General features: G+C 50.0%; 1 protein-coding gene across 1 annotated transcript; it reads right to left on the reverse strand.

Annotated features, from left to right (window-relative positions):
- Positions 1 to 526: 526 nt before the first annotated feature.
- LOC140428141 (cysteinyl leukotriene receptor 1-like) lies at positions 527 to 58632 on the reverse strand. Its single transcript, XM_072514253.1, has 3 exons — positions 58512 to 58632; positions 58281 to 58349; positions 527 to 6542 (listed from the first exon to the last, which is right to left on the reverse strand). The coding sequence occupies exon 3, from the start codon at positions 6504 to 6506 to the stop codon at positions 5559 to 5561; it is 948 nt and encodes a 315-aa protein (XP_072370354.1). The 5' UTR covers positions 6507 to 6542; positions 58281 to 58349; positions 58512 to 58632; the 3' UTR covers positions 527 to 5558.
- Positions 58633 to 72089: the final 13457 nt, after the last annotated feature.

The raw sequence follows: 72089 nt of genomic DNA on the forward strand, positions 1-72089 counted from the left end.
TTGCAGTGGTCATCAAATTTACTTAAAATCACATCAAATTTACCTTTGTCCTGACCAGCACAATACTGAAAAGAGTATTTCAATTGCATGCTGTCCTGCCATTGATAAGAACAATGCAAATTTGTAAGCATCAGTTGCGATAGTTAAGTCTGTGGCTTCTAAATTGTTGTTTAAAAAGTTTCCAATTAGAGTTCAAATTACCAGTAACCTTGAGGTGACGTGGAGCTTGTGCATGGTCCATCGAGGCAGTTGTCTTCGAAGGATTTGTTTGCTGGGAAGCTTCTCCAGTCAAATAGCTGCTACAGATTTCTTCTGTTTCTGATCTACCTAAATCTATCCAGCTAGTTTTTCCGAAGCCAAAACCTGGTACCATGTATTATTACGTGATTGCAATACGTCGTTACTCTTTGCTTACTCCCAGAATGGTCTGATGGTTGTAGTTCAATGAAACTATCAGTCTTCAGTTTAAAGCAAATAACATTTAATGAACAACGAATATAAATACAAATGAGTTTGTTCACTCTTTCACAACTATAGCTAATGATAAAGTAAATCAGAAGAAGTAATTACTATGTTTAACTACGGGACTTCCGGTGGCGACTATGAGGGAGTAAGTCGCACGTTTGGTGGCTCCTGCTCTGGCCGGACCTTTGGACCTTTTTCCCCGACTTGTTCGTGGTTTTGAGTTTTGGCTTTGAAGGCGCAGACAATTAGGCTCTGGATCCACACAGTGGTGCATGGAACGGAGAACCTAAAGGGACCGAAAAGGAAGAAATAAAAGGATAAGCAAGGGCTGGGTGTAGGTGGCAGCTGAAGACAACATGGCTGATGTTCGGACCCCTGCTGCGATGGCCCAGCCATCGATGGAGGAGCTGATGCAGGTCATCCAAGAGGGCTTTGCCAGACAGAAATGGGACTGTCTTGACCCGATAAAGGAGTCGATTGATCGGCTGGAGCAAAGGCTGGATGCCCAGGATTGGACGATTCAGAAGTTGGAGAAAGCGCTGGCGGACCAGGAGGAGCACCAAACGGTGGTCGAACTAGAGGTGGGGATGCTGAAGGATCAACAAAAGAGGCTGCTGGAGAAGGTGGAGGATCTGGAGAACAGAGCTCGCCAGCAGAACTTAAGAATTGTCAGTCTCCCTGAAGGGGCTGAGGGGGCTGATGCTGGCGCTTTAGTGGCGAGTATGCTCAAGAAGCTTCTGGGGGAGGGAGCTTTTCCCCGATCGTTGGAGTGGACAGGGTGTACAGGGCGATGGCGAGGATGCCACGGCTGGGGGACACCCCAAGGGCGATAGTGGTCTGGTTCCACAGATTTTTGGATAAGGAGTGTGTTCTCCAGTGGGCCAAGCGTACTAGGAGCTGCAAATGGGACAACGGCATATTGCGTGTCTACCAGGACCTGAGTGTGGAGGTGGCCAGAAGGAGGGCAGGCTTCAGGCAAGTGTAGGAGATCCTGTTTAAGAAGAAGGTGAAATTTGGGCTGCTTTACCTGGTGCGTCTTTGGGTTACGCACGAGGACCAGCACCATTATTTTGAGTCGCCCGAAGACGCAATGGACTTTGCCAAGAAGAAGGGGCTGGTGCAGAACTGAGAACTTTTTGGTTTTAAGTTGTAACTTTCCGAGTGATGTGTCGATGTTTTGATTGTCGTTTTTCTTCTGCTTTTAAGTTTGGGTGAAGATGGGGAAGTAAAAGTTATTCGGTTTCTATGAGTTTTCGGTGTTTTGGTGGGGATGGCTGGTGGGGGCTTTTTACTTTTTATTACTTTGATTTGCACTATTGGGGGGGTTCTTTGGGGGGTTTTCAGTTTGGGTTGTCTCCTCTGGTAATTGGGAGATTGTTCGGTCTCGGTTTGATGAGGGAAGTGGTTTCGATGGGCAGGGGGGTGGGGGGTAGGGAACAATAGGTGGAAGACTTCTTGGCGCTGGATGCGAGGGTCACCAGGCTAGCTGGGTGAGCTAGTCTATGGAAGCACAGTGGGGGATGTGTATATGTTCAATATATGGCAGGGATTAGGTTACAAGGTGGTGTTGCTAGGGGGGGGGGGGGAGTTACTCTGCTGATGAAGGGAGGGACTTAGGTTTTGGGACAGAGAAGAGGTCAGGGGTGGGGACTGCCAAGAGGCGGGCCGATGGAGGTATGGCGCATGGGCTGGGGGCGTGCCCAGAATAGGGGATGGCGGATTGGCGGAGGGGGGGGCCCGGTGCCTCTCAACCAGGCTGATCACCTGGAATGTCAGGGGGCTGAATGAGCCGGTCAAGAGGGCACGTGTGTTCGCGCATCTGAGGGCTCTGAAGGTGGACGTGGTGATGTTGCAGGAGACACACCTGAAAGTAGCGGATCAAGTGAGGCTAAGGAAGGGTTGGGACAGTCAGGTCTTTTATTCGGGGCTGGACAACAAGACTAGAGGGGTGGCGATTTTTGGATTGGATTGGATTGGATTGGATTTGTTTATTGTCACGTGTACCGAGGTACAGTGAAAAGTATTTTTCTGCGAGCAGCTCAACAGATCATTAAGTACATGAGAAGAAAAGTGAATAAAAGAAAATACATAATAGGGCAACACAACATATACAATGTAACTACATAAGCACTGGCATCGGATGAAGCATACAGGGTGTAGTGTTAATGAAATCAGTCCATAAGAGGGTCATTTAGGAGTCTGGGATTGATTTTAATCAATAAACGGGTGCAATTTCAGGTGGGCAGTATAGTCTCGGATGGGGGGGCCGTCATGGTGAGCGGTAAGCTGGAGGGGAGGAAGGTAGTCTTGGTTAACGTGTACGTGCCAAACTGGGACAATGTAGAATTCATAAAGAGGGTACTGGGGAAGGTATCTGATCTGGACTCGCACAAGTTGGTGATGGGAGGGGATTGTAATACAGTCATCGACCCCAGCCTGGACCGGTCGTGTTCGAAAACGGGGAGGGTGCCAGCAATGGCACAGGAACTGATAGGGTTCATGGAGCAGATGGGAGGGTATCGACCCATAGAGGTTTAGGCAGCCGACGGGGAGGGAGTTTTCTTTTTATTCGCATGTGCATAAGGTTTATTCCCGGAAACGTTTTCATTTTGAGCAGGGATTTGCTGACGGGGTGGTGGACACGGGGTACTCGGCCATCACTATTTCGGATCATGCCCCACATTGGGTGGATCTGCAGGTTAGTGTGGAGAGCTTTCAGCGCCCCAATGGAGATTGGACATGGGCTTGTTGGCGGACAAGGCGGTGTGCGAGAGGGTAAGTGCATGCAGGTCAACGACACAGGGAGAAGTCTCAGCAGCGGTGGTCTGGGAGGTGCTGAAGGCAGTGGTGAGAGGGGAGCTGATTTTGATCCCGGCTCATAGGGACAGGACGGATAGGGCAGAGATGGACTGACTGGTTGAGGAGCTTCTACAGATAGACAGGAGGTATGCGGCGACCCCGGGGGTGGAGCTGTTAAGAGTACGTCGGAGGTTGCAGGCTGAGTTCGGGGTGTTGTCCACAGGCAAGGCAGTGGAGCAGCTTAGAAAGGCGAGGAGGGTGTTTTATGAACATGGGGAGAAGGCCAGCAGAATGCTGGCACAGCAGCTTAGGAAGAGGGAGGCGGCCAGGGAAATAGAAAAGGTGGTTGATGGGGATGGGAATCTGGTAGGGGATTCGGCTGAGCTAAACAGGGCGTTCAGGGACTTTTACAGCAGACTCTATCGCTCGGAACCCCCCACGGGGCCCGAGGTGATGAGACGCTTTTTGGATGGACTGACCTTCCCAAGGATGGTGGATGGGCTGGGGACCCCGATCAGGGCCGAAGAAATAGCTGAGGGCTTGAAGGCAATACAGTTGGGGCCGGACAGGTATCCGGTGGAATTCTACAAGAAATTCTCGGGGATATTAGGGCCGTTGTTGGTCAAGGTTTTCAATGAGGCGCGGGATAGAAGGGTGCTGCCCCTGACGATGTCACAGGCCACGGTTTCGTTAATATTGAAACGGGACAAGAACCCGGAGCTATGTGGGTCTTATAGGCCGATCTCGCTGCTTAATGTGGACGCCAAGCTGCTGGCCAAAGTTTTGGCCTCCAGGATTGAAGATTGTGTGCCGGATGTGATTATGGAGGATCAAACCGGGTTTGTCAAGGGCAGGCAGTTGGTGGCCAACATAAGAAGGCTGCTCAACGTGATTATGATGCCCCCGGAGAGTAGGGGGGTTGGGGTAGTGGAGCATAGGGTCTTGCTGTATGCGGACGACCTCCTCTTATATGTAGCAGATCCAGGGGCAGGGATGGGTGAGATCATGGCGACTTTGGGGAATTTGGCCGGTTTTCGGGATATACACTGAACATGACAAAGAGCGAGATGTTTGTAGTCCAGGCGAGGGGTCAGGAGGGTCGGCTGGGGGAGCTGCCGTTTAGGTTAGTGGGGGACAGTTTCAGATACTGAGGGATACAAGTGGCACGTGACTGGGGCCGGTTACACAAGTTGAACTTGTCCCGGTTGGTTGAGCAGATGAGGGGCAAATTTCGGAGATGGGATGCGCTCCCGCTGTCGCTGGCTGGGAGGGTGCAGACGGTTAAGATGCAAGTCCTATCGAGATTTTTATTTGTATTCCAATGCCTCCCAATTTTCATCCCGTGGTCCTTTTTTAAGAGGATTTATAAAATCATTTTGGGCTTTGTCTGGGCGGGTAAGTCCCCACGGGTGAAGAGGGTGATGCTCGAGAGGAATCGGGGGGAGGGGGGCTTGCCCTGCCAAACTTCAGTAATTACTACTGGGCGGCCAATATTGTTATGATAAGGAAGTGGGTGGTGGGGTCGGGGTGGGTATGGGAGCGGATGGAGGCAGCTTCATGCAGGGGCACCAGCTTGGGGGGGCGTTGATAACGGCACCTCTGTCGTTCCCGCCAGCGGGATACTCCACCAACCCTGTGGTGGTGGCTGCCTTGAGGATCTGGGATCAGTGGAGGAGGTACGTTGAAGCAGTGGGAGCATCGGTCTGGTCCCCAATATGCGACAACCACCGGTTTGCCCCAGGAAGCCTGGATGGGGGGTTTCAAGCATGGCGAAGGGCGGGAATTGAGAGGATGGGATACCTGTTCCTGGAAGGGAGCTTCCCTAGCTTGAGGGCGCTGGAGGAGAAGTTTGGGTTGGCAAGAGGGAACAACTTCAGATATTTACAGGTGCGGGACTTTCTGCGCAGGCAGGTATCATCCTTCCCACTCCTGCCACTAAGGGGGATCCAGGATAGGGTAGTGTCTAGGGGATGGGTGGGAGAGGGAAGTGTCTCGGACATCTACAAAGAACTAACGGGGGCCGAGGAGACGCAGACCGAGGAGCTGAAGCGTAAGTGGGAGGAGGAGCTTGGAGGAGAGATGGAGGACGGCTTATGGGCGGACATGTTGAGCAGAGTCAACGTGACCGCTACATGCGCAAGGCTCAGCTCAGCTTGATCCAATTCAAGGTGGTCCACCGGGCCCATATGACAGTGAGCTTTTGTTCGCTTTTGTATTCTGAACAAGAGGAGAAATCCTGCACTCCCATCAGTCCTAACTAATAATTAGATCTGTAAATGAATTGTAATATGAGCTCAGGTTTGATGCATCAGGGTAGGACAGCCTCTGAATGTGATCTCAGCAATGTTTTTTAGCTTGTCCCTGAAATTCTCGGCTGCAAAGTAATACAAAAGGGGGTCCAAACAGGAATTGATTGCTGCACCACACAGGGTAACCACCACAGCTTTCTGAACAAAACAGCTTGCTTGGGATATATTTCTGGTATCAGTTGTTATGGTAAGGTAGACAGTTCTTAGAATGTGATAGGGTAGAAAACTCGTAAGAAATATAACCATTACAACAATAACCATGGCAATCGCTTTTCTGAGGGAGCTCCTTCTCTTGTGATGTTTTACCTTTGAGATTAGCAAGGTCTTAACAATGATTGTGTAACAGTACGTGATGATAAAGAAGGGAATAATGCAACCTATGACCAGAGAAATTAAATTCATGGCATATATTTTTATGCTAACATCTTTGAGATCAAAGCATTTTGTTTCATTATTTTCACCTTTCAGAAAAGGACTGGCCGCTACTCCAACAAACACCCATATTGTAAAGCATATGATTTGCACATATTTGATTCTCCTATACTTCAGACCTTTAATTGGATACACTATAGCGAAGTAACGCAATATGCTCATCAGAGTCATAAAGTAGATGCTGCAGTACATATTGAGGTACAGGGCATAAGACATGAATGCACACAAGTAATTTGGAAGTTTCCAAATGCTGTTTTCCCAATAATAATGTACGCGCAAAGGCAAAGTGCACACAAAGAGCAGATCCGCTATTGCCAAGTTCACCATTACAATGCTGATTGCAGTCTTCTTCTTGTATAAGTTCAGGAACACATATATACATAAGACATTTTCAATAAACCCAAAAATAAATACAATGATGTATGTTGGTACAAAGATGTCAGTTTTGAAGTTGTCAGTGTTCTCACATGAGCCATTTCCTGGGTTGCTTGTGGAATTCATTCTCTGCTTTGAGAAAATCTGCACGATCAGCTGTTTCTGTAAAAGCAAACCACTAATTTTAATGACAGTGACAGTAATGGATGACAAGTTTGAAATATTTACACATTATCTTGATTTAATGCTGTGAATGTAACATGCTTTGATTACATTCAATCACTTGAGCATAGTTTTTTAAAAAATATTTTTATTCTCCTCCTTTTTCACCCCAAATTTGCTCCCACCAAAAATAAACAAAAAGCAGTAACAAATATAATGTCGATTCCCATATCAACAACAACAATCCCATCCTCCCACCAACCCCCAAACAACTGCCCGCATGTTAACATAAACAAATAACAAAAACGAATCAGGAATCACCCATAGTCACCATTAACACATACAGTCCCTTCCCCCCAACCCTTCCAGCAGCCCCCCCACTAATGTTCGATGTTATCCAACTCTTGAAAGTGCATAAGAATTACGCCCATGAATTGTAGAACCCCTCCATCCTTCCCCTCAGTTCAAACTTAACCTTCTCAAGAGTCAGGATTTCCAACAAGTGCCCCATTGGGCCATCGGGAGCGGCGCTGTTGCTAGCACCTTCAATCCCGACCCCCTACACAAACTCTCCTCCATTCTGACCCACTGGGTATCAACCCCTCTGACCCAGCTCCGCACCTTCTCCACATTCGCTGCCCAGTAATAACACATCAGGTTCGGAATATCCAAACCCCCTGCCTGCCTTCCCCTCTGTCGCAGCACCTTTCTAACTCTGGCCACCTTCCCTCCCCATATGAACGAGTTAATCATTCCTTCAATCTCTCTATAAAAATGCCTTTGGCAGGAAAATCGGCAGGCATTAGCAAATAAACAGAAATCGCGGCAACACGTTCATTTTAACCGCCTGTACCCGACCCGCCAGTGACAGAGGGAGCGCTTGAGCATAGTTAATGACATTATTCTTCTTGTCGATCTTTGGCAAAATCCAAAAGTCAATCTTTACATCATTTGAATATTTTGTGCAAAATAAAAAATACACCATCTTATTAATAAGCTAATAGGTTTTGTAAATTCTGCCATTTTCCATGAATAGGCAAAGAATAATTGGATTTCCATTAATGGACAAGAATAAGTTGAATAAATCTGCAATTATGGCATGCTCTGTGAATCACCAGTCTCCATGGACGGGATTCTCCGCTGGCGAGATTTTCCATTGCGCCGGCAGCGCACACACACCCGGGGATTTCCCGATGGCGTGGGGGTGCGCACAAGGGCAAACCCCATTGGCTGGCTGGCGGGACGGGGGATCCCGCTGCCATTGTGGGCACGCAGTACCAGTAAACGGGTGCAGCAAGTGGAGAATCCTACCTCAGATCTCTCTCTAGAATATTGTTAACTTGTTAACTATTACGACTGGTCCCCACGCAATGTTCCTCAAATTCTTGCTGAGGATGGATGAACTGACTAGCTTTCTTATTTCAACCCCCTCACTTGGATGCAACAAGATTAATTTAATAAGGATCCTTTCCCTTCCCAGGCCAATATCTATGTTTTAAAAGGAGGCAATTTAACCAGGCTTTCTTGAGTTTAAGAAAGAGTGAGTTTATTAGTGTAGGGTGGGGTTGCTGGGTTATGGGGATAGGGTGGAGGTGTGGACCTTGGGTGGGGTGCTCTTTCCAAGAGCCGGTGCGGACTCGATGGGCCGAATGGCCTCCTTCTGCACTGTAAATTCTATGATAATCTATGATGATAATTATCTACTAAATGTGAGGAAAAAGACAAAGCACATGCATATACATTCGCATCGGTTAGAAAAGAGAATTGAGTTCAAAAATAAGTTTTTAAAATATATACTAGTCAACCTTTGACTTGTCAGTTGTAGTGATCTGCACATCTGCATGTATACAAGGGGTTAATATAAATACACTACAACTAAGTAATCACTAGAGGGAGCACTAGAGAGGTATAAAATAGATGGGCGGGATCCAGGATCTAACTCTTCACAGGAAATGCAGCTAGTGGCAGGACACAGACAGACAGCTCACATGTAACATCTAGTATAAGCTCTGGAGAGAGAACGAACTTGCTCAATAAAGCATTTGCTTCAACTTGAAGATTACGAGCTTTATTCGGACATAAGAAGTAATATATGGTACCAGGTCTGGCGTCAGAAAGATTATTCGACAGATTACACAAGATTCAGACAAAGAAAGATCGAAAAGAGAAGAAAACTCGTACTGGACATTCAATGAGGGGAGGCTTTGCTGATTCGATGGAACTCGTTGGAACTCCATCGCAGCTGGAAACAACCGATAATTTAAGTTATAACTGCAAAATTTTAAACAAATGTTCCAAATATATATCGTAGCTAATGATTTGAGCATGGCCTCTGAAGAAACTAAAATAGCACTGATACTAGCAGGTCATCACGCTGGAGAAATCTATAACTCTTTTAATTACTTAGAAGGTGAAGACAACACCAAATTAAAAATAATACTCGACAAATTTGAAGATCACTGTAACACCTGCAATTATGCTGCTTTAAGAGATTCACTGGTAATAGACCAATTAATTTATGAGCTAGCAGTTGAAAGTTCAAGGCAAGCACTTTTACAAGAAAAGGATTTAACATTAGAAATCGCTACACAAAAATACCTTGCTCATGAACAAAAGCAAAATCAGTACCTTGAGCCTTTACAGAGAAAAATCGGGAAAGAAATACTCCATGTGACTGAAGACAGTTAAAATGGAGCCGCACCACATTTTAAACGGCATTCATAATGACGGGGCATTGCGCACATTTGCAAAAGACACAAATCCAAAAAATTCCGTTCTGCGCATGCACAGGAAACTGAAGTCGCGCATGCGTAGTTGAGAAAAGACGCATTGGGTGAAGATCGTTCTGCGCATGTGCAAGCCGCACATGCGCAATTGGGAAAAGATCACACATCGTTCGAATATGGATCTTCAAGTCACGCATGCACAGTTGAAGAAAAAGCGCACAATGCCCGATGATTGATTTGCGTGTGCGCAATTGATTAGTACACATGACATCAGAAGACTCCAACCACGCCCACTTAAAGAGGAAATGCCCGCAAATCACAATTAAGCCTCTTAAAGGTACAAAACCCAAAACTTTAACCTCAAACGGCACAACATTGCCTGAACTTCAACAAAAAGTTGAAAATAACTTTTGCAGCACCACGGAACTAGCAATTTCATAGAATTCACAGTGCAAAAGGAGGCCATTCGGCCCATCGAGTCTGCACCGGCTCTTGGAAAGAACATCCTACCAAGGTCCACACCTCCACCCTATCCCCATAACCCAGTAACCCCACCTAACACTAAGGGCAATTTTGGACACTAAGGGCAATTTAGCATAGCCAATCCACCTAAACCGCACATCTTTGGACTGTAGGAGGAAACTGGAGCACCCGGAGGAAACCCACGCGCACACGGTGAGAACGTGCAGACTCCGCACAGACAGTGACCCAAGCCAGAATCGAACCTGGGACCCTGGAGTGTGAAGCAATTGTGCTAACCAGAATTTGCAGCATAAAAAGTGAAGAGCAAATTAACAAATCCAAAACTGATGAAGATGATTTGTTAATAAAATTGAAGAACTCATTAACAAATCCGAAGCCGAAGAAGAAGATTTGTTAATTAAAAGGGAAGAGCACAAAAACAAATCCAGAACCACAGAAGATCATTTGTTTATCAAAGAATACTACACAGACATGGCTGAGTTGTTCGGATATGATCATAATAGCATCAGCAACACGGTTGAAAAGCTCAACACGACTCTACTCATGGTAGATGAATCCAATACCATGATGCATTGGGTGACAGCAACCTGTCAAAAAGCCAAAAAAAAACGATGCCACTCAGAGAGTACTGGCCGACTCCGTTGAGAGAGCACAGATCGACTCCACAGAGAGAACACTGAACAACTCCACACAGAGAGCGGTGAAATACTCCACACAGAGAGCAATGAAAGACTCCACAGAGAGAGCGACGCAAACCTCCACAGAGAGCTCATTGACAGGCTCCAGAATGGAAGCAATTAAAGACTCTAGAGCGACATCCATGCATGAAGAAGACTATGAAGGTCTATCCACCTTATTTGAGCATCCAGAAGTCCACCCAGCTCATTTGAACAACAAAAAGAAGACTGTGAAAGTCTACCCAGCTCATTTGAACAACAGGAGGTCGATGAATTTCCAACCACAGTATGTACGAATAGTGACACAGTGATCACAATCAGCATACACGATGTGCAGGATCACAGCAAGACTGACAGATCTCAGCTCGTCTGTACAGAAGCACTTAACAATCAAAGTAAAACTACTTTTGAGTCCAATGAGACCCCATCAATTAAACCTTATCGACTCTTGACAGACGACAATCTTGATGACGTCGACTCCAGAAGAGGAGCACCAAGAGATCAACGATGAAGCAAATCAAGCAGATATGACTCCAGAAGAGGAGCACCAAGGAATCAAAGAGGAATCACAACAACCACAAATGACTGATGTCACCAGGATCAATGCAACGTCAGATCATTCTCACAATCCTCAAGTCGCAACGCTCAATGATACATCAGATACCACAAAGGACACTGATACCAATAACTTTGAGAATGACTCAAATTATCCACACGGAACAGTCATTGAGCACAACAAGAACAACAATAATCACTACAAGAACAACAACAAAAACAACAAGAAGCACAACAAAGACAACAACAGAAACAACAAGCATGACAAAAACAAGAACAAAAACAACAACAAGCATAACAAAGACAACAACAGAAAAAACAAGCATGACAAAAACAACAAGAGCAACAACAAAAACAGAAACAACAAGCACGACAAAAACAACAAGAACGAAAACAACAAAGACAGAAACAACAATGAAACAATGACCTGTACAACATGGTACAACTCAGTACATGAAGGACAATCAAACAGCACAGTCCAAAACAATGGCAAGAGTACAAACATCACATGGCATGACAACAAATCTCACAAATTCATATCTGCTCCACAACAAACAAGCAAACCAGTTTTCAAGGCAGATGCCATACAGAATCAATACCGCAAGCACAGGAAAAAGTCCAGGTCAGACAACAAAGATGACATACAGAATCAATACCGCAAGCACAGGAAAACGTCCAGGTCAGGCAACAAAGATGACATCCAGAATTGATACCGCAAGCACAGGAAAAAGTCCAGGTCAGACAACAAAAGTGATTTGACCATTCGAACACCTCATGATGACTTGTTGGTTACCTAAACACAAGAACACTGATGACGTTCACGAAGAAATTACAATATCAACATCACCACCTTAACAACAGAAGAAGAAAGAAACTCAACCGAATAAATGTATAAAGTTTGGACTCATAACATTTTTTATAATGATTGGACTCATAAATATTAATTGGCTTTGTATAATTCTCAATATCATCACAACTTGTACATATCATTATTTATCTACCTGTTTTGTACAATTTTCCTTAACACCGTACAGAAAATATGTAAAACGAAAAAGGGGGGATGTAGTGATCTGCACATCTGCATGTATACAAGGGGTTAATGTAAATACACTACAACTAAGTAATCACTAGAGGGAGCACTAGAGGTATAAAATCAACGGATGGGATCCAGGATCTCACTCTTCACAGGAAATGCAGCTAGTGGCAGGACACAGACAGACAGCTCACATGTAAAATCATTTTTTTTTAATTTAGAGTACCCAATTCATTTTCTTTTCAATTAAGGGGCAATTTAGTGTGGCTAATCCACCTACCCTGCACATCTTTAGCTTGGGGGGAGGGGGGGGGGCCCACGCAAACATGGAGAGAATGTGCAAACTCCACACGGACAGTGACCCAGAGCCAGGATCGAAACTGGGATCTCGGCCCCGTGAGGCAGCAGTGCTAATCACTGTGCCACCATGCTGCCCCGCATGTAACATCTAGTATACACTCTGGAGAGAGAACAAACTTGCTCAATAAAGCATTTGCTTCAACTGGAAGATTACAAGCTTTATTCAAACATAATAATAATAATCGCATATTTTCACAAGTAGGCTTCAATGAAGTTACCGTGAAAAGCCCCAAGTCACCACATTCCTGCACCTGTTCGGGGAGGCCGGTACGGGAATTGAACCCACACCGCTGCCTTGTTCCGCATTACAAGCCAGCTGTTTAGCCCAGTGTGCTAAACCAGCCCCTAAGAATATAGCCCATAAGAAATAATATATCAGTGAGGAGTGGATAGTGGAATGTTTCAGCCAATGTGATTTGTCATTCCAGTAGCGTTGACTTCAGCAGATCAATAGTAGGTTTTGAAACTCCAATGTTCTACAATTTGGCTGAGAAGTTGTCATGTTTCCTTTTCAGCTGTGGCTTTGCTGACTTGGCTTGCTTCAGCAGAGAGGGAGTTACCTTTAAAGCCTTCAGGGGTCTGCTGCTGTCTTGCATCCTGTGCCTCACACTGACACACCCAGCACTTGTCAACACTGACCACATTTTTCAGCTGGCCTTTATCCCAGTCTTTGGATATTTCTGGAAGCTGAACATACACATACCGATCTGGAAAAGTGCTCACAGGAAAAATTACTGCTGAGTTGATAATCAGCTTCCATAATTTATAATGGGATACCAAAAAATGGCTGACCAACTAAATACATACTTTGGTTCTGTCTTCACAAAGGAGGACACAAATGACATACCAGAAATGTTGGGGAACATAGGAGGTGCGATCGAACTAAATAGGACCTATGTCCCATAGCAAGCCTTGGGTTTCCTGTCTCTTGCAGCACCAAAAAACTTCTTTTTTGAAAAATATTTTTATTATATTTTCAACATTTTCAACATTTTAGCAACAAATAAACACAACTTCAATGCCACCCTCCATGCGCCTCCCCCCCCCCCCCCCCCCCCCCCCACCCTGTGACGGCAACCAGTTCCCCAAAGTGTAAGATAAACAAACCCCATCTCTGGTGGAATCCGTCATCAGTCCCTCTCAGAGCAAATTTCACCTTCTACAAATATAGGGGCCGGGATTCTCCGAGCCCGCACTGGGTTGTGCGCGCGGTCGAAAACGGCCAGGCGGCGATTCTCCGGGGTCGACCTGCCGAGTTCCTGGCGAGTTCCACCTGCATGGTTCCAACCTGGTACCACCCGGCGGGAACTTGGACCCGCGTCCGTGGTGGCCGTCCTGGTGGGGGTAGCGGGGGATCAGACTCCGGGAGTGGCCTGCACAACGGCCAGGCCCACGATCGGGGGCTACCGATTGGCGGGTGTGCGCGATCTCGAGGGGGCCTACCTACTTCCATGCGGGCCCACTGTGTCACTACGCCATGTTGCGCGGCACAAAAGCGGCCACCACGCGCATGCGCCGGTGCGGAAACGGCCACCACGCGCAAGCGCAGACCTGCGCCAGCAGTGCAAGGACGCATATCGGTGCCGTGCAGGCCCCCTGTGGCCACTGAATCGCTGGGCCAAGAGGCCAATTGATGCCGGCGTGAAATACTCCAATGTTTACGCCGGCGTCAACACTTTGCCGGGATTTTGGAGAATCCCAGCCAAGAACTCCATTAGATCCTCCAACCACACTGAGGCACAAGGGGGAGAAGCTGACCTCCACCAAGGATCTGCCTGTGAATGATCAATGAGGCGAAGGCTAAGACATCTGCCCTTGCACCCACTTGCAACTCCAGGAGATTCGACACCCCGAAAATGGCCTCCAGGGGACCCGGCTCTAAATCCACGTGTAGAACCTCAGACATGGTGCTGAAAAGTAACCCCCAAAATCTCACCAACTTCGGGCAGGAGTAGCACATATGGACATGATTGGTTGGGCCCCTCCCACACCGCTCACAGTTGTCCTCCATCCCTTCAAACAGCCAGGTCATCCGCGCCTTCGTTATGTGCTCTATACACTATAGGGATTTAATTGAATCAATCCCAGCCTCGCGCACGAGGTTGAAACATTGACCCTTCACAGCAATCCCTCCTCCAACACCATCCCCAACTCTTTTTCCCACTTGACCTTTATCCCTTCCATGGTCACGTCAACCTCCTCCATGATCCTACCTTAAATTGCTGAAACGACCCCACCAACAGCACCTCCTCCAGGAACGAGGAGGACGGTGCCGCTAGAAAGTTCGGGAAAACTTTTCTCTTTTTTATTTTTTATTCAAAGCTTTTCAACAAAATATAAATATGCAAAATATCAACCCATTAACCTATGGTTATCACAAATAGGCACCCACAATGATATGTCCTCCAACACCAAGGGCTGCCTACACTGCCCCCACACCCTCAAAGCCACCACTGGACTAATGGACTCCTGGCCAGTAAGAACGGCAGTGGTTCCAACAATAAAGCCCTCAAGCTCGTTCCCCTACATGATGTTTGAAGAACATTTTGCTTTGTTTTAGCACAGCCTGCAATCCTTTCCTCATGCTTCATTTTAGCCTTCTTTATTCCAGCTTTAGCCTCTCTCCTGTATTTGAGATACTCTTCCTGACTTCTATTGCTATTATTATTCCGGCATGCATCATATGCCTCTTTTTTCTTCTTTATTTTATCATAAATATCCTTAGTTACCCAGGGTTCTCTAGCTTTGGATACCCCGCATTTATTTCTCATGGGTATGTACCTAGCTTGCACGCCATTCATCTCTCCTTTGAAAGTCTCCCATTTTTCATACACTGTTTTATCCACCAAAATGTTTTTTCAATCAACCTACTCCAGGTCAAATTTTAGACCGCTAGAATTTTCCCTTTTCCAGTCTGGGATCTTAATCCATGACTGATTTTTATCCTTTTCCAACTTAATATTGAATCGTATTATAGTATGATCGCTACTTCCTAACAGCTCCCCCACTCTAATGTTCTCCACCTGCCCTGCAACATTTCCTTGGAGCAGATCCAGCATAGCTTGCTCCCGGGTAGAACTGGAAATGTATTGTTCCAGAAGGTTCTCCTGCACACACGGCAGAAATTTCTTCCCTTCCGTGCCCCACACCCTATCTATTTCCCAGTCTACCTTAGGGTAATTGCAATCCCCAACTATCACAACCCTACTTGCCCTGCAAGTTTCCATAATCTGCCTTCAAATGCTCTCTTCCACTTCCTCCCAACTATTTGAAGGTCAATAGTAAATACCAAACAAGGTCACTGCTCCCTTTGTGTTTCTCACCTCCAACCATCTTGATTCTAATTCAGGAACTGCATCTCGTTCAAGAGCTATGATAGTATCTTTGACCAAGACTGCTACACTGCCTCCCTTTGTATCCACCCTGTTCCTACTAAAAACCTTATAATTCTGGATGTTAAATATCCAGTCCTGGTCTGGCTTGAGCCATGTTTCTCTCAATGCTACTATGTCATAGGACCCTAGAGCAATTTCTGCTTCCACTTCCCCAATTTTGTGCACTATACTCCGTGCATTTACATACATACAATTTAACCCTGCCCTTATCTCTTCTTGCCCTTTGGGACGCGATCATTTCTTTGTTCACTGTCAACACAGTCTTCTCGCACTTCCTTTTCTTTATTCCCCATCTTCTTTCTTTTTCCCTCACTGGTACTTCTTAAACTAGACCCATTAGTCAACCCCCCCCCCCTCCCCCCCGCCTTACAGGTTTAAATCCAGCCCCACAAAACTATTTACTCTCTGCTAGGAGTTTGGTTCCATTTCGGCTCAGATGAAGCCCATTTCTCTAAATAGCTTTGGCCTTTCCCAAATCTGATCCCAATGACCCAAAAATCTAAACCCCTCCCTTTGACACCATCCCTCAAGCCTCGCATTCACCTCCCTGATATTCCTTTGCCTAAATGGTGAAGCTCGTGGCACAGGTAGTTATTTCTGAGATTACTAAGGGGCTGGTTTAGCACACTGGGCTAAATAGCTGGCTTGTAATGCAGAACAAGGCAGCAGCACGGGTTCAATTCCTATACTGGCCTCCCCGAACAGGCTCCGGAATGTGGCGACTAGGGGCTTTTCACAGTAACTTCATTAAAGCCTACTTGTGATAATAAGTGATTATTATTATTATGACCCTGGAGATCCCACGTTTCAATCTACTCTCTAACTCCTGAAACTGGTCCTGCAAGACCTCAAAACTGTCTCTCCCTATGTTGTTAGTTTTCACATGAATGACATGTTCACCCTCCCTTTCCAGACGTTTGTCCAGCCGATCTGTTAGGGCCTGAACCCTTGCACCCGGGTGACAACAGACCATACGGGACTCACGATCTCGGCTGCAAACTAGACCATGTCTATCCCTCAAACTACTGAGTCACCCACCTTTCCAATCTGCCTACCAGCCTCCCTCTCTTTTCTCAAAGTAGCCTCAGGCATCATGATACTCTGGTTTTCCCTCCCGTCATCTACGCCTGATTCAGTCGTGTTGCCAACTTCATAGGCATCTAAAATTTCATATTTGTTATTCAGCTCCAAGGAGTCCTGGCTTTCCAGATCCTGCTGTCTCTTTTCCTTTCGACGGATAGTCATCCATCCTGCCATCCCTACACACCTCCTTGTCTGCCTATCACGATGTGGAGTGACCACCCTCTAGTGCACATGTTCCAGAAACCTCTCTTCCTCTTCTATGGCACGCCGTGAAGAGAGTCACTGACCAAAATCAGCCACATGTTGTTCAAGGGCTGCTATCCTCTGACATTTCTTGCAGATATGACTATCCAAGATGTCTTGTGGATCCAAAACCTCCCACATCTTGCATGCCACACACATCACAAGTTTCCAAAGAGACCTTGCCAATCATTACTGATCAAGAAGGTGCACACTGCTGAGGCTCTGCTGTTTCTAAGCCACAAACAATTACCAAACAGCCTCTCTCTTTTCCCCTTCTTAGTTGTGGTGAGCGAGCTGACTTCTCCCAGCATCCTCCTCAGTCACTTCTCACTACCGCCCTCTGTCCTATCATGAAGACTGAATCAGATTTCATCTGCCATCATCTCATTTTCCATTAATTCCCCAGATTCATTTTATATAGGATCAATGCTCATTTTGTTAAAGTTTTTCTTATTTAAGCATCTGTAGAAACTCTTACTATCATAGATACATAGAAGATAGGAGCAGGAGGAGGCCTTTTGTCCCTTCGAGCCTGCTCCGCCATTCATCATGATCATGGCTGATTATCCAACTCATAGCCGAATCCTATCGGTCTTACATTTCTAGCCACCTTTCTGTCATATTTTTATTTTTCCCTCCTTCTTATTCTTTTTGTCATTCTTTGATATATTTTCTATTTTGTCCAATCTTCTGACCTGTCGCCCATCTTTGTGCAATTATGGTTTTTCTTTAAGTTTGATACTGTCTTTAGCTTTAAAGAGTGCATGAACTCACCAAGGTTTCTTAAACAGCACCTTCCAAACCACGACCACTACCATCTAGAAGTATAAGGGCAGCAGATATCTGGAAACACCACCACTGGAGGTTTCCCTCCAAGTCACTCACCATCTTGATTTGGAAATACTCCCCATTCCTTAACTGTGGCTGGGTTAAAATCATGGAACTCCATCCCTAACAGCACTGTGGGTGTATCTACACCACAGGGACTGCAGCGGTTCAAGAAGGCAGCTCACCACCACCTTCTGAAGGGCAACTAGGGATGAGCAATAAATGCTGGCCTAGCCAGTGATGCCCCGGAGTGTGGCGACTAGGCGCTTTTCACAGTAACTCCATTGCAGTGTTAATGTAAGCCTACTTGTGACAATAGAGATTATTATTAAATTAATTTTACAAATTTCCATATTAGTACCTTTCTCTCTTGCCTTGACTCTGTTCTTTGGTTTACCACATTTGATCCCTTGCCCCTACTAATTAGTTTAAAACCCTCTCTACTTCCCCAGTCATGCAACTTGCTAGAACACCAACCCTAGCAGGGTTCAGCTGTCCCAAGGATACAGCCCCCGCGTCCCCATACTGGTTGGTGCCAGTCCCTCACAAACCAGAACCCACTTCTCCCACACTCATCTTTCAGCCAGGCAGTCATTTCTCTCATTTTATTTGCCCCGTGTCAATTAGCATGAGGCTCAGGTAACTCTAAGGTTCTGCTTAATTTGGTGCCTTGCTCCTCATTCTGACTATGCAGAACCTTGTCCTGCCTATTCCTTTGGTACTTACCGAGACTACGGCAATTGGATCCGTCGCTTCCTAAGTTCCTATCCATCCCTAAGCAAATGTCCAGAACCCCAGCACCAGGCAGGCAACACAGCCTTCTGGACTCTCACTCTTTGCTGCAGAGAACAGTGTGGATCCTACCCACCTCCTCATTATACTGCCCCCTACATTCCTTTTTGTTCGCCCCACTTGAATGGCTTCCTATACTGCAGTGCCATGGTCAGGCATCACATCCACCCTGCAGCCCCCACTCTCATCCAAACAAGCTGAGAAAACCTCAAACACGTTGTATAATTACAGAGGCTAAAGCTCCTGTCCTTTGGGTCCTCATGCCCATCTCAGCTGCAGTCACACCCTTCTGTACATGGCCACCAACTAAATCAGAAGACCATAGCCTAGTAGGTGTGACTGCCTCCTGGTGCAAATCATCTAGGTAACATTGCCCCCTCCCTAATGTGTTACAGTTTCTGCAGATCAGCCTCCAGCTCAATGACTGAACCGAAGCTCCTAAAGCTAGACACTTACTGCAGGGGTTAGAGAGGAAGTCTCCCTCGCTTGTGTGAAGTGGAGGCGAATAAATGGGTTGTGTGTCGGTGTTTCAAAGTGAGGTTTTCTCGCTCAACGATTTCCCTACAGTTATTGTGAGGAGGCCTTGTCAGCTACCACTTCCAAATGGCATTTTCATTGTGGATCTGCAAATGGTAGAGTTGCATGACTGAGATTAACAATTACCCTCATTGACAATCATTTTGATCCCTGTGTTTTCTTTTAGGATGCCATCGCTGAGGAAGGGGCCATTTGGTCCATCAAAGATTTTTTGTCCCCATAGTTTACTTAATTTAATTACATGTTCCTGCTTATTTCGTATATCCTCATTAATATTCCTGTTTTTCAAACAACTTCCTTCGGTCGCAGTGAACCACTGAAATTTCAAAACATCTTTCCAAATAGGTTCAACTTACATGCAGAGTATAAAATGTGTCAAGCCAAGTAGCAAATGGAATGTAAACAATTGGACTTGGTCTCCATTGCAAGGCACTGAAAATCTGTACAGCACGTACATGAAAATATGGCAACACTGCAATCTACTCCTTTTTGGGAGGAGGAATATTTTATTTGATAAATCCCTTTTTTTGATATCTCGCAATACATATATGTGCTAAAAGAAAAGAAAAGAACTCACTTTCCACCCATCTAACCGAATCCAGTAAATGAAACGAGAGATGTGTCAAACATATTAAATTCTCAACATGGTCTCCATAGATTATATCTTTTAAAGTTGTAAATCACCTTTTATTCATGTAACTATAAAGTTTAGTAATGTTTATCCAAGGTATGATTGAATTTGTACAGTATTCCAACATCTACTTCCAAAATGTATGTTTTTGAAACAGGTATAATTCAGGCAGACTGAGGAGCTTCAGTAACAGAAGAGGAGGTTGGGGGACACGCAAATACAATTTGGCACCGAGAAAATGGGGGTAGTCATATATGTCATGTTGATTGATATGCTGTGATCTACCATATCTTAAGTTTATTTCACAGGAAACTATGTTTTTTTTCTAGTTGAGGTTTGGGCAAGAGGTGCTAGAAGACATGAGTGAAAATTGAACAAGGGTTGGGGTGAAGAAAGGTTAATCTTATTCTGGCATACCACTATTAGCATCAAGGCAGAGGTGGCAACCGTGGTTCAATGAGGAATATAGGAGAGTATGCCAGGAGTAGTACTATGTGTACCTAAAAATGAGGTGCCATACTGGATGAAGCCACAACGCTAGACTACATACATGGTAAACAGTGGAAGCACCATGCTATAGGTACAGACAGAGATCAGTGATACAATAAGATATTGTATTCATAAAGTATCTTTATTGTAATAAATGCAATGAAACATCCTAAAGTATTTCACATGGACATTATATCCAAAGAATTGACACCGAGCACAGAAGAGGTGTTCAGGCAGATGATCAAAAGCTTGGTCAAAGAGGTTGATTTTAAGGAGCATCTTAAAGGAAGGAAATGAAGGAAATGAGATTGATGGAGGGAATTCCATATATAAGGGCCATGTTAGCTGAAGGTACGGCCACCAATGATGAAGAGATTGTAATCAGGCTTGCGCAAGGGGCCAGAAATTGAAAAGTGCAAATATCTTGGAGGATTGTACGGTTGAAGGAGGTTACAGAGATAGGGAGGGAAGGCCATGGAGAGATTTGAAAATAAGGATGAAAATGTTAAATTGTGACATTGCTTAACTGGGAACTGTCGTGTTTGGTCTTCTATATCGTACAAAGGAATCCACCAAACACCTCGACCTGTCCAAACCAGAATCTTTATTGAGTCTCGTGTGGTAAGATAGCGATCTGTTACAGAACACGTTATCATGGAGTCTGCTTATTACTCCTCTGGAATATGCACCTCACACCGACCATTCACTTATCTGTCTTATTACCTTCTCAATCTTCTTCTCAAGATAGCCGGATGTGTCTCCCCTTACATAGGAGTTACTGGTCATGACCTTGGTCTTGAGACCGCATGGTGTGTCTGCACCGTCTCCTGCTAGTTGGAGGTCACACACCATCCATCTATGGTATGGTCCCTAGGCATATCACCATATCCGCCTTCCTCACAAAACATTAAGATAATTTTACTAGCAGCATTGATCGTTAAACTTTATTCAGTCATGAAATTTTACTAAGGTGTCCATAAACATGCTGTGCCTGACAAGTGTCTGTTTCTTTTGCACAGATCAATGTGCCTCCCTCACGGGATCACCTTCGAACTGTTGCCAGCCTCTTCGAAGACTGGTTATGTACCGCTGAACACGCTGATGGATTTTGGTGCGTCTCTTGTTTTCGTTTTTTTTTGTAGCAGCCTCTGGCGTGGTGCTGGTTGTTAGTGTGTGCCGAGAGGTCTGCAGCGTTTCAGGCATTGCGTCATCTTTGCGTGGTATGACCACACCCACTTCTGTGGGCTCACCGGCATGTTGGAATACCTTGGTTTCTGGTGCCTGAATGAAGGAACTAGGGTGCAGGCCTCACCCCTTCTTGGCTTGCTGGAGCATCACTCACTTGCTGTTCGTCACTCGAGATGACAATGCTCTCTGGTTGAGTTGGTCCAGGTACTGGGTCACCTTGATCAAATGTGCAAGTGGTCTGTGGCGCTGCAAAGTGAAATTGTCATCAGCTCTTCCTCAGGGTCAGTCTCAGAGTTGCCTACTACTGCAACATCCAAGTCACTGTCATCATAGTCGTCATCTATGTCCTCCCATTCGTCATCGGTGTCGCTGATGGTTTGGGAGTGAAGCACAGGAACCGTTTCAATGACCTGGAATGGGTCACCACATACCTCCGAGACCAGGTTTTCCAAGATCGGGAAGATTTCTTTTGTCGTGGCTCAGTTAATGGCTGATCTTCAGTTGTATTAGCAGCTTCAATTTCTAAATGCGCCATCTCCAAACTAAGCTCTCCACGTAGTCCAGCGCAGTCTGCCCCCCCCCCCACCCCCCCGTGACCACCACGTCATTGCTTGCAGACCACCGGAGCCGTGCCTCTGGAGCCTCATCCGTGCTGCTGGAGAAGAGATGCACAAGTAGCTCATAGTGTTCGTCATCCATCTCACCTTCCATGCCATCACATTCTACATCATCGTCGACAACTTCGAGCAGATATTCATAGTAATCGTCATTGGATTCAGCATCGCCTGCAGTGATTTCACCTGAAAAATATAACCGTATACGGAATTAGTTGTTCATGAAATAGGGTGCCAAGTTCAAAATCAGCCTTTTATTTGGCCGCCAAAGCTTGGCTGAAGCTTCCACGCTGTGGAACTTCAGTGGGACTGAAGAAATTGAAGAGCGATTCATTTGGTACAGTTCTTATCGCTGTTCTTGGAGTGCTCCGAAATTTGTACTTTGGTTTCATTCGGATGGTTCTGATTGTTACATCTTTGCCTTCCCTGGTTGGTTTAGCACAGGGCTAAATCGCTGGCTTTGAAAGCAGACCAAGGCAGGCCAGCAGCACGGTTCAATTCCAGTACCAGCCTCCTCGAACAGGTGCCGGAATGTGGCGACTAGGGGCTTTTCACAGTAACTTCATTTGAAGCCTACTTGTGACAATAAGCGATTTTCATTTCATTTCAGTCGATTATGCAGCCTGCGCAATCGATGATTTGTAGTTCAGCAAAGAATGATTTAAGCGGCCACAAGTCCAACTGATACATTTTCGTGATCACCTCATTCATGAAATACTCATTAGGCTTAAATGTAAACTCCAGAGTGAAGCTCCACAGCTTCCCATGCTCTGTCCATTTAACATTCACATCTCGCAGATGCTGTAATACGGGCTCATCATGTCCTCGTATCATGCCATTGAGCCTATACACGTTCTTGAAGACTTAACCAGAATTGTGGAATGCTCACCGGCAGTTCCTTCCCCTCGTCTAATTTGCCATCCTCCACTAGGATTTCTTCTGATTCCTCATTCACTGTGCACACTGTAATGTTTTGCAGGGATCCATAGTGCTCAGGTAACCAGCCAACTTCTTGGACGCAAAGTCGCTCGACTAGATTCAGGGAGTCACATGATTTTATACCAAGTACTGAGTCAACATCCATGTCGACAATGTGAAAGAGTATTATGTGCTTCATGTTTGCCATGGAGAGCACTAGTTCGCAAACATCAAAGGTCTCCATAGATCTTATTCCGAAGTCTATCATCAGCTTTAGCCGATCAGCGAAGTTCCACTGCATGTTCAGCTTTTGCAAAGCAGATCGACTCACAAGGTTGGCTGTCGCTTTAGGGTCAAAGTCACAATGTATGAAAGAATTGTTCAGTATCACCATCGATTTCAATGTGGATAGAAATGTTTTCGGAGAGTTCTTACTATCTTCAGTCTTTAGGATTTTGTTTTCATCTTTGTTGTTCGGACTCTTCTGGTTCCTCGCCGCGATGAGATTGATGAAAAACTGTTCTTCAGTATTTATCTCATCAACTGCATGCACCGCTCATGCATGATCCATGGTAGAACACGTAAAAAAATGCCCAATATGGCTGCACCTGGAACAAACTTTTCCAAAGGCCGGACATTGCCATGGGGCATGTCGAGTGCCACACATTTGGCACAAAATGCAGCGGCGGCTCCTGTGATCCGCTGAAAATGGCCGCCCGCACTGAGACCACGTTTCTTCATGACGTGCGTCACAGCACTAATGGCGCTGGCTTCCTCTTCCAAATGGCACCAAAATATTTTGAGCAGAGTGTGCCTATTCTCTGTGCAGCTATCTTGCTCGCCTGGCAAATCTTCACCGTCTTTTCCAGCACCAAATCTTCCGCCCACAAGAATATCTCCCAAAGCTTATCATCACCTATACGAAAGACAATTTGGTCGTGGGTTAACAAAGATTTCAGGTCACTGAAGTTGCATGACTGGGCCTTCAGCCTCAAGTCCATGACAAAACTGTCAAATGATTCGCCATGTCTTTGGGCTCGCATACGGAACATGTAGTGCTTAAACGTTTCATTCTTCTTCGAGGTACAATGTTTATCAACGTGCTTCATCACTTGATCAAATTTCTTGTGATCCCCCCATTACCAAACACTAAATGAGTTATACACTTCAAGTGTTTGTGGACCTGCCACCATTAGCAGGAACGTGATTCGCCTTTCATCAGGCTGGCCTATAGGCCCAGGGCCGAAACATAAAGTTTGAGCTGCTGTTTGAACGGCCACTAGTTCTCATCTACGTTACCAGACATCGGAAGCTGGTGGGGGGGCCTCAGTCCGCCCATCTCAAGCTTCGGCATTTTCTTGCGCGTTGAGTCGCCTCAGGCTGCAGTTCACCAGACTGGTCTTCAAGCCAAATGCCTAATGCTGTCACTGCCGTCGCTATCTCTAAATCTTCAGCATTCGTGGTGCCATGTTGTGTTTGACCTCCTATACTGATGCACTATCAATTACGACGAGACGAGGGTAGAATAATCGAGGCTTTATTAAGCAGAGCTGTGTTGCCTCCTGCAGCTGCTACCGAAATGGCAGCAGCTTGGTGAGCACACACATTTATACTCCGCCTACTGGGCAGAGCCAGCTGGCAGGGATCTACCCCCGTACTGTAGTACAGGAGCCTTACCGTATTACCTCTAATACATGTATTATACAAACAGTGGTGACTACCGCATATACCTTACGAAGGAGTCCACTAAACACCTTGACTTGTCCAAACCAGAATCTTTATTGAGTCTCATGTGGTAAGATAGCGATCTGTTACAGAACACGTTATCATGGAGTCTGCTTATTACTCCTCTGGAATCATCACCTAGCACCCATCACCATTCACTTGTCTGTCTTATTACCCTCTCAATCTTCTCAAGATGTCTGGGTGTGTCTCCTCTTATATGGGAGTCACTAGTCACATGACCTTGGTCTTGAGACCGCATGGGGTGTCTGCACCGCCACCTGCTGGTTGGAGGTCGCACAACACCCATCGATGATATAGCCCATAGGCATATCACCACAGGAACCAGTGAGCATGGGAGTGAGGAGTGAACGGAGTGCAAGTTTGGATGTGGGCAGCAGAACTTTGGAGTGTAGAACATGGGACACCGGTCAGGAGTGCATTAGAATAGTCAAATCCAGAAGTAACAAAGACATGAATAAAGGGTTTCAGCAGTAGAAGAGCTCAGACAGTGGTGAGCGAATGTTACAGAGATAGAAATGACTTATGGTGGCGGCCATGAGCTGATCGGTCGCACACAAGGTGACTCCTGTTTGGAGGAGCTGGTTTTGGCCCTTTATACCCAATTAATGGGTATTTTTAATGCAAAAAAGTGCGAAATGAGTGGAAGGTGTTCCCCAGAGTGGGAATTTGGCGGGTTATCACACCCAGCAAAGTTGGTAACAGCCCTGGCTCAAGAGTTGAAGGACACGCGTGGCACAGCAGTAACGCAGAAAATGGCGGAGGGTGAAGCGTTGTCATCGTCTGCTACACTGCCTATGGAGCAGTTGATGAACTTTGTCAAGGGGGAGTTTAGGCAACAGCGAAAAGAGATGCAGGACTGTTCCAGGGAATTGAGGGAGCAGTAGTCACTCTTTGCGGGATTTTGGATTGGGTGGAGAAGCGCCTAGAGTTGCAAGAAGTGACGATTCGAGAGGTGGAAAGGGTGGTGTCGGACCATAGCAACGGATCGTGTCACTGGAGGCAGAGATGGTGATGCTGGGAGAGGATTGCAAGGTGCTGAGGGTGAAGTTGGCGACCAGGAGAATCGGTGCAGGTGGCAGAATTTGCAAATTGTAGATCTGCCAGAGGGTGTGGAGAGAACGAGTGCCATGGGCTATGTTTCAAAGATGTTCGAGAAGCTGGTTGAGGCGGGGGTCTTCAAGAAGGTCCCTGAGGTGGATTGTGCCCATCAGTCACTACGACAGAGGCCGAGAGCTGGGGAGTAGCCGCGAGTAGGGATTGTGTATATGCACAAGTTCCAGGAGAAGGAGAAGATTCTGAGGTGGGTGAACTCAAGACTGTAGGTGGGAGGGGTAACAGATCCGGATTTAGCGAGACATTGGCACCGAACTGGCCAAACGGTGGGCAGGGATCAATTAGGCCAAGGCGGCGTTTTTTCAGAGCAAGGTTCGGTTTGGGATGTTGTACCCGGCCAAAATTTGGGTGGCTTTCAAGGGCAGGGAACATTACTCTACCACGTCGGAGGAGACGGACAACTCGTCAAGGAGTATGGATTGGGGGAGGGCTAATGTTGGGACATTTTTCTGTTTCATAGTTTTTTATGTACATACAAGTTTTGTAATTGATTTGTTTTTTCTCTTTTGCACATATTGGTTTTGTATTGGGGTGGGTCGATGGAGGGATTTACTGAGTTGTGTGTCAGTTTTGGGTCTCTTTGGATGGGAACTTTCCCATTTCTTCTTTTATGGAGTGATATGTATTTGCAATATTTGTAACTGTTCGGTTGTCTTTTGTACATTGATGTACCATCAATGTACCACGCGACGAATGGTGAACTATTTGGCTTTATTGTGCTAGATGTAAAGCCTCCTGTCGCTGGACCCAAGAATGGGGACAGTGCAGGAGAGCGTACACTTTTATACAGAGCCTGCTGGGTGGAGCCAGCAGGCTGGGATTTACCGTAATAGCTGGAGTACAATGGCAGTGTACCATAATACAAAGAACAAAGAAAAGTACAGCACAGGAACAGGCCCTTCGGCCCTCCAAGCCTGCGCCGACCATGCTGCCCGACTAAACTAAAATCTTCTACACAGCCTGGGGGCACTGGTGACGGCACCGTTGCCGCTTCTGCCGAAACGGTATACCACGAGCCCGGTGGTGGCGGCGACACTGAGGATTTGGGGGCAGTGGATACGGCATAGGGGGGAGGTAGGGGCCTGAGTCTGGACCCCGATACGGAACAACCACAGGTTCGTTCCAGGTAGGATAAACGGCGGGTTCCTAAGCTGGCACAGGGCGGGAATCAAAAGGATGGGGGACTTGTTTATCGATGGGGCTTTTGCCAGTCTGAGGGCGCTAGAGGAGAAATTTGGGCTGCCCCCCAGGAACACTTTTAGTTACATGCAGGTTCGGGCGTTTGTGAAAAAGCAGGTGGGAGAATTCCCGCTGGTACCTGCCCGGAGGATACAGGACAGGGTGGTTTCGGGCGTGTGGGTTGGGGATGGTAAAGTATCAGACATATACCAGGAGCTGCAGGAGGCGGAGGAGGTCTCGGTGGAAGAGCTGAAGGGCAAGTGGGAGGAGGAGCTGGGTGAGGAGCTGGATGAGGGCTTGTGGGCTGATGCCCTGGGCAGGGTCAATTCCTCCTCATCTTGCGCCAGGCTGAGCCTGATTCAGTTTAAAGTGGTGCACTGGGCGCATATGACAGAGACGAGAATGAGTAAGTTCTTTGGGGTGGAGGACCGGTGTGTGAGATGTTCAGGGAGTCCAGCGAACCATGCCCATATGTTTTGGACATGCCCGGCACTTACGGAATTTTGGAAAGGCTTTGCAAAGGCTATGTCCAAGGTCTTGGACACTCGGGTAAAACCGAGCTGGGGGATAGCGATATTTGGGGTATCGGATGATCCGGGAGAGCAGGAGTCAAAAGAGGCCGGAGTTCTAGCCTTTGCCTCCTTGGTAGCCTGGAGAAGGCTCTTGTTAATGTGGAGGGACGTGAAGCCCCCAAGCGTAGCGGCTTGGGTCAGTGACATGGCGGGGTTTCTCAGGCTGGAGAGGATAACGTTTGCCTTGCGAGGGTCCTTGCAGGGGTTCTCCAGGCGGTGGCAACCGTTCCTTGACTTTCTCGCGGAACGTTAGATGGAGGTCAGCAGCAGCAGTAATCCAGAGGGGGGCGGGGAAGAGGGGGGGGGGGGGAGTTAATTTCATTTTATTTGTAAGGGGCAAATGCCCCACCTTGTTTTGTTTTGTTTGTTAAATTGTTAATTTGTTAGAGGGTTAAGTTGTTTTTGTTGGCATATTGTTTTGGTCTCTTTGCATTATATTTTCTTTTGTAGTGGTTTGTAAAAACTATTGAAAAATTTTGAATAAAAACATTTTTAAAACATTTGTCAAGGTGCCCCTTAAACATCATTATCGCCCCTGCTTCCACCACCTCCTCCGGCAGCGAGTTTCAGGCACCCACTACCCTCTGTGTAAAAGAACTTGCCTTGTACATCTCCTCTAAACCTTGCCCCTTGTGGTATTATCAGGTATTACGGTACCTGAGAGGCTGAAGTACCATTGGTTAAACCTAGGGGTTTTACCATTGGCTGTAGAGTATAGTAGCTCTGCCCCGATAGGCGGGGTATAAGAACTTGTGCCGTCCCAGCAGCCCTCATTCTGTACCTGAGCTGCTGGGGAACACTTCGAGCTTATTAAAGCCTTCAGTTGTACTACAACCTCGTTTTAGTAGTTATTGATCGTGCATCAATTTAATAAGCTAGATTTAAGTAGAAAGGATCGACCTCCGAATCAAGCCGGAGTGTCTGCAACTCAGTCCCCACGCGGCGAACTCAGCAGCGATCTTTAAGCACTGGCTGGCGTGTTTGAAAGGCTACCTGGAGACGACTGAAGGCACACCCTCGGGGGAGCAGAAACTGCACGTGCTGCACTCAAGGGTAAGCCCAGAGATCTACACCCTCATCGAAGAGGCGGAAGACTTTGATGCAGCAATCAAACTTTTAAAAGGACACTATATTCGCCCAGTAAACCAGATCTACGCTCGTCACCTGCTTGCAACAAGACGACGAACCCCCAGGGAATCGTTGGAGGAATTCTACCGCGCGCTACTGGTGCTGGGCAGAAGCTGAGGCTGCCCGCAGGTTTCGGTGAGCGAGCACACGGAACTCCTAGTCCGGGACGCCTTTGTAGCAGGTATGAGTTCTTCACTAATCCGCCAGCGTCTTTTAGAAAAAGACACCCTGGGACTTAGGGAGGCACGGGCCCTTACAGGGTCCATGGACGTGGCCTCCAGGAACGCACAAGCCTACGTGGCCGATCGCGTGGCTGCACCCTGGGCAGCGTGGAATCCCACAGCGGCCGACCCAGAGACCTTGCCCATTTCCCCGCAGGCCTGCGCTGTAAGGCGGCCTGCCAACCCCGATGGGCCCCGCTGTTTCTTTTGTGGGCAGGCAAAGCACCCCTGCCAGCGCTGCCCGGCCCGCACATCCATCTGCAAGGGATGCGGCAAAAAGGGCCATTTCATGGGGGTCTGCCAGGCACGAGAGGTGGCCGTGGTCTCCAGCGGCGACTCCGGACCGCCACAGCGAACTTCTCCACGGGCCCCGTGCGGCCAGCGGTCGCCGCCACCCCCATATCCAAGGGCCACGTGCGGACCCCGGGCGCCGCCATCTTGTCTCTCGGACACCACGCTGGAAGGATGGGCGCCGCCATTTTGTGCACCCCCGGCCACCATGTGCGACCAATGGGAGACGCCATTTTGGATGGGGCCCCAGGACCCAGGACCCCAGCTCGGCTGACCACGCACTGCCTGAACAAAATCCACAACTACTGCGTCTGGCCTCGGTGACTCTGGACCAAACTCGACCTCGAACACTCTCAACAGCAACGACGACTGTCTTCATCAACGGCCACGAGACGTCCTGCCTGATCGACTCTGGGAGCACGGAGAGCTTTATACACCCCGATACGGTAAGGCACTGTTCCCTCCTTATCTACCCACCCTATTAATCAAAAAATCTCACTGGCCTCCGGTTCCCACTCAGTGGAGATAAAGGGGTTCTGTCTAGCAAACCTCACAGTCCAGGGAAGAGAATTCAAAAATTTCCGCCTCTATGTTCTTCCCCACCTCTGCGCGGCTACACTCCTGGGTTTAGACTTTCAGTGTAACCTGCAAAGTCTGACCTTCCAATTCGGCGGCCCTATACCCACCCCCCTTATTGTCTGCGGCATCGCGACCGTTAAGGTCGACCCGCCTTCCCTGTTTGCGAACCTCACCCCGGATTGCAAACCCGTCGCCACCAGGAGCAGACGGTACAGTGCCCAGGACCGGACCTTTATCAGGTCAGAGGTCCAAAGGCTGCTGAGGGAAGGGGTCATTGAAGCCAGTAACAGCCCCTTGAGAGCTCAAGTAGTGGTGGTAAAGACCGGGGAGAAGCATAGGATGGTCATCGACTACAGTCAGACCATCAACAGGTTTACACAGCTGGACGCGTACCCCCTCCCCCGCATATCCGACCTGGTAAACGGGATCGCACATTATAAGGTCTTCTCCACGGTGGATCTCAAGTCCGCCTACCACCAGCTCCCCATCCGCACTAGTGACCGCAAATACACTGCTTTTGAGGCAGAGGGCGGCTCTATCACTTCTTAAAGGTTCCCTTCGGTGTCACTAACAGGGTCTCGGTCTTCCAGCACGAGATGGACCGAATGGTCGACCGGTATGGTTTACGGGCAACATTCCCGTTTCTCGATAATGTCACCATCTGCGGCCACGGCTAGCAGGACCATTTCTCCAGACCACTAAAATCCTTCACCTAACATACAATAAGGATAAATGCGTGATTAGCACCGACCGCCTAGCCATCCTCGGCTCCGTAGTGCGAAATGGAGTTGTAGGCCCCGACCCTAAACGCATGCGCCCCCTTATGGAGTTCCCCCTCCCTCACTGCCCCAAGGCCCTGAAGCGCTGCCTAGAGTTTTTCAGTTACTACGCCTAGTGGGTCCCCAACTATGCAGACAAAGCCCGTCCCCTGATCCAATCCACAATTTCCCCCTGTCGATAGAGGCCCACCAGGCCTTCAGCCGCATCAAAGCAGACATTGCAAAGGCCACGATGCACGCCATCGACGAGTCCCTCCCCTTCCAGGTCGAGAGCGATGCATCCGACGTAGCTCTGGCGGCCACCCTCAACCAAGCGGGCAGACCCGTGGCCTTTTTCTCCCGTACCCTCCATGCTTCTGAAATTTGCCACTCCTCGGTCAAGAAGGAGGCCCAGGCCATAGTAGAAGCTGTGCGACATTGGAGGCATTACCTGGCCGGCAGGAGATTCACTCTCCTCACTGACCAATGGTTGGTGGCGTTCATGTTCGATAATGCACAGCGGGGCAAGATAAAAAACGACAAGATCTTGAGGTGGAGGATCGAACTTTCCACCTACAACTACGCAATCTTGTATCGTCCCGGGAAGCTAAACGAGCCTCCTGACGCCCTGTCCCGCGGCACATGTGCCACCGCACAAGTGGACCGCCTCCGAGCCCTCCACGAGGACCACTGCCACCTGGGGGTCACTCGCTTTTTACATTTCGTTACGACCCGCAACCTGCCCTACTCCAGCGAGGAGGTCAGGACGGCCACCAGGGACTGCCAAATCTGCGCAGAGTGCAAACCGCACTTCTACCGGACAGAGAGGGTGCACCTGATTAAGGCTTCCCGTCCCTTTGAACGCCTCAGCATGGACTTCAAAGGCCCCCTCCCCTCCACTGACCGCAACACGTATTTCCTGAACGTGATTGACGAGTACTCCCGGTTCCCATTCGCCATCCCCTGCCCAGACATGACTGCAACCACCGTCATCAAGGCCCTCCATAGTATCTTTGCACTGTTCAGTTTCCCCGCTTACATACACAGTGATAGGGGGTCCTCCTTTATGAGTGATGAACTGCGTCAATTCCTGCTCAGCAAGGGCATCGCCTCGAGCAGGACAACCAGTTACAACCCCCGGGGAAACGGACAGGTAGAGAGGGAGAACGGAACGGTCTGGAAGACCATTCTACTGGCCCTACGGTCCAGGAACTCCCAGTCTCCCGCTGGCAAGAAGTCCTCCCGGAGGCCCTCCACTCCATCCGGTCACTGCTTTGTACGACCATCAATCAAACACCTCACGAACGTCTCCTTGTCTTTCCCAGGAAGTCCTCCTCTGGGACCTCGCTCACAACTTGGCTGGCAACACCCAGACCCATCATGCTCCGAAAACACGTGCAGGCGCACAAGTCGGTCGCAACAAGTTGGTCGAGAGAGTCCATCTGCTACACGCTAACCCCCAATACGCCTACGTGGCGTTCTCTGACGGCCGACAAGATACAGTCTCCCTACGGGACCTGGCGCCCGCCGGAACCCCACGTACATCCCAGCCACCAGTACCCCCCCCCTCCACCGCAGCACCTTACAGGAGGATCAGTCCTCCCGCCGCCCCTGCCTAGGCCCCACCCACCCACCGATGCCCCCTACAGGCGTTTTTCCCACCAGCGCCGTCTAGGGGTGACGAAGCTGCCATGGAGGCCGAAGCCATGCTCCCGGAGTCGCAGACGCCCGAGCCCCCACCGGAGTCACCACCGAGGCTCAGACGATCACAGAGGACGACCAGGGCACCCGACCGACTGATTGCAACATTTTAACTGATCTGTAAATATTAAACACTGAATGTACATGTCTACCATACTTGTAAATAATCACTAAACACTGTAAGGAGGTATCACAGTACCTCCATAACTGATTATACCATGTTGTTACATTTTATAGTTGCTGACCACCACCCACGCCGGACTCTTTTTTAACAGGGGGTGAATGTGGTATTATCAGGTATTACGGTACCTGAGGGGCTGAAGTACCATTGGTTAAACCTAGGGGTTTTACCATTGACTGTAGAGTATGGTAGCTCCGCCCCGATAGGGGGGTATAAGAACTTGTGCCGTCCCAGCAGTTCTCATTCTGTACCTGAGCGGCTGGGGAACACTTCTAGCTTATTAAACCCTTCAGTTGTACTACATCCTCGTTTTAGTAGTTATTGATTGTGCATCACCCCTCTACATGTAATGTATGTTCAGTGGTTTACCACATTCACCCCCTGTTTAAAAAAAGAGTCCAGCGGGGGTGAAATGAAGTTACAGGTCGAGTCTATCGGGGGCTTTGCCCTTCCGCCACAACCGCCTCAGCCCCGGCTGTGGTGTGGGCACCGATGTGAGTACCAGCGACTCCGGGGAGCGTGTTGTCCTCTCCTTCACCCAGTAGTTGAGCCGGTGGGGGCGGGGGGGGTGGGGGGTGGCGTGCGCCGCCGGGGCGGGGGTGGCGGTGATAGTCACTGGTGGGGGGGGGAACGGCGCATGGGCGGGGGTGGTTGTCACCGGATGGGGAGGGGATGGTACTAGGTCGGGGGTGGTGGTGATGGTGGATGGGGAACCAGCGGGTGCCAGGTCCCGGAGGGAGACTGTGTCCTGCTGCCCGTCATGGTGTGCCACGTAGGCGTACTGTGGGTTTGCATGGAGGAGGAGGATATTTTCGACGAGGGGGTCTGATTTATGGCTCCTCGCATGCTTCCGGAGGAGGACGGGCCCAGGAACTGTCAGCCTGGTCGGTAGCGAGATTCGGAGGTGGACTTCCTGGGGAAGGCAAACACACGTTCATGAGGGGTCTCATTGGTAGCAGTGCACAGGAGCGACCAGATGGAGTGGAGTGCATCGGGGAGGAGCTCCTGCCAGCGGGAGACCGGGAGACTCCTAGACCGAAGGGCCAGCAGGACAGCCTTCCAGACCGTCCCGTTGTCCCTCTCCACCTGTCTGTTTCCCCAGGGGTTGTAGCTGGTCGTCCTGCTCGAGGCGATGCCTTTGCTGAGCAGGAACTGAGGCAGCTCAGCACTCATGAACGAGGAGCCCCGATCTCTACCCGCCGCCATCTTACTTTTTCGCGCCCGTTCTCCTCTCTTCTCCAAGATCACTTTTTTGACCGCTCCACTCCTGCTCCACTCCATGCAGTGCTGGGGGAACCTCACTGCTGCCTTCCAACACCAGGAATCGTCGTCCAAGTGCCGCTGAGGCTCCTCAAGAGGGCCCAAAAGTCCGTTCACGGCGGGAGTTGCCGAACGGGCGACCTACCCAGGCATAGCCACAACTGGAAGTTCCACAAGATCTCGTAGTTACAGGTGGAGAGTTCGATCCTCCACCTCAAGATCTTGTCGTTCTTAATCTTGCCCCGCTGTGTGTTACTAAACATGAAGGCAACCGACCATTGGTCAGTGAGGAGAGTGAATCGCCTGCCGGCCAGGTAATGCCTCCAATGTCGCACAGCTTCCACAATGGCTTGGGCTTCCTTTTCGACAGAGGAGTGCCGAATTTCGGAGGCATGGAGCATACGGGAGAACAAAGCCACGGGTCTGCCCGCCTGGTTGAGGCTGGCGGCCAGAGCCACGTCCACTGCATCGCTCTCCACCTGAAATGGGAGGAACTCGTCGACTGCGTGCATCGTGGCTTTGGCATCACCATTCATCGCGCGGTCATTGATGGTACATCAATTTATTGTGCTAGATGTAAAGCCTCCTGCAGCTGGACCCAAGAATGGGGGCAGTGCAGGAGAGCGTACACTTTTATACAGAGCCTGCTGGGTGGAGCCAGCAGGCCGGGATTTACCGTAATAACTGGAGTACAATGGCAGTGTACCATAATACATGTAATGTATGTTCAGTAGTTTACCACACACATGTTGGTTTTGCATTGGTTTGGGTCAATGAGGGGATGGTACAGAGTGAGGGGAGGGGGCTCCTGCTGGAGCGTGTGAGAGGAGGTGGCTCTGGTAGGGGCCTGGGAAGGGACATTTTGTAAGAGTAAGGGAGTGGAAGCAGAGTGGGGGAGGGGTAGTTTGGGTGGGGTCCTTTGTGTTGATCTCCAGGTGGGCATCTCCATGCTAGCAGGGAATGCTAGCAGCGTGGAGGAGGGGGCTGTGGCGGGTAGCCAGAGAGGGAGGGAGTGGCGAGAGGGTTGGGGGGTGGGGAGGGGTTTGGGAGACAGGGCAGGGGGAGGGGGAGAGGAGAAGGCTGGTGACACAGGTGACTTTCTGGTTTTGTTTCGGAGAGGATGAGGGGGTGGCCATTTTGGCTTGGCCCATGCTAGAGGGGAGCTGGATAGTTGGGCGGGATCTGTGTTAGGTGAGGATGGCGGACCTTAGCAGAAGAGGGGGTCAGAAGCCCCGGTGAGTATATTAATGTGGAATAAGGGCAGCACGGTGGCGCAGTCGTTAGCACTGCTGCCTCACGGCGCCAAGGTCCCAGGTTCGATCCCGGCTCTGGGTCACCATCTGTGTGGAGTTTGCACATTCTCCCCGTGTTTGTGTGGGTTTCGCCCCAACAATCCAAAGATGTGCAGGCTAGGTGGATTGGTCTGCTAAATTGCCCCTTAATTGTACAAAATTAATTGGGTACTCTAAATTAATGTACCCAATTTATATTGGGGAAAAAAAATAATGTGGAATGTGCAAAGTTTAAATGGTCCGGTTAAATGGTTCACGTGCTCACGCACCTAAAAGGTTTAAGGGCAGATGTGGTTTTCCTTCAGGAGACACGTCTGCAGGTGAAGGACCAGACGCTGTTAAGGACGGGATGGATGGGACAAACATTCCATTCGGGGTTTGACTCTAGGTCCAAGGGGATTGCAATCCTGTTCAGTAAAAAGGTGGCATTTGTGGTGGCCAGGGAGATGCCAGATCCAGGGGGGATGGTTCATGATGGTGAGTGGGGCCTTGGCGGGGGCAGTGGTTGTTTTAGTTAATGTATATGTGTCCAATTGGGACAATGCAGACTTTGTTAAGAAAATGGTAGTGTCCATCCTGGACCTGGATTCACATCAGCTTTTTGGGGGGCCGATTTTAATTGTGTGTTGGACCCTAGGATTGATAGGTCCAGCCCCAAGTCAATGGCCAGGTTGGAAATGGCAAAGAAGTTGGGGGTATTTATGGATCAAATGGGGGTGATGGAACCGTGGATGTTTAGGCATCCAGGAGAGAGGAAGTATTCCTTTTCTTGTGGTGGGGAGTTGGTGTTGTCGGAGGCTGTAGGGGCGGAATATTCAGGAATAGTAATTTCGGACCATGTGCCCCACTATGTGGACGTGAGGTTTGAAACGTGCCGGACACAGAGACCAGGGTGGACGTTTGATTCCGTGCTCCTGGCAGATAAAAAGTTCTGCAAGAAGGTGGCCTTGGTGATAAAGCACTCTGTGGAGCTTAATCAGAACGGGGAGGTTTCCTCCTCCATGCTCCGGTAGGCAATGAAGGTGGTGGTCCAGGGGAAGGTTATGTCCCACAGGGACAACGTTGAGAGGGAGGAGAGGCAGAAGTTGGTGGATGCTATTGTAGAGGTGAGTCGGCGGTACTCGGTAGCTCTGACTGAGGAGCTGTTGGCTGAAAGGAAGAAACTGCAGAGGCAATTTGACCAAGTGATGACAGGGAAGGCAGTGGATCAGCTTTGCCACTCAGGGGATTAGTATGAGTATGGGGAGAACAAAGAACAAAGAAAGGTACGGCACAGGAATAGGCCCTTCGGCCCTCCAAGCCTGCGCTGACCATGTTGCCCGTCTAATCTAAAATCTTCTCCACTTCCGGGGTCCGTATCCCTCTAGTCCCATCCTATTCATGTATTTGTCAAGATGCCCCTTAAACATCACTATCGTTCCTGCTTCCACCACCACCTCCAGCAGCGAGTTCCAGGTACCCACTACCCTCTGTGTAAAAAACTTGCCTTGTACATCTCCTCTAAACCTTGCCCTCGCACCTTAAACCTATGCCCCCTAGTAATTGACCCCTCTACCCTGGGAAAAAGACTCTGAATATCCACTCTGTCTATGCCCCTCATAATTTTGTAGACCTCTATCAGGTCGCTCCTCAACCTCCTTCGTTCCAGTGAGAACAAAGCAAGTTTATTCAACCTCTCCTCATAGAAAGCCAGTCAGCTGCTAGCCCATCAATTGAGGCGGCAGGCGGCTGCACAGGAGACCGTGCAGGTGAGGGAGGCAGGAGGAGGGTTGGTGACAACACCAGAAAAAAATCAGTGAGACATTTGAGGCCTTCCAGCGGGTGCTGTATAGATATGAGCCCTGCGGGAGGATGCAGAGATGGGGTAGTTTCCGGATGGGTTGGTGTTTCCAGAGGCAGAGAATGGGAAGAGACAGAGGTTGGAGGCGCCATTTGGATTGCAGGAGATAATGGAGTGTGTGGGGTTGATGCAATCAGGGAATGCACCGAGGCGGGATGGCTTTCCATGAAGGCATTGGCTAAAATGCTGGCAAGGCAGTTGGAAACGTGTGTGCCGCATGTGGTCTCGGAGGACCAAACAGGGTTTGTTAAGGACAGCAGTTGTCAAGCAACATCAGGAGGCTGTTGAATGTGGTAATGACCCCGTCAAGGGGTAGAGTGCCGGAGGTTATCATATCAATGGATGCAGAGAAAGCCTCTGTCCGTGTAGAATGAACATACCATTTTGAGATCCTGAGGAGGTTTGAGTTTGGACCAACGTTTGTTTCATGAGTGCTGTTGCTGTATGCATCCCCCCACGGCGAGTGTGATGAATGCGGGGTATTTTAGGCTACATAGGGGTACAAGACCGGGATGGCCACTGTCCTTGCTGTGTTGGCTATTGAGCCATTGCGCGGCAGGCTTCAAGAGAGTGGTAGGGCATTGTAAGGGGAGGGAAGGAACATAGGGTATCTCAGTATTCTGATGATTTATTGCTATACGTTTCAAATCTGCTGCAGTGCATGAGGAAAATAATGGACCTACCAGAGAAGTTCAGTGCATTTTCCGATTATAAACTGAACATGGTGAAAAATGTGGTATTTCTGGTGAATGCCCAGGGGAGGAGTGCGAATCTGGAAACCCTGCCAATTAAGGTGGCCAGGATAAGGGGCGTCATTCTCCGACCCCCCAGTGGGTCGGAGAATGGCCGTTGGCCGCCGTGAATCCCGCCCCCACCCCCGCCGAAGTCTCCGAAGGGAGAAAAGTCGGCGGGGCGTTAATGGCGCCGCTGCCGCGGAGAATGTCACGGGTCTGCGCAAGGCAGCCGATTTTCGGCCTGCCGATATTCTCCCTTCCGGATGGGCCGAAGTCCCGTCGACGTGATGACCGTTCACGTCGACGTGAATCAAACCTCCTTTTCATCGGCATGACCCGGTGCTCCAGGCTCACGCCGACCAGCGTGGAGGTGAGTGACGGCCTGGGGGGTTGGCTCTGGGCAGGAAATGGCGTGGCCGCAGTCTGATTGCGTGAGGTGAGGTGTGTCTCGGGTTGTGTGTGTGTGTGTGCGGCGGGGGGGGGGGGGGGGTGGTTAGAGTAGGTTGGGCTCCGGGGGAGTGCCGGGAGGGGGTCCGTGCCGGGGCGGAGGTTGGGGGGGGGTCCGTGCCGGGGTGGAGGTTGGGGGTTGGGGGGGGGTCCGTGCTGGGGTGGAGGTTGGGGGGGGGGTCCGTGCTGGGGTGGAGGTTGGGGGGGGTCCGTGCTGGGGTGGAGGTTGGGGGGGGGGTCCGTGCTGGGGTGGAGGTTGGGGGGGGTCCGTGCCGTGCCGGGGTGGAGGTTGGGGGTTGGGGGGGGGGTCCGTGCTGGGGTGGAGGTTGGGGGGGGTCCGTGCCGAGGTAGAGGTTGCGGGGGGGTCCGTGCTGGGGTGGAGGTTGGGGGGGGGTCCGTGCCGTGCCGGGGTGGAGGTTGGGGGTGGGTCCGTGCTGGGGTGGAGGTTGAGGGGGGGTCCGTGCTGGGGTGGAGGTTGGGGGGGGGTCCGTGCTGGGGTGGAGGTTGGGGGGGGGGTCCGTGCTGGGGTGGAGGTTGGGGGGGGGTCCGTGCTGGGGTGGAGGTTGGGGGGGGGTCCGTGCCGTGCCGGGGTGGAGGTTGGGGGGGGTCCGTGCTGGGGTGGAGGTTGGGGGGGGTGCGTGCTGGGGTGGAGGTTGGGGGGGGGTCCGTGCTGGGGTGGAAGTTGGGGGGGGTCCGTGCCGTGCCGGGATGGAGGTTGGGGGTTGTGGGGGGGTCCGTGCTGGGGTGGAGGTTGGGGGGGTCCGTGCCGGGGTGGAGGTTGGGGGGCGGGGTCCGTGCTGGGGTGGAGGTTGGGGGGGGTCCGTGCCGAGGTGGAGGTTGCGGGGGGGTCCGTGCTGGGGTGGAGGTTGGGGGGGTTCCGTGCCGTGCCGGGTGGAGGTTGGGGGGGGGCTCCGTGCTGGGGTGGAGGTTGAGGGGGGGTCCGTGCTGGGGTGGAGGTTGGGGGGGGGGTCCGTGCTGGGGTGGAGGTTGGGGGGGGGTCCGTGCTGGGGTGGAGGTTGGGGGGGTGTCCGTGCTGGGGTGGAGGTTGGGGGGGGGGTCCGTGCCGTGCCGGGTTGGAGGTTGGGGGGGGTCCGTGCTGGGGTGGAGGTTGGGGGGGGTCCGTGCCGGGGTGGAGGTTGGGGGGGGGGGGGTCCGTGCTGGGGTGGAGGTTGGGGGGGGTCCGTGCCGTGCCGGGGTGGAGGTTGGGGGGGGTCCGTGCTGGGGTGGAGGTTGGGGGGGTCCGTGCTGGGGTGGAGGTTGGGAGGGTCCGTGCCGTGCCGGGGTGGAGGTTGGGTGGAGGGGGGTCCATGCCGTGCTGGGTTGGAGGTTGGGGGGGGGGGTCCGTGCTGCGGTGGAGGTTGGGGGGGGGTCCGTGCTGGGGTGGAGGTTGGGGGGGGGTCCGTGCCGTGCCGGGGTGGAGGTTGGGGGTTGGGGGGGTGTCCGTGCTGGGGTGGAGGTTGGGGGGGGGGTCCGTGCTTGGGTGGAGGTTGGGGGGGGGGTCCGTGCTGGGGTGGAGGTTGGGGGGGGGGTCCGTGCCGTGCCGGGGTGGAGGTTGGGGGTTGGGGGGGGGGGGTCCGTGCTGGGGTGGAGGTTGGGGGGGGGGGTCCGTGCCGAGGAGGGGGATGGGAGGGCAAGTGAGTTGCTCCACCTGGCCAGGTGCCAGCCTCCAACAGTTGGACCCATGCAGTCCATGCCACCTGGCTGGGGGGAGGAGGGGATATGGGCAATGATGACATGTCGTCGTTCCCCTCCCCCCCACCAGGCCGTCATGTTTTCAGATCATGCAGCGATGTTGGCCGCCGTGGTGGCAGCCGCTCATGTCTATGTTGCCCTGGATGAGGAGGAGGAGGAGGAGGAGGAGGAGGAGGAGCATACCATTTTGAGATCCTGAGGAGGTTTGAGTTTGGACCAACGTTTGTTTCATGAGTGCTGTTGCTGTCTGCATCCCCCCACGGCGAGTGTGATGAATGCGGGTATTTTAGGCTACATAGGGGTACAAGACCGGGATGGCCACTGTCCTTGCTGTGTTGGCTATTGAGCCATTGCGCTGCAGGCTTCAAGAGAGTGGTAGGGCATTGTAAGGGGAGGGAAGGAACATAGGGTATCTCAGTATTCTGATGATTTATTGCTATACGTTTCAAATCTGCTGCAGTGCATGAGGAAAATAATGGACCTACCAGAGAAGTTCAGTGCATTTTCCGATTATAAACTGAACATGGTGAAAAATGTGGTATTTCTGGTGAATGCCCAGGGGAGGAGTGCGAATCTGGAAACCCTGCCAATTAAGGTGGCCAGGATAAGGGGCGTCATTCTCCGACCCCCCAGAGGGTCGGAGAATGGCCGTTGGCCGCCGTGAATCGCGCCCCCACCCCCGCCGAAGTCTCCGAAGGGAGAAAAGTCGGCGGGGCGTTAATGGCGCCGCTGCCGCGGAGAATGTCACGGGTCTGCGCAAGGCAGCCGATTTTCGGCCTGCCGATATTCTCCCTTCCGGATGGGCCGAAGTCCCGATGACCGTTCACGTCGACGTGAATCAAACCTCCTTTTCATCGGCGTGACCCGGTGCTCCAGGCTCATGCCGACCAGCGTGGAGGTGAGTGACGGCCTGGGGGGTTGGCTCTGGGCAGGAAATGGCGTGGCCGCAGTCTGATTGCGTGAGGAGAGGTGTGTCTCGGGTTGTGTGTGTGTGTGTGCAGCGGGGGGGGGGGGTGGTTAGAGTAGGCTGGGCTCCGGGGGAGTGCCGGGAGGGGGTCCGTGCAGGGGCGGAGGTTGGGGGGGGGGGTCCGTGCCGGGGTGGAGGTTGGGGTTGGGGGGGGGTCCGTGCTGGGGTGGAGGTTGGGGTGGGGTCCGTGCTGGGGTGGAGGTTGGGGGGGTGTAGAAGCCAGGCATTTTGAATACAACTAGTATAGGTAAAAGATAGCTGTTTAAGCATAAATGTTGAGCCCCAGTTTTTAATACCCATTTATACAGCATAATTCACTTATACTGAAGTCCGTTGTTCTGGCAAATGCATATTTTCAAAGACAGTGTGACATTAAAAAAAGCACAGTTGCAAGATAATTTGACACTGTCTTGTGCTAATTGTCAAGGTCAAGGGATTGAATACACAGCAACATGAAGGCACCATTGTTCACAATGCAGATAACAGCTGGGTCAGAAAAGCTGATGTTGCACATTGAAGATGGACGGCTTGCCATCAAATCAAATGTGTTTGAGTCTAACCCAAACCAATTAGGATTATATTGGGGTGTAATTAGATGACTTAAGACAGATATGAAAGTGTATAACTAAAAAGTTTCTCCCCGCCATTTTGGGGTTTTTGTTGTCTTTGTGAGTATTGTCTTTGTAGGTTAAGTTTAGTTTTTAGTGTGTTGTCTGTGGTTTTATTGTCTTTGAAAGTGTGTTGTCTGTAGTGTATTGTCTTTGGGGGTGTGTGTGTTGAGGAGATGTCTTTGTGTTGTCTTTTCTGTTAGTTTAGTCAGTTTTGTCCTTTATAGTCTCCATTTTAGGTTAGGTTTGGGGGTTCTGTCAGTCTACCAGTCTGCGTCAGTGATGTTAGTCCACTTTTGACTTTGAGTTTGAGTTTAGCTGAAGATTAGCTTTCTCTCTCTCTTCATGTTTCATTGCCAGACTTTGACCTTTTAAAAGTTACTTTCGAGCTGTCTGCCGTAGCAAAGAAAGATAATGTCTGTAATTCTCTGAAAGCTTCGAATTGTCTACGAATTGCCTTTTAAATGACTTTCAAATTGTAATCAAGCGACTACAAATAAAACAATTCTTTTTGGCACCTGAGGAGTTTATACTGCAAATTTCTGCTGAGCTCCAGTATTCGCAAAGTGCTACTGATAACCGAATAGCAGAGATGATATAAATTCCTTCAACTATACACAGTCGAATAATACAAGGAATCGAACAACTTAACACAGTCTACAAATATTACAAATCTTACAACTTGTCGTATTGCGCATTCATCAACTAAGTTTCCCCCAAACTTGGCGTAGTTCGACAGGTTAAGATCCCATAAATTAAAAATTCCTTTAATTTTGGCGTAGTCAGGCAGTCGGGGGGGGGAGTACTGAGGACGACCTTCGGAGGCCCAGGTGACGACGGAAAGCTTCGAAGATAATCGGAGGAGGTCGGGAACCTTCGGGAAGCTTCGGAGATAATCGGAGGAGGCCCAGAAGACAGCCGGAACCCACGGCTAGACTGGGGTAAGAAATATCTTTTTCACCCATTAAAAGTCTTAAAGCCGCATCAATCAGTACTTCGACCCTTGAAAAGAACATTTTTTATAGACTGTTAAATAAATCAAGTGCCAGTCGGTCGGTCAGACTATCAGACGTGACTGGAAGATGAGTCACTGCAGTAACTAAAATAAAACGTCAGTCAGCGGTCAAGAAAAGTTATGGCTGATCCTAATCAAAGTGTAGATTCAGAGCCTTTAGCAGACAGAAAATTACTCCCCACTACATCCAAGGGGGGTGCTGGAATACCAGATGTTTCTGTTGAAGATATGTTGGGGGATTGTAGATCTTTCACTCGTAGACATTTTAACCTATGTGAAACCTCAAAAAAAATTGAATCAAAGTATGATATCCCCAGAGGACAGTGGTCCTTCAATAATATCAAGAGAGCATGGGGAAAATGCACACGATTACACGGTGCAGAACGTGTAAAATGGTCCCTGGTAATTACGGGACAGATACACAGTCAGCAAGAGATCATTGTTAAAAATAAAAGTGATCATCAGCTTCAGTCCACTGAAGACCAACTAAGTGCAGTTCTTGAAGATTTGCAAGATGCAAAATCCAAACTTGAGCATTATGATGAAATTAGAACAGATTTGCAAAATAAAACATCTGAACTCCAGCAGTTAAATGTTCAAATCGCAGAATTTCAAAATCAAGTTTTTAAAGTGGAGTCAGAATTCCAAAATCAAGTTTTTAAAGTGGAGTCAAAATACCAACAGCTGCAATTAAATACTGAACGAAGTGATGATGAGTATAGATCTACTAAAAGGCAACTAATTGCAGTTGTTGAAGAATTGCAAGATGCAAAATCCAAACTTGAAACAGATTTGCAAGATGCAAAATCCAAACTTGAGCATTCTGATGAAATTAAAACAGATTTGCAAGTTGCAAAATCCAAACTTGAGCATTCTGATGAAATTAAAACAGAATTGCAAGATGCAAAATCCAAACTTGAAACAGGTTTGCAAGATGCAAAATCCAAACTTGAGCATTCTGATGAAATTAAAACAGAATTGCAAGATGCAAAATCTAAACTTGAAACAGATTTGCAAGATGCAAAATCCAAACTTGAGCATTCTGATGAAATTAAAACAGATTTGCAAGTTGCAAAATCCAAACTTGAGCATTATGATGAAATTAAAACAGATTTGCAAGATGCAAAATCCAAACTTGAAACAGAATTGCAAGTTGCAAAATCCAAACTTGAGCATTATGATGAAATTAAAACAGAATTGCAAGATGCAAAATCCAAACTTGAAACAGATTTGCAAGATGCAAAATCCAAACTTGAGCATTCTGATGAAATTAAAACAGAATTGCAAGATGCAAAATCCAAACTTGAAACAGATTTGCAAGATGCAAAATCCAAACTTGAGCATTCTGATGAAATTAAAACAGAATTGCAAGATGCAAAATCCAAACTTGAAACAGATTTGCAAGATGCAAAATCCAAACTTGAGCATTCTGATGAAATTAAAACAGATTTGCAAGTTGCAAAATCCAAACTTGAGCATTATGATGAAATTAAAACAGATCTGCAAGTTGCAAAATCCAAACTTGAGCATTATGATGAAATTAAAACAGATTTGCAAGATGCAAAATCCAAACTTGAAACAGAATTGCAAGTTGCAAATCCAAACTTGAGCATTATGATGAAATTAAAACAGAATTGCAAGATGCAAAGTCCAAACTTGAGCATTATGATGAAATTAAAATAGATTTGCAAGTTGCAAAATCCAAACTTGAGCATTATGATGAAATTAAAACAGAATTGCAAGATGCAAAATCCAAAGTTGAGCATTCTGATGAAATTAAAACAGATTTGCAAGTTGCAAAATCCAAACTTGAGCATTATGATGAAATTAGAACAGATTTGCAAAACAAAACCTCTGAACTCCAGCAATTTCAAATCCAAGTTTTTAAAGTGGAGTCAAAATACCAACAGTTGCAATTAACTACTGAGCGAAGCGATGATGAGTATAGGTCCACTAAAAAGCAACTAATTGCAGTTGTTGAAGAATTGCAAGATGCAAAATCCAAACTTGAGCATTCTGATGAAATTAAAACAGATTTGCGAAACAAAACCTCTGAACTCCAGCAGTTATCTTTTCAAATAACAGAATTCCAAAATCAAGTCTTTGAAGTGGAGTCAAAATACCGACAATTGCAATTAAAAACTGAGTGAATTGAACTTGAAAATTGCAAGTTAGTGAAAGAAAGATGTGTTTTAGAAAGAAATATAACCAGCGTGACTGAACATTGCAATTCTTTGACAAACATGCTTTCTGTACAAAAGATTGAACAAACTCAGAAAGCAGTCCAAGCCACTCACCTAGTGGCACAATCGGCAATTGCACAGCCAAGATCAATTGTTAAACATAAATCATTTTCTCTGTCGGTTGAATCAGACGAAGATAGTGTTCCTACAATACAAAATACTAAAGCAATTCGACTAGCCCCTTTAAAACACAAACGGGTTAGAGTTGGAAGCAAAAAAATAGAGGAAGATGGTGAAACTATCACTAGAAACATATTTGACCACCAATGGGTTCATGAACAAATTGATCCTTCTAAAATTGACGAATGGTCCAAGGGTCTTCCACACCCTAAAAAGGGTGGTAAGACCACATGGGATGGAATTCACAGATTACAAGCCATTTACAGTCTCCACCCATTTGATGGAGTACAAATTCTGACTATCATGCTAGGTACTCGTATAAGTTCAACCCTTAGAAATGAAGTAGAAGTTGCCCTTGGAGACGATTTGCAAAATTTAGAAGCTGGTTGGCTAACAATCAAGAATTGGCTATTACAATTTCGCCCCCCGAGGACCAATTGGTCTAAGATCACAGCTTGCTTTCAAAAAAATGATGAAGATATTCAGGATTTTGAGGAAAGATTTTTACATACTTGGATGGAATATTCAGGGATGACACTCGACCAGGAAAATGACACATGGGATGCAAGCACTTTAAGTCCATTAAAAACGGCTTTTATAGCCGGTGTTAAACCTGGAGTTTCTGCTGCCTTGAATTTGGTTTTACCAGCTTGGGCCACAGCTGGCACATACCGAGACATAGTTGACCGATGCATTCAGATAGATCGTGGTTTGCACAATCAGGCAACTTTTAACACTGCAGCTGCTCAAATGCAGCCTATTGCTCAAATCCAGCCCATGTTACCTGCTGCTCCAGCGGCGGCTGTTGCAGCACCTGCAGGAATATCAGCAGTAACTACAATTTCACCACCAGCGCCAGAGCAAACATGTACCCTTGCTCCATTAAAATCACGTAAGAAAATACCACAATGTCTTTCCTGTGATAGAGTAGGACACTGGATGGCAAAATGCTATCAAAAACAACGGATGGATTCAAGAGATGATAATGAAGTAGACAATGTTCACTACAATACATCTCCACCTCGTGGTCAACCATGTAACACGTACCAACAAGACACACCCAGTATGGCTTCTGGTCAGCCCTACTGGCTAAGCAACTACAACCATGGTTTGCTTTTACAGTTAATCAACAACAGTATCATAATAGCCCAACTGTTTACCACATGGCTTTACAGAATCATCTCAGGCAACTGCCTGTTCGGCCTTCCACCATTATCCAATATGAAGATGATGTTCTGATAACCTCTATCAATAAAGATGATCATGACAAAGATTTACGGATGGTGTTGAACCACCTCAGTACTAACAGTCGCAAAGCTAGCTTTCACAAAGCACAAATTGCCCAGAAAGATGTTTACTTGGGACAGAAAATTTCCAAACGAAAAAGGGAACTTACTCAGAAGAGAACGGTTGCCATCAAAGCAGCTAAAGAATCTCAATGTATCGCTAAAAAGTTGCCAAGAACTGTCAACTTAAGAAAACTGTCATTCTGAACGTTGCTTTATTAATTTAAAGAAATTAACATATCTTGTTAGCTGTGTTTCCTTTAACAGAATCGGCAAATTCATCTACAGAAAATCAAGATACAGCACAAGATTGGTTCAGTTATATATTTAATAATTTATTGTATTTGATATTTTAAAATAAATGTTTGGAATTAGCCTGGAAATTAAAACTTCAAACAATGTGGAAGCTGGTTTAAAAAAAAACCAACAATCTTTGATTAAAAGCCAAAAGAACAGGTTGTTCAAAGAAATTTGATGACGGGAATTTGGCAGCAATCCAACTTTTACTCCCAGTCCATTTGAGTGACAAAAAAAAAGTTTAAAGATGCGAATGGCATCATTCCAAGCTATTCACCTCTTTTTGTCCCTGTAAGAAAATTAACCCTTTCAACAAGCTTTTGTGTATAATCCAGAGGATGTCCATTTTGATAATCATTTTACCATTTATTACTAGATCATATGTTCAACTTTTATTGTATAATAATTTTACATGAAGTTATTATTAATTACCAATGTGATCAAATTTGATTAATTTATTAATTATAATAATTATTTTGAAATGCCTGTTGCAATGTTGATTCCATTTTATTGTTTAAAACTGCAATGATTCTTTGCGCTTTTACCTATCCTATCGCATTAATGATGTATTTTAATCTTTTCTGATATATCTCAATTTTTCGATTTATCAAAGGGCCGACTGTAGAAGCCAGGTATTTCGAATACAACTAGTATAGGTAAAAGATAGCTGTTTAAGCATAAATGTTGAGCCCCAGTTTTTAATACCCATTTATACAGCATAATTCACTTATACTGAAGTCCGTTGTTCTGGCAAATGCATATTTTCAAAGACAGTGTGACATTAAAAAAAGCACAGTTGCAAGATAATTTGACACTGTCTTGTGCTAATTGTCAAGGTCAAGGGATTGAATACACAGCAACATGAAGGCACCATTGTTCACAATGCAGATAACAGCTGGGTCAGAAAAGCTGATGTTGCACATTGAAGATGGACGGCTTGCCATCAAATCAAATGTGTTTGAGTCTAACCCAAACCAATTAGGATTATATTGGGGTGTAATTAGATGACTTAAGACAGATATGAAAGTGTATAACTAAAAAGTTTCTCCCCGCCATTTTGGGGTTTTTGTTGTCTTTGTGAGTATTGTCTTTGTAGGTTAAGTTTAGTTTTTAGTGTGTTGTCTGTGGTTTTATTGTCTTTGAAAGTGTGTTGTCTGTAGTGTATTGTCTTTGGGGGTGTGTGTGTTGAGGAGATGTCTTTGTGTTGTCTTTTCTGTTAGTTTAGTCAGTTTTGTCCTTTATAGTCTCCATTTTAGGTTAGGTTTGGGGGTTCTGTCAGTCTACCAGTCTGTGTCAGTGATGTTAGTCCACTTTTGACTTTGAGTTTGAGTTTAGCTGAAGATTAGCTTTCTCTCTCTCTTCATGTTTCATTGCCAGACTTTGACCTTTTAAAAGTTACTTTCGAGCTGTCTGCCTTAGCAAAGAAAGATAATGTCTGTAATTCTCTGAAAGCTTCGAATTGTCTACGAATTGCCTTTTAAATGACTTTCAAATTGTAATCAAGCGACTACAAATAAAACAATTCTTTTTTGCACCTGAGGAGTTTATACTGCAAATTTCTGCTGAGTTCCAGTATTCGCAAAGTGCTACTGATAACCGAATAGCAGAGATGATATAAATTCCTTCAACTATACACAGTCGAATAATACAAGGAATCGAACAACTTAACACAGTCTACAAATATTACAAATCTTACAACTTGTCGTATTGCGCCAGTACTTGATTCATCAACTAAGTTTCCCCCAAACTTGGCGTAGTTCGACAGGTTAAGATTCCCTTAAATTAAAGATTCTTTCAGGGGGGGGGGGTCCGTGCTGGGGTGGAGGTTGGGGGGGGGGGTCCGTGCTGGGGTGGAGGTTGGGGGGGGGTCAGTGCCGTGCCGGGGTGGAGGTTGGGGGTTGGGGGGGGTCCGTGCTGGGGTGGAGGTTGGGGGGGGTCCGTGCCGAGGTGGAGGTTGCGGGGGGGTCCGTGCTGGAGTGGAGGTTGGGGGAGTTCCGTGCCGTGCCGGGTGGAGGTTGGGGGGGGGTCCGTGCTGGGGTGGAGGTTGAGGGGGGGTCCGTGCTGGGGTGGAGGTTGGGGGGGGGGTCGGTGCTGGGGTGGAGGTTGGGGGGGGGTCCGTGCTGGGGTGGAGGTTGGGGGGGGGTCCGTGCTGGGGTGGAGGTTGGGGGGGGGTCTGTGCCGTGCCGGGTTGGAGGTTGGGGGGGGGGTCCATGCTGGGGTGGAGGTTGGGGGGGGGGTCCGTGATGGGGTGGAGGTTGGGGGGGGGCGTCCGTGCTGGGGTGGAGGTTGGGGGGGGGGTCCGTGCCGTGCCGGGGTGGAGGTTGGGGGTTGGGGGGGGTCCGTGCTGGGGTGGAGGTTGGGGGGGGTCCGTGCCGGGGTGGAGGTTGGGGGGGGGTCCGTGCTGGGGTGGAGGTTGGGGGGGGGTCCGTGCCGTGCCGGGGTGGAGGTTGGGGGGGGGGTCCATGCTGGGGTGGAGGTTGGGGGGGGGGTCCGTGCTGGGGTGGAGGTTGGGGGGGGTCCGTGCCGTGCCGGGGTGGAGGTTGGGGGGGGGGTCCGTGCCGTGCTGGTGTGGAGGTTGGGGGGGGTCCGTGCTGGGGTGGAGGTTGGGGGGGGGGTCCGTGCTGGGGTGGAGGGTGGGGGGGGTCCGTGCCGTGCCGGGGTGGAGGTTGGGGGTTGGGGGGGGGTCCATGCTGGGGTGGAGGTTGGGGGGGGGGGTCCGTGCCGAGGAGGGGGATGGGAGGGCAAGTGAGTTGGTCCACCTGGCCAGGTGCCAGCCTCCAACAGTTGGACCCATGCAGTACATGCCACCTGGCTGGGGGGAGGAGGGGATATGGGCAATGATGACATGTCGTCGTTCCCCTCCCCCCCACCAGGCCGTCATGTTTTCAGATCATCCAGCGATGTTGGCCGCCGTGGTGGCAGCCGCTCATGTCTATGTTGCCCTGGATGAGGAGGAGGAGGAGGAGGAGGAGGAGCGTGCCAGAGAGGCGGCGCAGGCTGTCGCAGAGGGGCAGGCGGCAGCCGCCCAGGCTGGAGGGACACCTGACCGACAGGACGAGGAGGGGGAGGAGGACGTCGCGGCCCCACGGCAACGGAGGCACCCGAGGGCGCCCCGTGTGTACCGGCCCCGGCAGTCATACCAGGACCTCACGGACCGGAATGCAGGAGGAGACTCCGGATGAGCCGGGAAACCGTGGCACACATCTGCCACCTGCTGGCACACCTGTCATCGCGTGGCACTGGCGGGGGACACCCTCTCCCCGTGTCCGTCAAGGTTACGGTGGCCCTGAACTTTTATGCAACGGGCTCATTCCAGGCACCGAGTGGGGACCTGTCCGGCATATCGCAGACATCGGTGCATCGGTGCATCCGGGCAGTGACAGATGCCCTATATGCCATGGCGCACCGCTACATCCGCTTCCCCGTGGACCGGGCCAGCCAAGATGCCCGGGCCGTGGGCTTCTCTGCCGTTGCCGGGTTCCCCATGTTCCAGGGCGCGATCGATGGGATGCACGTCGCCGTGCGGCCACCTGCAGATAACAGGGCCGTGTTCACTAATAGGAAGGGGACCTATTCGATGAATGTACAGGTGGTCTGCAACCACCGCATGATGATCCTGCACGTCTGCGCCCGTCACCCAGGCAGTGTACACGACTCATTCGTGTTGTCGCGGTCATCCATCCCCGGCATGTACGAGGGACGCCATCCCCGGCTGAGGGGCTGGTTGCTGGGCGACAGGGGCTACCCATTGCGATCGTGGCTGATGACGCCTATACGGAGGCCACGCAATGAGGCGGAGAACCGCTACAATGATGCCCATGTAGCGACAAGGGGAGTGATCGAGAGGTGCTTTGGCGTGCTGAAGACGCGTTTCAGGTGCCTGGACTTTTCTGGGGGCGCCCTCCAGTATCGGTCAAATAGGGTCGGCCGCATCATTGTGGTGTGCTGCGTCCTGCACAACATAGCCCAGCAGAGGGGCGATGTGCCGCAGGCAGAGGAGGGCGGAGTGGAGGAGCAGCAGGAAGAGACCCAGTCCTCCCCAGGTGAGGGGGATGGGGGCAATGGTCAGGGCAGACGGGGTAGACACAGGCGGGTGGCTGTCCACCGTTACCGGCTGGCCCAGCGGGCACGGGACAGACTGATAGACGCCCGCTTCACTGACTAGATGGGCGTGGGAATCGGGTAGTATGGCCACAGACCGAACACCATGGCAACACCGACCACCCACACCCCCCACCCATCTACCCACCCAGCACCCTCACCCCCCTCCCCAACCCCACCCACCCCACCCGCATGCAAACCCCCCCCCCCACCCCCCATTGCCGATCCACCTGCGGCACAACGGGCCGGGCTCACACAGTTGCGGGTGGACGCGTGTCTATCGCAGGCCATGGAGGATGATGACAACCCGCCCTGCGATGAGCTCCTGGCTCTACATCGTTGGACTATGTCTGACCCATGGCCACAGTACCACCATCCACCCGGACCATCCCTGCATGCGGCTGTGACACTGCAGCGCACGGTCCCGTCCTCTGCACGGGGGATGTTGATGGCGGCCCAGGGGGAAGGGGGCAGACTCACCTGGGGCTGAGGTAAGACCACCCCTCACACACACACTTGCGCTCAACGTACATGACACCCCCGCACACTTTGGACAGAGCACAAAGGCAGCTTCTGTAGGTGTAACATTGACTTTAATAACCAAAGGAGTTCATGCACGTGCCCTAGCCCCTAAAACTCATCTGTGCCCTGCACCCGTGCCAACTTACTCAGTGTCTAATTGTTTGGCCTTACGGGCCCTTTGACGACATCTACGTGGTTCCCCAGACGGTACAGCAGAACTGGAGGTGGACTCCTGTGATTCCTGCCCTCTGACACTGGATCCCTTTGGCGGCCGTTTCCTGGGGCGTCCTGGCCTAGATGGGCCAGGCTGAGGCCCGGGCGACTGGGATGGCGAGCTGCCAGCCTGTCCTGCCCGTTGCCCACCCGATGCACCTGGGACGGAAGGGGGGGAGTCCGAGGTGTCGCGGTGTACCAGGACCTCCCCTACAGAGGGAGCCGGGACGGACCACACCACCTCCTCCTCCCTCGGGGTGCCCGATGGCCCCCAGGCCTCTACATGGGTGGGGGATGCGAACGGACTGGCCATCCGACGCCCCCCCGACATCTAGCGCTGCCAGTCCTGGAGGCCCGTGCTGGTATCGACAGGGGTCTGCAGGTTTGCAGCCATGGAGCCCAGGGTGTTGGCAAACCCTGTCTGTGACAGTGCGACGCCAGCTCGCACATGGCCACTGGCGCCGATGCCCTCAGCGATGGCCTGCAGAGACTGGGCCATGGCCTGCTGTGAGAGGGCAGCCATTTCCTGGGCCACAGACGCCGCCTGCACGGAAGGCCCCCGGCCTCGCAAACCGTTCCCCATGTCTGACACCGTCGCACCCATTGCCTCCACCGCGGACGCCACCCGTGCGGTGTCAGCCTGGGTGGCACGCATGACCGGCACCACTCCCAGCTCCTGGACGCGGGTGGACTCCTCCACCTGCGACCGCAGCCGCCGCAAGCCGCCCGTTACCCTCTTCGCTCGTCTCCGGGTTGGTGGTTGCATCGGATCTATGTGTGGGTGTGGGAACTGCAGGAACCCGGGATCCATCTGGGCGGCAGATGTTCGCTTGGGCTGGGCTGCCCTCCGACCGCCCGGTCCCTCTGCTGCTCCTACCTCCACCTGCTGTACCGGGACGGCTGTGTTGTGCGCACCAGTGAGTGTACCAGACGCCTCATCACTAAAGTGCCCAACCGTGGTGAATGTTTCTGCGATGGTGGAGGGTGTTGGTGACAGCAGTGGCGTTGTGTCGTGCTCTTCGTCCCACTCTGAGTCCATGGCACTTTGGGGTGGGGGTTCGTCTCCACCCATCCACTCTGACTCACTGTCCGGTATTTCGTCTTCCTGGGTAGTGCTGTCCCGGGTAGGGGTGTCCTGGGTAGTGCTGTCCCGGGTAGGGGTGTCCTGGGTAGTGGTGTCCTGGGTAGTGGTGTCCTGGGTAGTGGTGTCCTGGGTAGTGGTGTCCTGGCTCGGATGTGACGGGGGCCTGTGGCTGCCCCCCTCATCGCTGGGTGATCGCTCCCGCACGTGACGGGGGTGTCGTCTCCCTGTTGCTCCAGGTCTCTCCGTCTCCCATGGTGTGCGAGGGGCATCCTGCGGGCGTCGCATGCTGGAGGGTGCGGGTCTCTCCGTCTCCCGTGGTCTCCGAGGGGCATCCTGCGGGCGTCGCATGCTGGAGGGTCCGGGTCTCTCCGTCTCCTGTGGTCTCCGAGGGGCATCCTGCGGGCTTCGCATGCTGGAGGGTGCGGGTCTCTCAGTCTCCTGTGGTCTCCGAGGGGCATCCTGCGGGCGTCGCATGCTGGAGGGTGCGGGTCTCTCCGTCTCCTGTGGTCTCCGAGGGGCATCCTGCGGGCGTCGCATGCTGGAGGGTGCGGGTCTCTCCGTCTCCTGTGGTCTCCGAGGGGCATCCTGCGGGCGTCGCATGCTGGAGGGTGCGGGTCTCTCCGTCTCCCGTGGTCTCCGAGGGGCATCCTGCGGGCGTCGCATGCTGGAGGGTGCGGGTCTCTCCGTCTCCTGTGGTCTCTGAGGGGCATCCTGCGGGCGGTCTGCATCTGCGGGGATGGGTGCCTGGACGTTTGGTCCTGCGATACACAATGAAGCATGCATGGTTAGACATCAGGCAGTGATCAGGTGATACAGGGGAGGGGGATATAGGGGAGGGGGGATATGGGGACGGGCTGTCGGTGGCTCACTCGCTAGTACGCCCCCGACCTCTGCATCAGCAACCTCCCGGTCCTCAGGTCCGCCAGCCAGTTCCAGGGCCCTTTCCTCGTGTACGGTCAGTGGCCTCTCATCAGCGGGCCCTCCTCCAGTCCTCACATGCTCCCTATTGTTCTGTGCGCGCTTCTCCTGTGGGGGGTCGGGGGCAGGGGTAAAAGGCAACAGTGTTAGGCAGGTATATGAATGCACGCCATCGGTTGCGCGTGCATTGCAGAGGTTAAGGTTAGGGCTGGATTCACTTGGGGATATGGGGGAAGGGGGGATATGGGGGAGGGGGGATATGGGGGAGGGGGGATATGGGGAGGGGGTATATGGGGGATATGGGGGAGGGGGGATATGGGGAGGGGGGCTATGGGGAGGGGGGATATGGGGGAGGGGGGATATGGGGGATATGGGGGAGGGGGGATATGGGGAGGAGGGGTATGGGGGAGGGGGGGATATGGGGGATATGGGGGAGGGGGGATATGGGGAGGGGGGATATGGGGGATATGGGGGAGGGGGGATATGTGGGAGGGGGGATATGGGGAGGGGGATATGGGGGATATGGGGAGGGGGATATGGGGAGGGGGGATATGGGGGATATGGGGAGGGGGGATATGGGGAGGGGGGATATGGGGGATATGGGGGAGGGGGATATGGGGGATATGTGGGAGGGGGGATATGGGGGAGGGGGGGATATGGGGGAGGGGGGATATGCGGGAGGGGGGATATGGGGAGGGGGATATGGGGAGGGGGGATATGGGAGATATGGGGGAGGGGGGATGTGGGGAGGGGGAATATGGGGGAGGGGGTATATGGGGGAGGGGGGATATGGGGGATATGGGGGAGGCGGGATATGGGGGAGGGGGGTATATGGGGGAGGGGGGATATGGGGAGGGGGGATATGGGGACGGGCTGTCGGTGGCTCACTCGCTAGTACGCCCCCGACCTCTGCATCAGCAACCTCCCGGTCCTCAGGTCCGCCAGCCAGTTCCAGGGCCCTTTCCTCGTGTACGGTCAGTGGTCTCTCATCAGCGGGCCCTCCTCCAGTCCTCACATGCTCCCTATTGTTGTGTGCGCGCTTCTCCTGTGGGGGGCGGGGGCAGGGGTAAAAGGCAACAGTGTTAGGCAGGTATATGAATGCACGCCATCGGTTGCGCGTGCATTGCAGAGGTTAAGGTTAGGGCTGGATTCACTTGGGGATATGGGGGAGGGGGGATATGGGAGATATGGGGAAGGGGGATATGGGGGAGGGGGGATATGGGGAGGGGGTATATGGGGGATATGGGGGAGGGGGGATATGGGGGAGGGGGGATATGGGGGAGGGGGGATATGGGGGATATGGGGGATATGGGAGAGGGGGGATATGGGGGAGGGGGGATATGGGGGAGAGGGGGATATGGGGGAGGGGGATATGGGGGAGGGGGGATATGGGGAGGGGGGATATGGGGGATATGGGGGAGGGGGGATATGTGGGAGGGGGGATATGGGGAGGGGGATATGGGGGATATGGGGAGGGGGATATGGGGGAGGGGGGATATGGGGGATATGGGGGAGGGGGGATATGGGGGAGGGGGGATATGGGGAGGGGGGATATGGGGGATATGTGGGAGGGGGGATATGGGGGAGGGGGGATATGGGGAGGGGGGATATGGGGGAGGGGGGGATATGGGGAGGGGGGATATTGGGGATATGGGGAGGGGGTATATGGGGGAGGGGGGATATGGGGGAGGGGGGATATTGGGGATATGGGGGAGGGGGGATATGGGGAGGGGGGATATGGGGAGGGGGATATGGGGGATATGGGGAGGGGGGATCTGGGGGAGGGGGCGATATGGGGAGGGGGGATATGGGGAGGGGGGATATGCGGGAGGGGGGATATGGGGTGGGGGATATGGGGAGGGGGGATATGGGGGAGGGGGGATATGGGGGAGGGGGGATATGGGGGAGGGGGATATGGGGAGGGGGATATGGGGGAGGGGGGATATGGGGGATATGGGGAGGGGGTATATGGGGGAGGGGGGATATGGGGGAGGGGGGATATGGGGAGGGGGGATATGGGGAGGGGGATATGGGGGATATGGGGAGGGGGGATATGGGGGAGGGGGCGATATGGGGGAGGGGGGATATGGGGGAGGGGGGATATGGGGAGGGGGGATATGGGGGAGGGGGGATATGGGGAGGGGGGGATATGGGGGATATGGGGAGGGGGGATATGGGGAGGGGGATATGGGGGAGGGGGGATATGGGGGATATGGGGGAGGGGGGTATATGGGGGAGGGGGGATATGGGGGAGGGGGGGATATGGGGGATGGGGGATATGGGGGATATGGGGGAGGGGGGGATATGGGGAGGGGGGATATGGGGGAGGCTCACCCTGCCTGCTCTGACGAGGTCGTTCACCTTCTTGTGGCACTGGGTGCCTGTCCGTGGTGTCAGGGCCACAGCGGTGACGGCCTCTGCCACTTCCCTCCACAGACGCCGGCTGTGGCGTGGGGCAACTCTGCGGCCGTGCCCGGGATACAGGGCGTCCCTCCTCTGCTCCACCGCGTCCAGGAGCGCCTCCACATTGCGTGACTCGAACCTCGGGGCTGAGCGACGGCCAGCCATCCAGTCGGGTGTTGCGGTCGGGTGTTGCGGTCGGGTGGGGGGGAGCAGCGCGGCCTTATGAGCCGTCACGCCGTGCAGCGCGTATGACGCTGCACGGCGTGAACCACTGCGCAAGCGCGGATCCCGTTACGTCGCTGCTAGCCCATTTCGGGCCGGAGGCTATCGACCCATTTTTCCGACGTGACGCAAGTCGGATTTGCGCCGTTGTTTGCGCCGATCGGCGGACTTTCCGCCGATAACGGAGAATTTCGCCCAAGGTTTTGGTGTCTGGTTATTCAACTGGTCTATGACTGGGCCACAATGTATAAATGGAACCTGGCCAGTCTGGTGGAGGGGGTCAAAGAGGATTTGGAGAGGTGGGATGCCCTGCTGCTGTCGCTGGCAGGGAGAGTACAGGTCGTGAAGATGAAAGTTTTGGTGAGGTTTTTATTTGTTTTCAGTCCCTTCCAATATTCCTTCCTAAGGCATTTTTGCAAAGGGTGGATAAATTCATTTTGGAAATTGTTTGGCAGGTAAGGCGCCGAGGATTCGGAGGACCTTTTGCAGAGGGCGGCAGGTTGCCGCTCCCAAACCTGTTGTACTATTATTGAGTGGCAAATGTGGAGAAGGTGAGATGCTGGTGAGTGGAGGGGGTCAGAATGTGTGCAGGTGGAGGAGGCCTCATGTGTAGGGTCGAGCTTGAGGGCCCTGGTGATGGCACCACACCGGTTTTCCCTGGATAGACACACTAGCAGTCCTGCCGTTGTGTCATCTCTCAAAATATGGAACCAGTTAAGGCAACAAGTACAGGAAGTCGGTACTGGCCACAATATGTGGGAACCACAAGTTCATACCAAGAGGGGCGGATGCGATATACAAGAGTTGGTACAGGGAATGGATAGAGCAGGTTAGTGACCTATTCATAGAGGGGAGGTTCGCGAGGCTAGAGGAATTGCAGGAGAAGTTTCAGTTGCCAAGGGGGAGCGAATTCAGATATTTTCAGGCCCAAGATTTTGCACGTAAGGTGCTGCCCTCATTTCCTCAACTGCCAATGCGTACGCTGTTGGATAAGTTGTTAACTCAGAATGAGCTGTGGGGTGGGGAGGGAGGATGGGGGATATGTACGGGTGGTTCGTGGAGACGGAGAAGGCGCCAGTAGAGGGGATAAGGCAGAAATGGGAGGAGGAACCGGGGATTGAGCTTGGGTGGGGGGCCTGGAGTGAAATTATGCACCGGATCAATTTGACCTCATCCTGTATTAGGATGAGCTTATACAGTTTAAGGTGGTGCATAGGGCCCATATGACTCAGGCTCATATGAATGGGTTTTTCCTGGAGTGGAGGGTGTATGTGGGAGGGGCCCGATGAACCACGTTCATATGTTTTGGGCGTGCACAAAGTTGGGGGGTTTCTGGGCAGTGGTTTTTGAGACTCTGTCAGAGAGAGCGGGGGTGAGGATGTTGCCGTGCCCTTTGGTGGTGATTTTTTGTGTTTCAGATCTGCCGGAAGTGCTGTTGGGGGGAGGGGGCAATATCGTGGCCTTTGCCTCCCTGATTGACCAGAGGTGAATCCTGCTGAGTTGGAGGTCGGCAGTGCCGCCGGGGTCTTGGCATGGCTGGGTGCCAGGCCGGAGAATCTAGCTACCGGCGGGGGCGCTCCGCACCAGAAAATGAGTGCAGCGGAACGGACAATCCTGCCCAATGGCTTTAGTTTTCCAAAGATTTAATTGGAAGAAATGTCTGCTTATTCAGAATTGAATGCCTGACATGTGGCCTGACAGTTTAGAGATAGTGCAGAGCTCAAGAGACAAAAGGTCGTGGGGATAAGCGAGGAGTTATCAGCATAAATGTGAATGGGTGCCTGTCTGGGTGGTATTTGCACATTCTCCCTGTGTCTGCCTGGGTTTCCTCCGGGTGCTTCAGTTTCTTCCCACAGTCCAGAGCTGTGCAGCTTCGGTGGATTGGCCACGCTAAATTGCCCCTTAGTGTCCAAAAGGATTGGTGGGGTTCCTGGGTTATGGGGATAGGGGGGGGGGGGGGGGGGGTGCTGAGTAGGGTGCTCTTTCAGAGGGTCAGTGCTGACGCGATGGGCCGAACGGCCTCCATCCGCATTGTAGGAATACAGTTGAGAACCAAGAGGAATACCAAAGGTTTCGAGGGGAAATAAAAACACACACGTGAATACTGAAGTTATGTTCAAATCCGCTCCGAGCCCAGCTCTATCGATCTACTTCATTCAGTCCCGTTGAGGGGGCGGGGGAGGGGGTCAGTCTGGGTCTGTTTAAAATTTCTAACTCTTTCTGGGCATATATTCTCATTCCATGAATTTCTGGGCATGAATTTCAAATCCACCCACCCTTAGAATTGCTCTCGAGCCTGGTCCCTCCTATTTTTGGATTACCCTTTCGTGAAACCTGGAATTGAAATATGTTTTCTGTAATCTCCGGAAGTAATGAAATGGAAGGCGAAAGCAGAACTCGGTATCAGTGGTGTACAAAGAATGAAAATCATGCATATTTTTAATGGGACTTACAGAAGTCTCGAAGATCGGTGCCCTCGAATGAACTCGCGCTTTACCAGCTCGCTCGCCGAAAGATTTACTCTGTAGGCGTAAATATTAAGATCTTTCAGCAAGTGTGGTTCGTACGAATAGCTTTAAAACCAAATTACCCTTGTATTCAATTGGCCGGGATCTTTAAAAATAAACAAGAGTAATTTGGTTATTTCCCATGACAAAGCAGAAGAGAAGGAGCTAGGTTCTTACCTGCCTGAGAAACACCTTCAAACTGCCCAGTATAATGTGGCGGTAAAGTAGCAGCGCTCACACAAGACTGCGTCTTAACTAACTCAGCGTCCCTTTTGGTTTAGGAGTTCTTTGCTGCAGATGTAATAGTTTCGTCTGAAGTTTAGGGGCGTGGTAAAATGAGTTGGCAGATGATATGGACAGTGTGGTTGACGGTAAGAAGGCAAGTTTTAGACTTTATAGTGTGATGAATATAGGAAATATACATATTGTATTGTATGTCTGTTGCAATAATGTTTTTAAAATAACGTGGGGTAAGGTTAGGATAAGGCGGCATGGTGGCACAGTGGTTAGCACTGCTGTCTCACAGCTTCAGGGACCCAGGTTCAATTCTCTGTTAACTGTTTGTGTAGAGTTTGTACTTTCTCCCCGTGTGTGCGTGGGTTTCCTCCGGGTGCTCCCGTTTCCTCCCACAGTCCAAAGATGTGCAGGTTAGGTGGATTGGCCATGCTAAATTTCCCCTTAGTATCCAAAACGTTAGTTCGGGTTACTGGGTTTACGAGCATAGGGTGGAGGCATGGGTTTAATTAGGTGGGTTCTTTCCAAGGGCCTGTGCAGTCTTGATGGGCCGAACGGCCTCCTTCTGCACTGTAAATTCTATGATTCTATGATAAATTCTATCCAGATTATATGTCTGCTAAAGCTGTGATTAAGGGGCTATCAGCCAGGCAGGCTGTGATGTCACGCATGGGATGGGATGGATCTGATTTTAGTTTAATTTTTCAGCCGTTCCCTGAGCCTGCTTTTAGATTTAGATTTATTGTCACATGTACCGAGGTACCTTGAAAAGTATTGTTCTACATACAATCCAGTCAGATCGCACCAAACATGAGAAACATAGGATATACGATAAATACACAACGTAAATACATAGACACAGGCATTGGGAGCAGCATATGAACTGCAGTACTACTCAGTAGAGAAGACCCGTGGAGAAATCAGTTCACTCTGTGATGGTGGTGGCATACACGTTTTGGTTGGCCGCTGAGTTCCTGAATATGGACCAGTCCACTGACTCCAAGAAGTCCCGAAGGAGCTCTTCTCGGACCAGCATAGCATGACCTTCTTAACCGGATTCTCCCGCTTAAGTTTCTGCTATATGCCAGGAGAAAGTGCACCATCTTGTGGTTCGATTTTCGGAAGTGTGGTCGGAGATGGATTGTTGGGCACCCTTTATGTTTGTAGCAGTGTAGCAGTTTTAATTGCAGTTTTAACGTTCTGCTCTGGGTTCTGAGGAAATGTGTTGTGTTTTGCAGACTGACTGCTGAAAGCTTCTCTCCAAGGACTTTGGGAATGAATCTGTAAGCCACTAATTGTTAACTTTATTAATAAGTGGCATTTGACCTGTATATGGCACAGTGGTTAACACTGCTGCTTCAGTGCCAGGGACCCAAATTCAATTCTGGCCTTGGGTGACTGTATGGAGTTTATACATTCTCCCTGTGTGTGCGTGGGTTTCCTCCGGGTGCTCCAGTTTCCTCCCACAGTCCAAAGATGTGCAGGTTGAGTAGATTATACCACCTGGCATAATCACAAGATGCACTGCAACAACTCACAAAGGCTCCTGTGGTGATATGCATCACTGTATATACACAAGGGGTTAATGTAAATACACTACAACTAAGTAAACACTAGAGGGAGCACCAGAGACATCATGGCATGCAGACATGCAGCAAATGAACACTTAGAATAGGACACAACCAATGAGCAGTCAAGACACCCAGAGTTGGCATTACCACAAGGGGGCATTACACAACCCATATAAAAGGACAGGGCACACGTGCTCTGTCTCTTTCCACAAGAGACACTTAGAGAGTAGGACAGGGGCAGATCAGAAGCATCACACCCACCACGTGGCTCAGAGCAGACTGGTTAGTTACACTGAGTTACTATAGCAAGATTAGCAGGAGAGTCGAACTCATAGAGAACTGTGCTAATGGTTCAATAAATCACATTGAACTTACTTCAAAGTCTGGAGTATCTTTTGGTCAAAGCTGCATCGAGTTGCAGCCTGTGTTATCCCAGAGTACATCAGTTCCTCTGACAGTACTTTCCAAGCCCACAATTTCTCGCACCTAGAAGGTCAGGGGCAGCAGGTGCATGGGAGCACCATCATCTGCAAGTTCCCCTCCAAGCTCCACATGATCCTGACATGGAACTATACTGCCATTCCTTCATTGGTGCTGGGTCAAAATCCTGGAACTCCCTCACAGCACTTTATGCGTACCTGCACCAGATGGACTGCAGCAGTTTAAGGAGGTGGTTCATGGGCAATCAGGGAGCGGCAACAAATGCTGGCCGTGCCACATTACATGAAAATATTGAAAATAAATTATATGGGGACGAGATAGAGTAAACAGAGATAGCCTATGTACCTGAGCAGGAATCATAAACCAGGACGGGGGGGGGACATAGATTTAAGGTGATTGGTATAGAAGGTTTGCAGGGAGGGAACATATTTTTTCAGCCAGAGGTTGTGAGACATGGAACTCACTGCTTTAAAACAGTGTTTTTCAAACCTTTTCCCCGGCGACCCACACCACGTTCACTTCCTACTTAGGTGAGCCTGTCCTCACGTTTATGCATTTAAAATTAATGTAATTGATCTTTCTCACTTGTGGAAGTAAATTGTATTCAGCTCTGCATACTTAAAGTCAAGGTGTTGTGTGGCAACAAAATAATTCCACCTTGTATATTGTAAATTTCACTTACCAACAGTTTCACATCTCTGACATTGAAATCGCTGGTTTTGTCCAATCAGACATTTCCAACTCGAACCCGAGATTTAAGTCTGGGCTCCAAAAGGCTGCTTAATCAATCTGAGGTTTTGAACGCCATATACCATCCCACCTACCTAATGTTGCTAACTCTGCCTTAGTTTAATTGCTCTGTTTTATCACCTTTGCTCTTGAGTCGCCAGGTATCCTTATGATACCGCCACGTGGTTCAAGTCCGAGTAATGATCAATAATCCAATACACCGATTAGTAAGATTTAAATCAAAGCACATTTATTATACACAGTAATCACTACTCATGCATAAATTCTACGTTTATGCTACTTCTTACAACTAATAGGCCAATACTTAACTTGGAACTGGCCCACCAGGTCAGGGAAACAAATGGCCTTTCGTTCGGGTTCTGAGCCTGCGGGATTCGAAGTTGGTACAGATTGATAGCTAGGAGCGCCTATCTCGTAGCGAGCGTTGAAGTAAGACTTACAATTTTGAGCGGCTGTTGACGAGTGAAGAGAGCTGCAAGCGGTGGAAGAGAGCTGGAAGAGTGCTGGGAGAGCTGGAAGAGCGCTGGAAGAGCGCGCCTTGAACTTGGAGCTGAATTCTTATAGTCCCCAGGGGCTTCCCGCCTTTCGGGGCGGACCCTGTACCTGGTCCCAAGTGCTTGGACTTTGTCCCAATCACTTGGTTCGATTTTCTCCAATGCTGGAGCGGTTCCCTGATCGATGGGCGATCTTGAGGTGGTCATTCACCTCCTTTTGTGTAGGCTTCTGCTGGCGCCGAAGAGTCTGGTTTTGCTTTATGTGTCTAAATGTTGCTTATTGTTCCCGGGGATTGCTCATTAATATGCAGATGGCTGGTGTTTTGTTATGCTGATGGTTGCTGGTATCGATCTTGTCTGGCCTTTCCAGAGGTAGATACACAGCCAACCTGCAGCTGCTCGTTTTTGTACTGTTGGCTGACTTTCCCATCAGCCTTTGCCGTTCGCCATTTTAAATCGGGAGTTGGCCATTTTAAGTGGCTACACTCCCTCCTTGTGATCGTAATGCGAAGCGTGAAGGATCACATAACTATGTTGCTTTCCATTCCCTGACCTGGGTGGGGGCACTTCCTTCATGGCCTCTGCACTGACCATAGAACAAGAACAAAGAACAAAGAAATGTACAGCACAGGAACAGGCCCTTCGGCCCTCCAAGCCCGTGCCGACCATGCTGCCCGACTAAACTACAATCTTCTACACTTCCTGGGTCCGTATCCCTCTATTCCCATCCTATTCATGTATTTGTCAAGATGCCCCTTAAATGTCACTATCGTCACTGCTTCCACCACCTCCTCGGGTAGCGAGTTCCAGGCACCCACTACCCTCTGTGTAAAAAAACTTGCCTCGTACATCTACTCTAAACCTTGCCCCTCTCACCTTAAACCTATGCCCCCTAGTAATTGACCCCTCCACCCTGGGGAAAAGCCTCTGACTATCCACTCTGAATGCTCTTTATTATAGATCGCGGGGGTCGGGGGTCTGGTCGTATCCGAAAATAGGGGATCTGATCCTATATACCGGGGTTCGAGCGCGGTAGGCTCTCCTTCTCCATTTCCGTAGACGCATAGTCTGCACTATGCAGCAGAGTATCGCTAATACCAGTAACGTTTCTATTACATAGGACAGGGAGTACCAGGTTATATACCTGGCACACCAAGATGATGTGGTGTCGCTGGTGACTGAGCTCTGGGTACTGCGGGGAAGTGAAATATTAACGGCTGGGGGGCTTGAAGTCATGGGGTTCGGGTTCACTCGCAACCAAATGTCCATTAGTATGATGCTGATCCATGTGGAGGAAGTCCTCATGGCTCTTCTCTTTCCTTTTCTTTCTTCTCTTCTCCGGTCCTGGAGCTTCTGGAGTTCTGTGGAAACAAGCATAGTGTCTGTAACTATCTTTGTTTAATATCTCATACGATAGTGTGTCTGTCCTGTAGTGCCAATTATTCCCTTTATAATTGGTCACCATGTGTGACTCCCTCATTTTTCTTTTTTCAAAAATCGAATTTTAGGACAAGACACACTTCCCAATAATGAACCAGTGTGAGCCGTCTCGCAGACTGTGCAATTTACCATCCAAATGTTTCAGGATGTAAATAGCATGTGGTTGGCAACCTAAAGGTTACCTAAACAAAACAAAACTTTTTGAACTGAAAGTGCCAAAATGAGGTGCGTATGGGCCGCGAAGGGTAAGAGTTGGATGAAGTCCCCGGGTAGGACGGCTACCAATGCCGTGTCTCTCTTACCTGAGCGTAGGTGACCAGAGGGGGGGTTCCCAGGCAGGGCGGGTCCCAAGCCGTTTCTCCACTGCCTGAGCAACCAACAAGAACAGGCACAAAATGTAGTCATCGTAGTGGGGCTGCCGTAGTGGTTCTTTCCTTCGAACCAGAAGGGCAGTTGCGAACGGGCGTCTGGTACCTTAACCAGTCTCTGTAGACAAGCTAGTTCCGCTGAACTAGTGTCTGGCAATAGTGAGTCTCTGTAGGCAAGTCCTCAGAGGTTTCGGCTGAATAGGCGTGGGGCAGTGAACATTTATTTTCCTGTCGGACATACAACATTGAACAAACTTACAAACAACATAAAATATTCTGCAGGTTCCATCAGAAAGGACACCACTTCTCCCAAGCGGTTCCTTTTAAAACATCATCTGGACACCTCAGTTCTCGGTTGCGAACAGGGTCGCAAAGGGGTTCTCGGTGTGGGAGTCAGGCCCAAGGTCGTCATCTTCTCCCGGGTGCCAAACTCTTGAGTGTATCAGGGCTGAAAGGGCTGCATGGTGTGAGGTGGGGTCGCCCTCGTCGTTGCGGACGAGTCAGAACGAGTTATCTCGGTGCCAATAGTTGGTGTCTAGTTGTGTGGGAACAAAATCGGGGTCGTCAGTGTTGTTCGGTGGTCGGTGATGGGGTTTATTTAGGAAAGTGATCATGAAGGGATCACTTGGATCGTAGTCGGAATCGCTGGGTGTGGGTCCTGTTGCATGTGGATAGTAGGGAGGCGTGCTGTGGCTATCGTCCGAGTCCGAGTCGCTGTCTCTGCTGCTGCAGTCTGTGGGCGTTCCGGGGCGGAGTGTATATTTCGGGGGTGGAGTCGAGGTCTGGGTCCGTGGCTGGGCTGGACGTGTTGGGGGATGGTAGGGTTACGTTGGCTGTGGGCGGGGCGTTGTGTGCTGCGTCGAGCATGACGTGGTGTGCGTGGTTAGACTGTGTTCCATATGCCTTCAGCTGGTTTATATGGAACCACGCTGTCTTACCATTGGGGTACTTATTTTATACACGGAAGGGCTTACTTTATCCGCAATGGAGTACGGACCTGAGTATTTTGGTGACAGGAATGTGCTGGGGTTATATACAGAGAGCATAACTATACTGTACTCAGTCGCATGCACTGTCTTGTCGAAACAAGCCTTGCTCTGTTTCTTTCTGGTGCCCAATTTTACTGCGTCTGCTAGCTGAGCCGTTTTAACACTTTCCACTAATAGTTCTACTGCTTTCTCGTGTGTGAGGGCCGTCACTTCGGGGCTGGTCAAGTCCAAACCTAATAAAAATTCTGTGCCTTTCATGGGGCGTCCGGTCATGAGGGTGTGTGGGGTGTAACCTGTGGAAGTAGAAATTGTGTTACACAAAAACATCAGCGCAAAAGGGAGAACTGAGTCCCAAGTGGTGTTGTTCTGCTGGACCATTTTTCTGAGGGTGGATTTTAGGGTCCAATTCATGCGCTCCACGATACCACTCGACTGTGTGTGGTATGCTGTGTGGAATTTTTGGGTGATGCCAAATATCGTGAGGACGTTCTGCATACACGCCCCGTAAAATGGGAGCCTTGGTCGGATTCAATGCTGCGGGGGAGTCCCCATCTTGTAAAGATGTGGTGGGTCAAAATCTTGGCTGTGGTTTTTGCAGTGTTTGTGCGGGCTGGGAATGCTTCCACCCATTTCGTAAACGTGTCAATTACCACAAGTACATATTTATAGCCATTCCTGCAAGGGGGCAATGGTCCTATAAAATCAATCTGGAGGTTAGTCCAGGGGCCATGAACGGGTCGGGTGTGGCTGAGTTGAGCCTTTTTGGCATATCTGTCCGGATTATTCTGGGCACAGATAGGACAATTCTCGATGTAATGGTTGACATCTTCCTTTAAATTCAGCCACCAACAAAGCTGATTGAGATGTGCTGTAGTGGGATCGATTCCCTGATGTCCATGACCGTCATGGAACAAACAAATCAGTTGATTCCTGTCCTGTTCAGGAACCACAAAAATGGTGTCCTTTAACACCACACCGTCATGTGTGATCAGTGCATTTCTAAACCTCTCATAGGGAGCTGGATATTTCCCTTTTACAATCTCCCTGAGATTGCTGTCCTGCTTCTGGGCCTCCACTGGATCCGCGATCTTCGTTTGTGAGACCTGAACTGCACTCACTGGGGCGCCTTCGGGGGGGTGTCCAACAATATCCATGTCTGGAACCTGCTTTAGCCAGTGCGTCGGCTTTCACATTTCCAGGGGGGGAGGAACGATCATGACTACGAACTTTGATTATCCCAAAAGTCCTGTTCTGGGCTCTCTCTAAAATATGACGGAGCAATGGGGCTGAGGGGAGGGGTTTTCCGTCTGCGGAAACAAATCCTCTTGCTTTCCACAGGGGCAGGAATTCTGTGAGGCTGTTGCAGACATAGAGGCTGTCCGAGTATATGTCCGCTGGGCTGGGGAAGGAATCTGGGTGTTCCACTATATATGCGATGGACACGAGCTCTGCTGCCTGCGCGCCTAAATGGCCTGAAAGTTTCAACGATATTTCCTCAAGGGCGCGTCTCTGCGCGTCCTCGACATAGATACCGCAACCTGTTATGCGCTTCCCATCCAAGACTGTGGAAGATCCATCCACATAGATCTTTATGGGCTCACACGTGTCCGTGTGCTGGGGGCTCTGGTTTGAACTACCTACCTTTCTGGGGGGTGTTTTCGCAATAAAGGGGCCTGTGTTGTGGTGTGGCGAGATAATTTTGCATTCATGGGGGGTTCCGGGGTACTGTAAGTTGCGGGCTAAATAGGTGTGCGTCTTTGTCCTTTTCACAGTGATGTCCCGTCCCTGCAAGAGAAGGGTCCACCTCGCTGCTCTAATCTGGCTTACTGTGCCGTCCTTGAGTCGTCCGTCCAGTAAAAGTTGGGTGGGGGTGTGTTCGGTGAGAATTGTAATGGGGTTCAGTCCGGTAATATATGAAAAATACTGCACTGCCCAAAATACTGCGAGCAGGTGCCTCTCACAGGCTGAAAATCCCTGCTCCACAGCATCTAAAATTCTGGAGGCATAAGCTACGGGCCTTAACTGGTCGTGCCGTTCCTGGAGGAGCACGGCCGAAAGGGTGCGGCCTGTGGTCGCTACCTCTATGGCGTAAGGGGAAAGCGGGTCTGGAACTTGTAGTGCGGGGGCTGCTATGAGTGCCTGTTTTAAAGAGTCCACAGCATCCGTATGCTCTTGAGTCGCTAGGTATCCTTATGATACCGCCACGTGGTTCAAGTCCGAGTAATGATCAATAATCCAATACACCGATTAGTAAGATTTAAATTAAAGCACATTTATTATACACAGTAATCACTACTCATGCATAAATTCTACGTCTAAGCTACTTCTTACAACTAACAGGCCTATACTTAACTTGGAACTGGCCCACCAGGTCAGGGAAACAAATAGCCTTTCGTTCGGGTTCTGAGCCTGCGGGATTCGAAGTTGGTACAGATTGATAGCTAGGAGCACCTATCTCGTAGCGAGCATTGAAGTAAGACTTACAATTTTGAGCGGCTGTTGACGAGTGAAGAGAGCTGCAAGCGGTGGAAGAGAGTTGGAAGAGAGCCGGGAGAGCTGGAAGAGCGCTGGAAGAGCGCGCCTTGAACTTGGAGCTGAATTCTTATAGTCCCCATGGGCTTCCCGCCTTTCGGGGCGGACCCTGTACCTGGTCCCAAGTGATTGGACTTTGTCCCAATCACTTGGTTCGATTTTCTCCAATGCTGGAGCGGTTCCCTGATCGATGGGCGGTCTTGAAGTGGTCATTCACCTCCTTTTGTGTAGGCTTCTGCTGGCGCCGAAGAGTCTGGTTTTGCTTTGTGTGTCTAAATGTTGCTTATTGTTCCCGGGGATTGCTCATTAGTATGCAGATGGCTGGTGTTTTGTTATGCTGATGGTTGCTGGTATCGATCTTGTCTGGCCTTTCCTGAGGTAAATACACAGTCAACCTGCAGCTGCTCGTTTTTGTACTGTTGGCTGACTTTCCCATCAGCCTTTGCCGTTCGCCATTTTAAATCGGGAGTTGGCCATTTTAAGTGGCTACACTCCCTCCTTGTGATCGGAATGCGAAGCGTGAAGGATCACATAACTATGTTGCTTTCCATTCCCTGACCTGGGTGGGGGCACTTCCTTCATGGCCTCTGCACTGACCATAGAACAAGAACAAAGAACAAAGAAATGTACAGCACAGGAACAGGCCCTTCGGCCCTCCAAGCCCGTGCCGACCATGCTGCCCGACTAAACTACAATCTTCTACACTTCCTGGGTCCGTATCCCTCTATTCCCATCCTATTCATGTATTTGTCAAGATGCCCCTTAAATGTCACTATCGTCCCTGCTTCCACCACCTCCTCGGGTAGCGAGTTCCAGGCACCCACTACCCTCTGTGTAAAAAAACTTGCCTCGTACATCTACTCTAAACCTTGCCCCTCTCACCTTAAACCTATGCCCCCTAGTAATTGACCCCTCTACCCTGGGGAAAAGCCTCTGACAATCCACTCTGTCTATGCCCCTCATAATTTTGTAGACCTCTATCAGGTCGCCCCTCAACCTCCGTCATTCCAGTGAGAACCAATAGCTATGCAAAAAAATTTTAACTAACAATTCTAAGGGCGCTATGTCAAATAGGGACATGCATTACAAAACAATAAACTGGGAACCTCTAACTATCCTTAACACACTACACTCACTTAAACATTTCACTATCCTAACTTCCTCAACCATACAACAAAATCATAGCAGTTTATACATCAGTCTTCCTGGCTTGGCAGTCAAGCTCAGGATCGTACAATTTACTCATGAACAGTTCTTTACATTTCTTTATTTACAATAAACGCAAGTGAATGCTCTTTATTATAGATCGCGGGGGTCGGGGGTCTGGCCGTATCCGAAAATAGGGGATCTGATCCTATATACCGGGGTTCGAGCGTGGTAGGCTCTCCTTCTCCATTTTCTTAGACGCATAGTCTGCACGATGCAGCAGAGTATCGCTAATACCAGTAAAGTTTCTATTACATAGGACAGGGAGTACCAGGTTATATACCTGGCACACCAAGATGATGTGATGTTGCTGGTGATTGAGCTCTGGGTACTGCGGGGAAGTGAAATATTAACGGCTGGGGGCTTGAAGTCATGGGGTTCGCGTTCAAGCGCAACCAAATGTCCATAAAGATGATGCTGATCCATGTGGAGGAAGTCCTCATGGCTCTTCTCTTTCCTTTTCTTTCTTCTCTTCTCCGGTCCTGGAGCTTCTGGAGTTCTGTGGAAACAAGCATAGTGTCTGTAACTATCTTTGTTTAATATCTCGTACGATAGTGTGTCTGTCCTGTAGTGCCAATTATTCCCTTTATAATTGGTCACCATGTGTGACTCCCTCATTTTTCTTTTTTCAAAAATCGAATTTTAGGACAAGACACACTTCCCAATAATGAACCAGTGTGAGCCGTCTTGCAGACTGTGCAATTTACCATCCAAATGTTTCAGGATGTAAATAGCATGTGGTTGGCAACCTAAAGGTTACCTAAACAAAACAAAACTTTTTGAACTGAAAGTGCCAAAATGAGGTGCGTATGGGCCGCGAAGGGTAAGAGTTGGATGGAGTCCCCGGGTAGGACGGCTACCAATGCCGTGTCTCTCCTACCCGAGCGTAGGTGACCAGAGGGGGGGTTCCCAGGCAGGGCGGGTCCCAAGCCTTTTCTCCACTGCCTGAGCAACCAACAAGAACAGGCATAAAATGTAGTCATCGTAGTGGGGCTGCCGTAGTGGTTCTTTCCTTCAAACCAGAAGGGCAGTTACGAACGGGCGTCTGGTACCTTAACCAGTCTCTGCAGACAAGCTAGTTCCGTTGAACTAGTGTCTGGCAATAGTGAGTCTCTGTAGGCAAGTCCTCAGAGGTTTCGGCTGAATAGGCGTGGGGCAGTGAACATTTATTTTCCTGTCGGACATACAACATTGAACAAACTTACAAACAACATAAAATATTCTGCAGGTTCCATCAGAAAGGACACCACTTCTCCCAAGCGGTTCCTTTTAAAACATCATCTGGACACCTCAGTTCTCGGTTGCGAACAGGGTCGCAAAGGGGTTCTCGGTGTGGGAGTCAGGCCCAAGGTCGTCATCTTCTCCCGGGTGCCAAAATCTTGAGTGTATCAGGGCTGAAAGGGCTGCATGGTGTGAGGTGGGGTCGCACTCGTCGTTGCGGACGAGTCAGAACGAGTTATCTCGGTGCCAATAGTTGGTGTCTAGTTGTGTGGGAACAAAATCGGGGTCGTCAGTGTTGTTCGGTGGTCGGTGATGGGGTTTATTTAGGAAAGTGATCATGAAGGGATCACTTGGATCGTAGTCGGAATCGCTGGGTGTGGGTCCTGTTGCATGTGGATAGTAGGGAGGCGTGCTGTGGCTATCGTCCGAGTCCGAGTTGCTGTCTCTGCTGCTGCAGTCTGTGGGCGTTCCGGGGCGGAGTGTATATTTCGGGGGTGGAGTCGAGGTCTGGGTCCGTGGCTGGGCTGGACGTGTTGGGGGATGGTAGGGTTACGTTGGCTGTGGGCGGGGCGTTGTGTGCTGCGTCGAGCATGACGTGGTGTGCGTGGTTAGACTGTGTTCCATATGCCTTCAGCTGGTTTATATGGAACCACGCTGTCTTACCATTGGGGTACTTATTTTATACACGGAAGGGCTTACTTTATCCGCAATGGAGTACGGACCTGAGTATTTTGGTGACAGGAATGTGCTGGGGTTATATACAGAGAGCATAACTATACTGTACTCAGTCGCATGCACTGACTTGTTGAAACAAGCCTTGCTCTGTTTCTTTCTGGTGCCCAATTTTACTGCGTCTGCTAGCTGAGCCGTTTTAACACTTTCCACTAATAGTTCTACTGCTTTCTCGTGTGTGAGGGCCGTCACTTCGGGGCTGGTCAAGTCCAAACCTAATAAAAATTCTGTGCCTTTCATGGGGCGTCCGGTCATGAGGGTGTGTGGGGTGTAACCTGTGGAAGTAGAAATTGTGTTACACAAAAACATCAGCGCAAAAGGGAGAACTGAGTCCCAAGTGGTGTTGTTCTGCTGGACCATTTTTCTGAGGGTGGATTTTAGGGTCCAATTCATGCGCTCCACGATACCACTCGACTGTGTGTGGTATGCTGTGTGGAATTTTTGGGTGATGCCAAATATCGTGAGGACGTTCTGCATACACGCCCCGTAAAATGGGAGCCTTGGTCGGATTCAATGCTGCGGGGGAGTCCCCATCTTGTAAAGATCTGGTGGGTCAAAATCTTGGCGGTGGTTTTTGCAGTGTTTGTGCGGGCTGGGAATGCTTCCACCCATTTCGTAAACGTGTCAATTACCACAAGTACATATTTATAGCCATTCCTGCAAGGGGGCAATGGTCCTATAAAATCAATCTGGAGGTTAGTCCAGGGGCCATGAACGGGTCGGGTGTGGCTGAGTTGAGCCTTTTTGGCATATCTGTCCGGATTATTCTGGGCACAGATAGGACAATTCTCGATGTAATGGTTGACATCTTCCTTTAAATTCAGCCACCAACAAAGCTGATTGAGATGTGCTGTAGTGGGATCGATTCCCTGATGTCCATGACCGTCATGGAACAAACAAATCAGTTGATTCCTGTCCTGTTCAGGAACCACAAAAAGGGTGTCCTTTAACACCACACCGTCATGTGTGATCAGTGCATTTCTAAACCTCTCATAGGGAGCTGGATATTTCCCTTTTACAATCTCCCTGAGATTGCTGTCCTGCTTCTGGGCCTCCACTAGATCCGCGATCTTCGTCTGTGAGACCTGAACTGCACTCACTGGGGCGCCTTCGGGGGGTGTCCAACAATATCCATGTCTGGGAACTGCTTTAGCCAGTGCGTCGGCTTTCACATTTCCAGGGGGGGAGGAACGATCATGACGACGAACTTTGATTATCCCAAAAGTCCTGTTCTGGGCTCTCTCTAAAATATGACGGAGCAATGGGGCTGAGGGGAGGGGTTTTCCATCTGCGGAAACAAATCCTCTTGCTTTCCACAGGGGCAGGAATTCTGTGAGGCTGTTGCAGACATAGAGGCTGTCCGAGTATATGTCCGCTGGGCTGGGGAAGGAATCTGGGTGTTCCACTATATATGCGATGGACACGAGCTCTGCTGCCTGCGCGCCTAAATGGCCTGAAAGTTTCAACGATATTTCCTCAAGGGCGCGTCTCTGCACGTCCTCGACATAGATACCGCAACCTGTTATGCGCTTCCCATCCAAGACTGTGGAAGATCCATCCACATAGATCTTTATGGGCTCACACGTGTCCGTGTGCTGGGGGCTCTGGTTTGAACTACCTACCTTTCTGGGGGGTGTTTTCGCAATAAAGGGGCCTGTGTTGTGGTGTGGCGAGATAATTTTGCATTCATGGGGGGTTCCGGGGTACTGTAAGTTGCGGGCTAAATAGGTGTGCGTCTTTGTTCTTTTCACAGTGATGTCCCGTCCCTGCAAGAGAA

This window comes from Scyliorhinus torazame, chromosome 8 (assembly GCF_047496885.1).
Source record: "Scyliorhinus torazame isolate Kashiwa2021f chromosome 8, sScyTor2.1, whole genome shotgun sequence".
Classification (NCBI taxonomy): Eukaryota; Metazoa; Chordata; class Chondrichthyes; order Carcharhiniformes; family Scyliorhinidae; genus Scyliorhinus; species Scyliorhinus torazame.

Excerpts from the sequence above, each read along its gene's own strand:
- LOC140428141 (XM_072514253.1), bottom strand. The coding sequence starts at position 6,506 with ATGAATTCCACAAGCAACCCAGGAAATGGCTCATGTGAGAACACTGAC.